Source organism: Bombina bombina, chromosome 2, assembly GCF_027579735.1.
Source record: "Bombina bombina isolate aBomBom1 chromosome 2, aBomBom1.pri, whole genome shotgun sequence".
Classification (NCBI taxonomy): Eukaryota; Metazoa; Chordata; class Amphibia; order Anura; family Bombinatoridae; genus Bombina; species Bombina bombina.
In genome coordinates, this window is record NC_069500.1 from 1,038,151,459 (window position 1) to 1,038,223,547 (window position 72,089).

Below are 72,089 nucleotides of genomic sequence, written 5' to 3' on the forward strand. Positions count from 1 at the left end.
TGTAAGGTGGCTATTTGTTCTTCCTTATATACTTTTGCTACATTTTACAAATTTGATGCTTTTACTTCGGCGAAAGCTGTTTGTGGGAGAAAGGTTTTACAGGCTGTGGTGCCCTTAGTACAGGGTTTGCCTACCTTTGTCCTCCCATTTCTTTCATGTAATTAGCAAGAGTCCATGAGCTAGTGACGTATGGGATATACATTCCTACCAGGAGGGGCAAAGTTTCCCAAACCTCAAAATGCCTATAAATACACCCCTCACCACACCCACAAATCAGTTTTACAAACTTTGCCTCCCATGGCGGTGGTGAAGTAAGTTTGTGCTAGATTCTTCGTTGATATGCGCTTCGCAGCAGGCTGGAGCCCGGTTTTCCTCTCAGTGTGCAGTGAATGTCAGAGGGATGTGAAGAGAGTATTGCCTATTTGAATTCAATGATCTCCTTCTACTGGGTCTATTTCATAGGTTCTCTGTTATCGGTCGTAGAGATTCATCTCTTACCTCCCTTTTCAGATCGACGATATACTCTTATATATACCATTACCTCTACTGATTCTCGTTTCAGTACTGGTTTGGCTTTCTACTACGTGTAGATGAGTGTCCTGGGGTAAGTAAGTCTTATTTTTGTGACACTCTAAGCTATGGTTGGGCACTTTTATATAAAGTTCTAAATATATGTGTTTAAACATTTATTTGCCTTGATTCAGGATGTTCAACATTCCTTATTTCAGACAGTCAGTTTCATTATTGGGATAATGCATATGAATAATCAATTTTTCTTACCTTTAAATTTGACTTTTTTCCTGTGGGCTGTTAGGCTTGCGGGAGCTGAAAATGCTTATTTTTATTGCGTCATTTTTGGCGCTGACTTTTTTGGCGCAAAAATTTTCTTTGTCATTTCCGGCGTCATACTTGTCGCCGGAAGTTGCGTAATTTTTTTGACGTTTTTGCGCCAAAAATGTCGACGTCACCGGATATGGCGTCATTTTTGGCGCTTAAAGCACTTAGGCGCCAAATAATGTGGGCGTCTTTTTTTGGCGCTAAAAAATATGGGCGTCATTATTGTCTCCACATTATTTAAGTCTCATTGTTTATTTGCTTCTGGTTGCTAGAAGCTTATTCATTGGCATTTTTTCCCATTCCTGAAACTGTCATTTAAGGAATTTGATCAATTTTGCTTTATATGTTGTTTTTTCTATTACATATTGCAAGATGTCTCAGATTGACCCTGAATCAGAAGATACTTCTGGAAAATTGCTGCCTGATGCTGGATCTACCAAAGTTAAGTGTATTTGTTGTAAACTTGTGGTAACTGTTCCTCCGGCTGTTGTTTGTAATGAATGTCATGACAAACTTGTTAATGCAGATAATATTTCCTTTAGTAATGTTCCATTACCTGTTGCTGTTCCATCAACATCTAATATTCAGGGTGTTCCTGTTAACATAAGAGATTTTGTTTCTAAATCTATTAAGAAGGCTATGTCTGTTATTCATCCTTCCAGTAAACGTAAAAGGTCTTTTAAAACTTCTCATTTTTCAGATGAATTTTTAAATGAACATCATCATTCTGATTCTGTTTCTGATAATGATTTTTCTGGTTCAGAGGATTCTGTTTCAGAGGTTGATACTGATAAATCTTCATATTTATTTAAAATGGAATTTATTCGCTCTTTACTTAAAGAAGTCTTAATTGCATTAGAAATAGAGGAATCTGGTCCTCTTGATACTAAATCTAAACGTTTGAATACGGTTTTTAAACCTCCTGTAGTTATTCCGGAGGTTTTTCCCATCCCTGATGCTATTTCTGAAGTAATTTCCAGGGAATGGAATAATTTGGGTAATTCATTTACTCCTTCTAAACGGTTTAAACAATTATATCCTGTGCCATCTGACAGATTAGAGTTTTGGGACAAAATCTCTAAGGTTGATGGGGCTATCTCTACTCTTGCTAAACGTACTACTATTCCTACGGCAGATAGTACTTCCTTTAAGGATCCTTTAGATAGGAAAATTGAATTCTTTCTAAGAAAAGCTTACTTATGTTCAGGTAATCTTCTTAGACCTGCTATATCTTTGGCGGATGTTGCTGCAACTTCAACTTTCTGGTTGGAAGCTTTAGCACAACAAGTAACAGATCATAATACTCATAGCATTGTTAATCTTCTTCAACATGCTAATAACTTTATTTGTGATGCCATCTTTGATATCATTAGGGTTGATGTTAGGTATATGTCTTTAGCTATTTTTAGCTAGAAGAGCTTTATGGCTTAAAACTTGGAATGCTGATATGTCTTCTAAGTCAACTTTGCTTTCCCTTTCTTTCCAGGGTAATAAATTGTTTGGTTCACAGTTGGATTCTATTATTTCAACTGTTACTGGAGGGAAAGGAACTTTTTTACCACACGATAAAAGATCTAAGGGTAAATTTAGGTCTGCTAATCGTTTTCGTTCCTTTTGTCACAATAAGGAACAAAAACCTGATCCTTCCTCTACAGGAGCAGTATCAGTTTGGAAACCATCTCCAGTCTGGAATAAATCCAAGCCTTTTAGAAAGCCAAAGCCAGCTCCCAAGTCCACATGAAGGTGCGGCCCTCATTCCAGCCCAGCTGGTAGGGGGCAGATTACGATTTTTCAAAGAAATTTGGATCACTTCGATTCACAATCTTTGGATTCAGAATATTGTTTCACAAGGGTACAGAATAGGCTTCAAGATAAGGCCTCCTGCAAAAAGATTTTTTCTTTCCCATGTCCCAATAAATCCAGTGAAGGCTCAAGCATTTCTGAAATGTGTTTCAGATCTAGAACTGGCTGGAGTAATTGTGCCAGTTCCAGTTTTGGAACAGGGGCTGGGGTTTTACTCAAATCTCTTCATTGTACCAAAGAAGGAGAATTCCTTCAGACCAGTTCTGGATCTAAAAATATTGAATCGTAATGTAAGGATTCCAACATTCAAAATGGTAACTATAAGGACTATTCTGCCTTTTGTTCAGCAAGGGCATTATATGTCCACAATAGATTTACAGGATGCATATCTGCATATTCCGATTCATCCAGATCACTATCAGTTTCTGAGATTCTCTTTTCTAGACAAGCATTACCAGTTTGTGGCTCTGCCGTTTGGCCTAGCAACAGCTCCAATGATTTTTACAAAGGTTCTCGGTGCCCTTCTATCTGTAATCAGAGAACAGGGTATTGTGGTATTTCCTTATTTGGACGATATCTTGGTACTTGCTCAGTCTTCACATTTAGCAGAATCTCATACGAATCGACTTGTATCGTTTCTTCGAGAACATGGTTGGAGGATCAATTTACCAAAGAGTTTGTTGATTCCTCAGACAAGGGTAACCTTTTTAGGTTTCCAGATAGATTCAGTGTCCATGTCTCTATCGCTGATGGACAAGAGACGTCTAAAATTGGTTTCAGCTTGTCGAAACCTTCAGTCTCAATCATTCCCTTCGGTAGCCTTATGCATGGAAATTTTAGGTCTTATGACTGCTGCATCGGACGCGATCCCCTTTGCTCGTTTTCACATGCGACCTCTTCAGCTCTGTATGCTGAACCAGTGGTGCAGGGATTATACAAAGATATCACAATTAATATCTTTAAAACCGATTGTACGACACTCTCTGACGTGGTGGACAGACCACCTTCGTTTAGTTCAGGGGGCTTCTTTTGTTCTTCCGACCTGGACTGTGATCTCAACAGATGCAAGTCTGACAGGTTGGGGAGCTGTATGGGGGTCTCTGACAGCACAAGGGGTTTGGGAATCTCAGGAGGCGAGATTACCAATCAACATTTTGGAACTCCGTGCAATTTTCAGAGCTCTTCAGTCGTGGCCTCTTCTAAAGAGAAAGTCGTTCATTTGTTTTCAGATGGACAATGTCACAACCGTGGCATATGTCAATCATCAAGGAGGGACTCACAGTCCTCTGGCTATGAAAGAAGTATCTCGAATACTTGTATGGGCGGAATCCAGCTCCTGTCTAATTTCTGCGGTTCATATCCCAGGTATAGACAATTGGGAAGCGGATTATCTCAGTCGCCAAACATTACATCCGGGCGAATGGTCTCTTCACCCAGAGGTATTTCGTCAGATTGTTCAAATGTGGGGACTTCCAGAAATAGATCTGATGGCTTCTCATCTAAACAAGAAGCTTCCCAGGTATCTGTCCAGATCCAGGGATCCTCAGGCGGAAGCAGTGGATGCATTGTCACTTCCTTGGAAGTATCATCCTGCCTATATCTTTCCGCCTCTAGTTCTTCTTCCAAGAGTGATTTCCAAGATTCTAAAGGAGCGTTCGTTTGTTCTGCTGGTGGCTCCAGCATGGCCTCACAGGTTTTGGTATGCGGATCTTGTCCGGATGGCTACTTGCCAACCGTGGACTCTTCCGTTAAGACCAGACCTTCTTTCGCAAGGTCCTTTTTTCCATCAGGATCTCAAATCCTTAAATTTGAAGGTATGGAGATTGAACGCTTGATTCTCAGTCATAGAGGTTTCTCTGACTCCGTAATTAATACTATGTTACAGGCTTGTAAATCTGTATCTAGGAAGATATATTATCGAGTCTGGAAGGCTTACATTTCTTGGTGTTCTTCTCATCATTTTTCTTGGCATTCTTTTAGAATTCCTAGAATTTTACAGTTTCTTCAGGATGGTTTGGATAAAGGTTTGTCTGCAAGTTCCTTGAAAGGACAAATCTCTGCTCTTTCTGTTCTTTTTCACAGATTACTAATCTTCCTGATATTCATTGTTTTGTACAGGCTTTGGTTCATATAAAACCTGTCATTAAGTAAATTTTTCCTCCTTGGAGTTTGAATTTGGTTCTGGGGGCTCTTCAAGCTCCTCCGTTTGAACCTATGCATTCGCTGGATATTAAATTACTTTCTCGGAAAGTTTTGTTTCTTTTGGCCATCTCTTCTGCTAGAAGAGTTTCTGAATGATCTGCTCTTTCTTGTGAGTCTCCTTTTCTGATTTTTAATCAGGATAAGGCGGTGTTGCGAACTTCATTTAAATTTTTACCTAAGGTTGTGAATTCTAACAACATTAGTAGAGAAATTGTGGTTCCTTCATTGTGTCCTAATCCTAAGAACTCTAAGGAAAGATCGTTGCATTCTTTGGATGTAGTTAGAGCTTTGAAATATTATGTTGAAGCTACTAGTCTATTTGTTATCTTTTCTGGTTCTAGGAAAGGTCAGAAGGCTTCTGCCATTTCTTTGGCATCTTGGTTAAAGTCTTTGATTCATCATGCTTACGTTGAGTCTGATAGAACTCCGCCTCAAAGGATTACAGCTCATTCGACTAGGTCAGTCTCTACTTCCTGGGCATTTAGGAATGAAGCTTCGGTTGATCAGATTTGCAAAGCAGCAACTTGGTCTTCTTTGCATACTTTTACTAAATTCTACCATTTTGATGTGTTTTCTTCTTCTGAAGCAGTCTTTGGTAGAAAAGTACTTCAGGCAGCTGTTTCAGTTTGATTCTTCTGCTTATAATTTCAGTTTTTTTCATTATAAGATTTAAACTTTGTTTTGGGGTGTGGATTATTTTTCAGCGGAATTGGCTGTTTTTATTTTATCCTTCCCTCTCTAGTGACTCTTGCGTGGAATATTCACATCTTGGGTATTCATTATCCCATACGTCACTAGCTCATGGACTCTTGCTAATTACATGAAAGAAAACATAATTTATGTAAGAACTTACCTGATAAATTCATTTCTTTCATATTAGCAAGAGTCCATGAGGCCCACCCTTTTTGTGGTGGTTATGATTTTTTTGTATAAAGCACAATTATTCCAATTTCTTATTTTTTATGCTCTCGCACTTTTTTCTTATCACCCCACTTCTTGGCTATTCGTTAAACTGATTTGTGGGTGTGGTGAGGGGTGTATTTATAGGCATTTTGAGGTTTGGGAAACTTTGCCCCTCCTGGTAGGAATGTATATCCCATACGTCACTAGCTCATGAACTCTTGCTAATATCAAAGAAATTAATTTATCAGGTAAGTTCTTACATAAATTATGTTTTTTTTTCATTCAGTGTCCTCTAGAGCTTGGGTATTTGTTCCCACAAGTAATGAATGAAGCAGTGGACTCTCCTCCCATTAAGATGGAAAACATAAATTATGCTTACCTGATAATTTCATTTCCATCTGTGGGAGGTGAGTCCACTGCTCCCGCCCATTTTCTCCTGTGGGCAGACCTAAATTTAATTTTTTTTGTAAAATCTTTTTATTAAGAGTAACATAGGTGAAAAGCAACATTTACATCTGTTAAGTACGGGTCAAGCCCAAACGCAGTTGGGAACATTATCATCCAATATCTCTCATCATAACAGTAGCCCAAATGTCTTTCAAATACATATGAAACAAATAGTATTCACCAGGAGTTAACTCTTGAATTTTGAATTTTTTATAAACCTTCCCATAACCCCCCTCCCAACTCTACCAGCTTGAAATAACAAATCCCGGATCCCTCCCCCCTCCTACAACTTAGATCCTAAGGCCCTACTAGGGTATTCTATTAAGTCTCCTATTGGTGCACAGTGTGAAGAAAAAAAAAAAAGGGGGGGGGGTGAAGAAGTTTTCCCCCCGTCATCTCCCCTCCTTCCTACTGGATTTTAGGAGTCATTGAAAGTGAATATGTGTGTCCACTCCCCCCTCAAAGAGCCTTCCAGAAATACCTCGGTGTGACGAAATGGCAGCAATATCTGTCTTTGAATCTGCAGCTCAAAGGTCAGTATCAGTCTTCGCCATTTCTTTAGGAACAAGTTAAGCCTGTTACCAACATCTACCCTAATAGTTGTGCTTTCAGAAGATTGCAAAAGTATGCTATAGTAGGTCTTGCCTTCTTAGTCCAGTAATTTAGAATACATTTTCGTGCAAGTAAAATAATCATGGTCAGTTCCATGTCCTATTGATTGTATTGGGCATCTCAGGCCAGAAAAAGGATATCAGTGGGCTTAAGAGAAATTGGGACTTTCATTTTTTTTTGTTAATCCAATATTGTAATTGCTGCCAGAATTGCCTTATCATCGTGCACTCCCATATACAGTGCAGTAGGCCAGGGGCCTCCGCCGAACATTTAGAGCATTTATTAGGGTGATCCGGTACCCACTTAGCCAGTCTATCAGGGGTCAGATAGGTCCTATTCAGGAATTTTGTTTGTGTTTCTCTGAGCCTCCGGGCTCCATCCACCGTAATCCCCGTGACTCCCTCCTTTTCCCATCCCAATATGGCTGAAGACTGCACCTTCAACAGTCTGTCCTGTAGGAATACTTGGTATATTTCTGACAGAGAAAATCTACCCATCTTAAAGAGTGACTGCGTTAATCGAAAAGGGGATCCGTCCCAGAAGTTCGGATTGTTTCTAAGTAGCGTATCCACATAGTGGCGCGCCTGCAGGTAGGCATAAAAGTGAGCCTTCGGGAGATTAAACTCCCTTTGCAGCATAGAAAAGGATTTTATGGATTTGGTCAAAGGTTCCAACAAAGACCCCACCGAGCGCAAACCCAGCTTGTCCCAGTGGTCAAAGGGCTTCATATCAGCTCCCGCTGGGAAATCTGGATTATTGTGAAACTGAAGAAAGACAGAGCTGTGGCAGCTCTTCTTCAGAAACTTATGAGCTTGTTGCCAGGCTCTTAGGGGGTCACGATATAGGAAGTTCAAACCTACTGATTTAGCCACTCCCGTCTTTGCCATATGTGGCAAGTAAGCTAAGGAGAATTCCCCCAAAGCGGCACATTCCAGGCTGGATTTATAAAAGTGTTGTGTGCCCACCTGCCAATCCACCACCAATCGTATCAACGCCACCCAGTTGTAGAGCTTGATGTCTGACAAGGAGAGACCCCCCTTTAGGTAGGGCATGGATAGCTTGTCTGCAGATATACGGGGTTTGCCCCCTCTCCAGACAAAGCATCTGGTTGCTGCATTTAGCATCTTCACATCCGCTTTAGTCAGCAACAAAGGTAGCATGAGTAATGGGTATAGGAGACGCGGGAGGATCACCATCTTCACCAGGCTGATCCTACCTGACAACGACACAGGGAGAGACATCCAGCTTCTCATCAAGCTACAGAGCTTGACACATAGGGGAGTTAAGTTCATGGAGTACATCTTGTTAGGGTTGACAGGAATATGGATTCCCAGGTAGGTTAGACTCCGGGAGGCTGTTGCAAACGGGTAATCATGCATGATTCCTTTTTTTTTGTTCAACCACAAGATTTCCGATTTCTGCATATTGACCTTGTACCCCGAAAAGGAGCCAAAGTCATGGAGTGTTCGTAAAATGGACGGGATATGTATGCTCGGATCTTGTACAAACAACATCATGTCGTCTGCATAAAGTGCCAACTGTTGGGGGTCGCCTGCTATATCAATACCAGGGAAGACCTGTCGTAACTTTGTCGCCAGTGGTTCCAGTGCCAGATTGAATAGCAGTGGGGATAAGGGGCAGCCTTGTCTGGTGCCTCGTCCAAGCATCACAGTACTAGAGAACATGTTATTTACACTAATATTGGCGGTGGGGGAGGAATACAAGTTTTTAAGAAAGGACGTGAAGGGACCCGAAATGTTGAACTGTGTCATAGTGTGGAACAAGTGACTCCACTCTACTCGGTCGAAGGCCTTCTCTGCGTCCAAGGACAGCAGGAAGGCCTCCGGAAGTGGCCTATTGAAACCAGCCTGATTTCCACTCCAGAAGTATTGCGTCAGATGCAATACTCGGCGGATATTAACCACCGATGACCTCACAAACATGAAAGCCAGTCTGGTCCTCGTGGATTAGCTCCGGTAAGATAAATTTAAGACACTCCGCCAGAAGTTTCGTCAGAATCTTATAGTCCGCATTGAGCAGCGATATCGGCCTATAAGACTCAGGGAAAAGAGTATCCTTTCCCGCTTTAGGGATAAGAGTAATGTATGCCGCTGAGAACGAACTGGCTGGCTTGTCTGCTGCTGAGAAGTATTTCGTGAACAGATCAACCTGAGATTTCAACATTCTATAAAATTCAATGGGCAGGCCATCAGGGCCGGCCGCTTTGCCCAGTGCCAAAGACGAAATCGTCCTGTCTACCTCTTCTTTAGAAATAGTAGCGTTCAATTTATTCAATTGTTCTTCCGAAATCTGTGGTAATTTAATAGAGCCCCAGAAATCTTTTAGGGCCTCATCGGAGCAGGTTTGATCACTGGTGTAGAGTCTAGAGTAATACGAAGCGAATGCTTCTGCTATTCCCTTGGGATCTCTGACCACTCTTTCCCCATCTCTGAGCGCAGGTACAAAGCGCCTTGAGGTCTTAAGATTGACCAGGGAGGCCAAGAGCCTACCCGATCTATCTCCATATCTGTAGTATTTTCCGCTACTCCTTAAGAGTCTGAGATGCCTGATAAGCCAGAAGCGCATCATATTCCTTTTTGGTAGATATGTAAGTTTGGTGGTGCAATCTTGTGGGCCTATTGCAATATTTTGAATAAGAGGCATTTAGCTCTTTTCTGAGCTTTTCCAGTCTTTCAGCATGCATTTTTTTTTTGCGGGATAAAAAGGCCAAAATGTTCCCCGCGAGTACCACCTTCGTAGTTTGCCAGAAGAGTTCTGGAGTTGCGAGGTGTAGCGCGTTAGTACAGCAAAAGTCATCCCAACTAGTGACCATGTATTGTTGAAACTCTTGGGATGTAACTAAGTATTGTGGGAACCTAAAGGTCCGCCGATCCCTAGGTGAGTCCAGGGCCTCAAGGAAAAGCCCCACAGGGGCATGATCAGATACTACCACTTCTCCTATCTTGGAATCAATGATCCTTGGGATCAAGGAGTTGGAGGTGAGAAACAAATCAATGCGGGACATCGTGGGCAAAGCCCGGGAGACACAAGTATAATCCTTGCCGTTCGGGTTTAGCTCGCGCCAAATATCAACCACATCTAATGATGTGGTCAGAGCTTGGAACATCTCAGATTCTAATTTACCCTCGGATTTAATCTGCATTCCAGACTTGACCCCTGAGGTATCTCTAAGCCTGTCACGTTTTGGGTCGGGGGCCAGATTAAAGTCTCCTCCAATAATGAGAGCAGAGCCCAAAAATGGGGTCAGAACTTCAGTCAGGTTTTCCCAGAAGGTCCTGTCTTTTTGATTCGGGGCGTAGATGTTGCATAGAACATACTTCTTGTTGGCTATCGTAGTCTGTACAATAATGTATCGTCCGTCTGTGTCTTTCGTCACTATAGTGTCTGAGAGCTCTAACTTCTTCCCAAAAAGGATTGCCACGCCTCTACTGGCACTCTTGTATGAAACAAATTCCACTCTCCCGACCCAGTCCCTTTCCAGCTTAGCGTGTTCAGTATCGGAGAGGTGTGTCTCCTGCAGAAACGCTATGTCAGCCTTTTTTTTCCTCAACTTAGTCAGTATTGTTTTTCTCTTAATAGGGGAGTGGATCCCCCCCACATTCCAAGTGTATATATTAAATTATGGTCTTAGATAGGACACCTTGTGAGAGATAGGGAGAGAGAGGAGGGGGGAAAAAAAAAAAGGGGAGAAACGACATAAAATAGATAAGATAGAGTAAAATAAAAATTCTTCACACTGTCACGTACCTCCCAGTAGACCTCGTCTTCCCAGTACATTGCAAGCTCTAGTAGGCTACAAAAGAAAGACATAAAAAAAACATCAGAAAAAAGGTCATTAGCTTAATAACGACAAGACATCTTATATGACAAAGAGAAGCATTATAACCTGTCGGCCCTAGCATAGATTGCATGGTGGATGTAAGGAGCCAGAGGCACAGCTCCTGCGTGGGCCTATCCCGGACCTTTATTCTTGGGCTAGACCTATAGAGAGCTAGGAATAAACATATTAACAAATCTGTAACCTTAGAAAACCATAATCCCTGAGTATTTCTGGCAAGGCACCATGAGAGTAGTATGCATCTATCAATGGTTCCACAGAGAACAAAACAAGAAAATAAATGCAATTTTGACAAAGAAAACCCCCCCACCAAAACAGTAAACTTAAATACAATTTGAGTAGGTTAAACCTCTGGGGAGTCGCCCCAGTTCCAGGCGGCGCCCTCACATTTTTGGTCAATGAAGCCATTCAAGTCCCTGAAGTAAGAAACATGTAATTATTACCAGCCCGTTAAGCCTCATCACCCCTCATCTCTTCTAGCTCTGCCAGGGCTCCTGGAGCCGTTTTCTGCATCTAGGTATTCCTGGGCTGTTTGTGGAGAATCGAAAAATTTAGGGCCTCTAGGGGTAGGGATTTTAAGCTTGGCAGGGTAGATTAGATAAGCTTGTCTGCCCTCTCTATGAAGTTTTGAGAATATAGAGGAGAACTCCCTGCGCCTTTTCATTAGATCTACTGAATATTCCTGAAACAACAGAAGCCTGGAGTCCTCAAAAGTCAGGTCCTCCATTCTTCTGTAAGCCCTCAGGATAGTAAGTTTAGTCTTGAAGTGGAGAAATTTAATCATGACTGGGCGAACTTGGGCATTACGGTCCATCGCAGGCTTTTCTGGGCCTACCCTATTAGCTCTCTACACTACCTACAAGGTTGTCAGATGGAATACCCAGCAGTGATGGGAGAACGGTTTCTACAAATTTTAATATATCTGCTGGTTTTACCGACTCAGGGAGCCCCAGCAGACGGACATTATTGCGCTGCGAGCGGTTTTCTAAGTCGTCAATTTTTTGCTGTAAGGCCAGGGAGTGCTTTTCTAGAGCCTCCAATTTACTCGTATTAACAATCTGCGTGTCCTCAAGGTCAGAGATCCTTGTCTCTGCTTCAGTTACTCTCGTGGAGAACTGCTTCACCTCTTCTGCTAAGGTGTCTACTTCTTTTTGCAAGTTTTCTATCTTGGGTAAAAACAGAGTGGAAATTTGCTTAACAATCGGGTGGGGGTCAAGCAGAGAGGCATCATTTTGAATTTCATAAGAAGGTCCCTGGCTTACATTGTCTAGTCCCTGTTTAGCTCTGCGTTCCGCATTCTTGTTGCGACTCGCCATTGGGTCTTGAATAAGGTATTTCTCCATACACATAAGCTCTAGACTCTAACTTAAGAGGTACATCAGCTACCCGTAGCAGTCTAATAGTTAAAAGGTAACACATAAACTTTTAACAGAAATGAGAAAACAGGATTCTCCCCCCCCCCCCCCACTAGGTTGAACAGTGGTGAAACCTAGATGTTCCCTTCCAACTTACAGGATGTTAAGGATGCAAGCATACAAGTCAGATATTTACATATAAGTCATGCAGGCATAGGAAACACAATATGACATACAGTGTACTCTCAACATATATAATATACCAGGGTCACAGTTCACATTAGTGCAGCCCACATAACAATCATTGGGCAGTCTCTGGAAAGATTTGAGTGCAGTGTCAATTAGCAAGATCAACAAAGTGTGATACAGGGAGGGAAAATCACCATTAGGCCCCTGACGTCGCTGTATGGCTCCAGCACACCTTAAGGTGTTGTATTGTCAGTTAATGTAGGGCTAGGTTTTAGGGGCCAGAAAGTTCCAAAGTGGTTTCGGTATGTGGCCCAGTGCTAGAGTTCTTGCAGATAGGAAGGGCTATCAGTGGATAACGTTCTTTCCCTGTTATCAGCCTCACCAGTGATCCCACCTTAACAATGGACAGCAATGTGGCGTAAGTTTGCAGGGTACGCCACTAGTAGGTGTGAGGCATACACTTGGGCAGAAAGTCAGGCTATCCCCACAATATGTAGCTGCGTTGTGCCGGGTGATCAAGGTATCACCATATCAAGCGTGTTAGTCTTTCTAAGTCCCCAATTGTAAATGGGTTAATAGGGCCAACTGAGCGGACTTCCCGCTTGTAGTTACCTGTCGGGGTTACCAGTTGGTGAGTGCGCCGGAGTTCCAGATCTGTTTGAAGGGCCCTCTCAGCAGCTGCGTCCCAAAGCAAGATGGCGCCCACAGGACTCGCGCCAGAGAAATCCGTCTACGCTACTCACCGGATCAGGACAGGTAGGTGCAGCATCCACACCAACGGGGTTGGAGCAGAAAGGGCAGGGTGGAGGAAGATGTTTGCGGTCGACAGATACCGCTCGATTCAGGCAGGATGCTACAATGGCTCGTGAGCGCGACCACGCCGAGTGATCTATGGCGCCAACTGTCTATTCTTCTGCCTCTGCTTGGGTCCAGTTGCCGCTCTCTGTGTCCTCACTGGGCAAAGTTCTGCACCCAGGCGAATTGAAGTCTCAGGCCAGTAGAGTAGCCTAGTATGCGCTACGATTTCCAATAGGACTGCGGTGGTGGAGAGTTGATTACCTCCTTTAACCCTCACTGGGACTTTGAAGAATAAAGTCTTCCCCATACCGGACAGCACAGTCTGCCTAGGAGAGGGTATCGGGGTTCAAGGGAGCCAAAAGTCAGGGAAATATCTCAACGAAACTGAAGTTTCAGGGCCACATTTGCACGGAGCTCTTGACTTTTGCTGCTATCCCTTAGCCCGCCCACCGGAAGTCCCCTAAATTTAATTTTATTCTTCTGGCACCTTTTATACCCTGATATTTATCCTACTGTTCCTTGTTTCCTTGGCAGAATGACTGGGGGATGAGTAGAGTGGGGGAGGTATTTAAGCCTTTGACTGGGGTATCTTTGCCTCCTCCTGGTGGCCAGGGTCTTAATTCCCACAAGTAATGAATGAAGCGGTGGGCTCTCCTCCCACAGATGGAAATGAAATTATCAGGTAAGCATAATTTGTTATCTTTCCTAGGGTCCGTAATAGACTATGAGACTGCCTCTGACCAATGCAGACTTAAACTAATAAATAGCAGGAGCACTAGTGTTTAATCATACAGGAAAGTGATTAAATTTGGGGTAGCAATTATTTCACTTAATATATAGATTAAAAAGTGGAAATGTTTTCTTTCTTGTAATTGCCAAACTGCAGCATGTGGGTTGGGATCGTCACAGTGACCAGTTTGAAAGGTTAGGGTGCACTCTGGGGAGTCTGGGAGTGCAAGATGTTCGGTCTCCTTGGGGGGTGAGGTTACAACTAAGAGGCGGGTGAACAATTAAGAGGCAGACTTCTCAGTTAACATTATCTTCATCCAGGGAAATTATCCCCAGATAGTAAGATGCTGGCGCTTGCCAGAGAGAGATCTAATAGGCTGTCACTTGAATCACTTGAATCACAAGTTGCTCAGATATCGTGCTATGTCTTTAAGATCTGCAGATCTGATAGCTGCCCTAGTGGTTGTCCAAGATAATCTACATCTTTCCTAAATTTGTGTTGCTATCCAGGGTGATAACCAGTATTAAACATGAACATGCCTCAATCATTCTGATTGCTCCTGCTTCCCCTTGCAGTTATGATTCAAATGTCTTTGTGCCCTCCTTGGCATGTTACTATCGGAAACAACCTTCATACTCAAGGGCCTCTTTCATGAGGATTCCAGAACTCTAAATTTGATGGCCTTTTGCTGTCTGAAAGAGGTTTATCTGATCTTAAAGGCATATAAAAACCCAAAATTTGTCTTTCGTTCAGATAGAACATGTGATTTTAAACAACTTTCTAATATACTTGTGTTATTTTTTCTTTGTTCTCTTGGTGTCTTTTATTGAAAGGCAGGGACATAAGTTTAGGGGAGGTCCCATTTCTGGAGCACTATATAGCAGCAGTTTTGCAAGGATGTTATCCATTTGTAAGAGCACTAGATGGTAGCACTTTTCCTGCAATGTAGTGATCCAGATGCCTTCCTAGGTATCTCTTCAACACACAATATCATGGGAATGAAGCAAATTTGATAATAGAATTAAATTGGAAACATTTTAGAATTGGTATGCTCTGTCTGAATTACAAAAAACAAAAATTATGACTTACCAGATAATTTCCTTTCCTTCGATACAGGGAGAGTTCACAGCTGCATTCATTACTTGTGGGAATACAGAACCTGGCCACTAGGAGAAGTCAAAAACACCACAGCCAAAGACTTAAATACCTCCCCCACTTCCCTCATTCCCCCAGTCATTCTGCTGAGGGAACAAGGAACAGTAGGAGAAATATCAGGGTGAAAAAAGGTGCCAGAAGAAAACAATTTAAATTTAGGGCCGGGAACTGTGGACTCTCCCTGTATCGGAGGAAAGGAAATTATCTGGTAAGTCATATTTTTGTTTTCCTTCTAAGGAAGGAAATAACCTTTTTGGGTTTCATATTCCTTTAATCTAGTTTTGAGGGACCTTCCATTTGAACCCATGCATGGTTTAGAACTTCAGCTGTTATTATAGAAATTTTTCATTCTTTTTTTTTTTTTTTTTAAAGCCAGGAGAGTTTGAGTTTTCAGCTCTATTTTGCAATCCTCTTTTATTGATTTTTAATAAGGATAAGGCTGTTCTTCATACCAGGTATTCTTTCTTCCTGAGGTAGTCGCTATGAATACTATCGATCAAAAAAGTGTGGTTCCCTCTATGTCCAGATCTTCTAAGACTTCTAAAGATTTACCTGGATGCTGTGAGAGTGTTAAAATTCTATGTTTAAACAACAAAAGATGTTATGCTTTCTTGTTCCTTTGTTGTTCAATTTTTATGGACCTTTCAATGGTCATAAAACCACAGCAGTTACCTTAGCTTTTTGGTTTAAAATCTTGATTTGTAAAACATACCTGCTTTGCGGGCAAGCCTACCTCTGAGCATATTACTGCTCATTCTACTAGAGCAGTTGCCATGTCTTGGGCCTTCATTAATGAGGCTTCTTTAGATCAAATATTCAAGGTGACTATTTGGTCTTCTTCATTAGTAGACAATCCAATGTATTAATCGGCCCCATTTTGGTATATGCCACCATTTTACTGCCAAATGCAAGCAACTAAAAAAAGTTGTTAATTTTTTCACAAACTTTGGGTTTCTAACTGCAATTATTTAGATACAGTTTTTGCAATCATGGCACAATTGGCTTTGCCATTGCTTTTTACTAATTAGAAGGCCGCTAATTGCAGCTGCGCGCTACACTTATATTATTTCTGTCAGTGAATGGGTTTAATTAATCAGTTTGAAAGGTTAATTTTAGCTTTGGTGTAGAGATTACCCTCCCAAACAGCTCTCTTCTCTCCATTACCCCTGACTGGTCACCCCCATCCTAAAGGGACATGAAACCCAATTTTTTTTTTCTTTCATGATTTAGAAAGAGCATGCAATTTTAAACAACTTTCTAATTTACTTATATTATCTAATTTGCTTTATTCTCTTGATATTAGTTGCTGAAAAGCATATCTATATAGGAATAGCTGCTGATTGGTGGCTGTACATAGATGCCTCGTGTGATTGGCTCACCCATGTGCATTGCTATTTCTTTAACAAAGGATATCTAAATAATGAAGCAAATTAGATAATAGAACTAAAAATCGAATGCTGTTTAAAACTGTATTCTCTATCTGAATCATGAAAGAATATATTTGGGTTTAGTGTCCCTTTAAGTACTGGCAGACAGTCTACCAATATAAAGACTTAAGGCTTTTTTTTCTGATGGGTAGGATACCCTCTTACCCTCCAACCTCCCTGATCACTCCCAAACAGCTCTCTAACCCTCCCCCCTCTATCTAGTACCGCCATCTTAGGTACTGGCAGCAGTCTTTCTTTCATGTAATTAGCAAGAGTCCATGAGCTAGTGACGTATGGGATATATATTCCTACCAGCAGGGGCAAAGTTTCCCAAACCTCAAAATGCCTATAAATACACCCCTCACCACACCCACAATTCAGTTTTACAAACTTTGCCTCCTATGGAGGTGGTGAAGTAAGTTTGTGCTAGATTCTACGTTGATATGCGCTCCGCAGCAGGTTGGAGCCCGGTTTTCCTCTCAGCGTGCAATGAATGTCAGAGGGATGTGAGGAGAGTATTGCCTATTTGAATTCAATGATCTCCTTCTACGGGGTCTATTTCATAGGTTCTCTGTTATCGGTCGCAGAGATTCATCTCTTACCTCCCTTTTCAGATCGACGATATACTCTTATTTATATACCATTACCTCTGCTGATTTTCGTTTCAGTACTGGTTTGGCTTTCTACAACATGTAGATGAGTGTCCTGGGGTAAGTAAATCTTATTTTCTGTGACACTCTAAGCTATGGTTGGGCACTTTTTTATAAAGTTCTAAATATATGTATTCAAACATTTATTTGCCTTGACTCAGGATGTTCAGCATTCCTTATTTCAGACAGTCAGTTTCATATTTGGGATAATGCATATGAATAAATCAATTTTTTTCTTACCTTAAAAATTTGACTTTTTCCCTGTGGGCTGTTAGGCTCGCGGGGGCTGAAAATGCTTCATTTTATTGCGTCATTCTTGGCGCAGACTTTTTTGGCGCAAAATTTTTTTTTCTGTTTCCGGCGTCATACGTGTCGCCGGAAGTTGCGTCATTTTTGGCGTTCTTTTGCGCCAAAAGTGTCGGCGTTCCGGATGTGGCGTCATTTTTGGCGCCAAAAGCATTTAGGCGCCAAATAATGTGGGCGTCATTTTTGGCGCTAAAAAAATATGGGCGTCACTATTGTCTCCACTTTATTTAAGTCTCATTTTTTATTGCTTCTGGTTGCTAGAAGCTTGTTCACTGGCATTTTTTTCCCATTCCTGAAACTGTCATTTAAGGAATTTGATCAATTTTGCTTTATATGTTGTTTTTTCTATTACATATTGCAAGATGTCCCACGTTGAAACTGAGTCAGAAGATACTTCTGGAAAATCGCTGCCTGGGGCTGGAGCTACCAAAGCTAAGTGTATCTACTGTAAACTTATGGTATCTGTTCCTCCAGCTGTTGTTTGTACTGTTTTGTCATGACAAACTTGTTAATGCAGATAATATTTCCTTTAGTACTGTTACATTACCTGTTGCTGTTCTGTCAACATCTAATACTCAGAGTGTTCCTGATAACATAAGAGATTTTGTTTCTAAATCCATTAAGAAGGCTATGTCTGTTATTCCTCCTTCTAGTAAACATAAAAAGTCTTTTAAAACTTCTCATTTTTCAGATGAATTTTTAAATGAACATCATCATTCTGATTCTGATAATGGTTCTTCTGGTTCAGAGGATTCTGTCTCAGAGGTTGATGCTGATAAATCTTCATATTTATTTAAAATTAAATTTATTCGTTCTTTACTTAAAGAAGTCCTAATGGCATTAGAAATTGAGGATTCTGGTCCTCTTGATACTAAATCTAAACGTTTAGATAAGGTTTTTAAATCTCCTGTAGTTATTCCAGAAGTTTTTCCTGTCCCTAGTGCTATTTCTGAAGTAATTTCCAGGGAATGGAATAATTTGGGTAATTCATTTACTCCTTCTAAACGTTTTAAGCAATTATATCCTGTGCCATCTGACAGGTTAGAGTTTTGGGACAAAATCCCTAAAGTTGATGGGGCTGTCTCTACTCTTGTTAAGCGTACTACTTTTCCTACGGCAGATGGTGCTTCCTTAAGGATCCTTTAGATAGGAAAATTGAATCCTTTCTAAGAAAAGCTTACTTGTGTTCAGGTAATCTTCTTAGACCTGCTATATCTTTAGCGGATGTTGCTGCAGCTTCATCTTTTGGTTAGAAGCTTTAGCGCAACAAGTAACAGATCATAATTCTCATAGCATTTTTTCTTCAACATGCTAATAATTTTATTTGTATGCCATCTTTGATATCATTAGAGTTGATGTCAGGTATATGTCTCTAGCTATTTTAGCTAGAAGAGCTTTATGGCTTAAGACTTGGAATGCTGTTATGTCTTCTAAGTCTACTCTGCTTTCCCTTTCTTTCCAGGGTAATAATCGTTTTCAGTCCTTTTGTCACAACAAGGAACAAAAACCTGATCCTTCATCCTCAGGAGCGGTATCAGTTTGGAAACCATCTCCAGTCTGGAATAAATCCAAGCCTTTTAGAAAATCAAAGCCAGTTCCTAAGTCCACATGAAGGTGCGGCCCTCATTCCAGCTCAGCTGGTAAGGGGCAGATTATGTTTTTTCTAATAAATTTGGATCAATTCCGTTCACAATCTTTGGATTCAGAACATTGTTTCAGAAGGGTACAGAATTGGCTTCAAGATAAGGCCTCCTGCACAGAGATTTTTTCTTTCCCGTGTCCCAGTAAACCCAGCGAAGGCTCAAGCATTTCTGAAATGTGTTTCAGATCTAGAGTTGACTGGAGTGATTTTGCCAGTTCCAGTTCTGGAACAGGGACTGGGGTTTTATTCAAATCTCTTCATTGTACCAAAGAAGGAAAATTCCTTCAGACCAGTTCTGGATCTAAAAATATTGAATCGTTATGTAAGGATACCAACATTCAAAATGGTAACTGTAAGGACTATCCTGCCTTTTGTTCAACAGGGGCATTATATGTCTACTATAGATTTACAGGATGCTTATCTGCATATTCCGATTCATCCAGATCACTATCAGTTTCTGAGATTCTCTTTCCTAGACAAGCATTACCAGTTTGTGGCTCTGCCGTTTTGCCTAGCTACAGCTCCAAGAATTTTTACGAAGGTTCTTGGTGCCCTTCTGTCTGTAATCAGAGAACAGGGTATTGTGGTATTCCTTATTTGGACGATATCTTGGTACTTGCTCAGTCTTCACATTTAGCAGAATCTCATTCGAATCGACTTGTGTTGTTTCTTCAACATCATGGTTGGAGGATCAATTGACCAAAAAGTTCATTGATTCCTCGGACTTAGGTAACCTTTTTAGGTTTTCAGATAGATTCAGTATCCATGACTCTATCTTTGATAGACATGAGACGTCTAAAGTTGATATCAGCTTGACGAAACCTTCAGTCACAATCTTTCCCTTCGGTAGCCTTATGCATGGAAATTCTAGGTCTTATCACTGCGGCATCGGACGCGATCCCCTCTGCTCATTTTTCACATGCGGCCTCTTCAGCTCTGTATGCTGAACCAGTGGTGCAGGGATTATACAAAGATATCTCAATTAATATCTTTAAAACCGATTGTACGACACTCTCTGACGTGGTGGACAGATCACCATCGTTTAGTTCAGGGGGCTTCTTTTGTTCTTCCGACCTGTACTGTAATTTCAACAGATGCAAGTCCTACAGGTTGGGGAGCTGTGTGGGGGTCTCTGACAGCACAAGGGGTTTGGGAATCTCAGGAGGTGAGATTACCGATCAATATTTTGGAACTCTGTGCAATTTTCAGAGCTCTTCAGTCTTGGCCTCTTCTAAAGAGAGAATCGTTCATTTGTTTTCAGACAGACAATGTCACAACTGTGGCATACATCAATCATCAAGGAGGGACTCACAGTCCTCTGGCTATGAAAGAAGTATCTCGAATTCTGGTATGGGCGGAATCCAGCTCCTGTCTAGTTTCTGCGGTTCATATCCCAGGTATAGACAATTGGGAAGCGGATTATCTCAGTCGCCACACGTTTCATCCGGGCGAATGGTCTCTTCTCCCAGAGGTATTTCTTCAGATTGTTCAAATATGGGGTCTTCCAGAAATAGATCTGATGGCTTCTCATCTAAACAAGAAACTTCCCAGGTATCTGTCCAGATCCAGGGATCCTCCAGCGGAAGCAGTGGATGCGTTGTCACTTCCTTGGAAGTATCATCCTGCCTATATCTCTCCGCCTCTAGTTCTTCTTCCAAGTGTAATCTCCAAGATTCTGAAGGAATGCTCATTTGTTCTGCTGGTGGCTCCAGCATGGCCTCTCAGGTTTTTGGTATGCGGATCCTGTCCGGATGGCCTCTTGCCAACCGTGGACTCTTCCGTTAAGACCAGACCTTCTGTCACAAGGTCCTTTTTTCCATCAGGATCTCAAATCCTTAAATTTAAAGGTATGGAGATTGAACGCTTGACTCTGTGATTAATACTATGTTACAGGCTCGTAAATTTGTATCTAGGGAGATATATTATAGAGTCTGGAAGACTTATATTTCTTGGTGTCTTTCTCATCATTTTTCCTGGCATTCTTTTAGAATTCCGAGAATTTTACAGTTTCTTCAGGATGGTTTGGATAAAGGTTTGTCTGCAAGTTCCTTGAAAAGACAAATCTCTGCTCTTTCTGTTCTTTTTCACAGAAAGATTGTTAATCTTCCTGATATTCATTGTTTTGTACAAGCTTTGGTTCGTATAAAACCTGTCATTAAGTCAATTTCTCCTCCTTGGAGTTTGAATTTGGTTCTGGGGGCTCTTCAAGCTCCTCCGTTTGAACCTATGCATTCTTTGGACATTAAATTACTTTCTTGAAAAGTTTTGTTCCTTTTGGCCATCTCTTCTGCCAGAAGAGTTTCTGAATTATCTGTTCTTTCTTGTGAGTCTCCTTTTCTGATTTTTCATCAGGATAAGGCGGTGTTGCGAACTTCTTTTAAATTTTTACCTAAGGTTGTGAATTCCAACAACATTAGTAGAGAAATTGTGGTTCCTTCATTATGTCCTAATCCTAAGAATTCTAAGGAGAAATCATTGCTTTCTTTGGATGTAGTTAGAGCTTTGAAATATTATGTTGAAGCTACTAAGAATTTCCGAAAGACTTCTAGTCTATTTGTTATCTTTTCCGGCTCTAGGAAAGGTCAGAAGGCTTCTGCCATTTCTTTGGCATCTTGGTTGAAATCTTTAATTCATCATGCTTATGTCGAGTCGGGTAAAACTCCGCCTCAAAGGATTACAGCTCATTCTACTAGGTCAGTTTCTACTTCCTGGGCTTTTAAGAATGAAGCTTCTGTTGATCAGATTTGCAAAGCAGCAACTTGGTCTTCTTTGCATACTTTTACTAAATTCTACCATTTTGATGTGTTTTCTTCTTCTGAAGCAGTTTTTGGTAGAAAAGTACTTCAGGCAGCTGTTTCAGTTTGATTCTTCTGCTTATAATTTCAGTTTTTTTCATTATAAGTTTTAAACTTTGTTTGGGTGTGGATTATTTTCTGCGGAATATGCTGTCTTTATTTTATCCCTCCCTCTCTAGTGACTCTTGCGTGGAAGATCCACATCTTGGGTAGTCATTATCCCATACGTCACTAGCTCATGGACTCTTGCTAATTACATGAAAGAAAACATAATTTATGTAAGAACTTACCTGATAAATTCATTTCTTTCATATTAGCAAGAGTCCATGAGGCCCACCCTTTTTTGTGGTGGTTATGATTTTTTTGTATAAAGCACAATTATTCCAATTCCTTATATTTATGCTTCGCACTTTTTTCTTATCACCGCACTTCTTGGCTATTCGTTAAACTGATTTGTGGGTGTGGTGAGGGGTGTATTTATAGGCATTTTGAGGTTTGGGAAACTTTGCCCCTCCTGGTAGGAATGTATATCCCATACGTCACTAGCTCATGGACTCTTGCTAATATGAAAGAAATGAATTTATCAGGTAAGTTCTTACATAAATTATGTTTTTTGTTTTTTTTTTCTGTAGCGTAGTTGTCCCACCATCATTTTTGTATAAGTAATTACTGTTAAGATAAATGTGCATCACACAGACATATTTTATAAACGTTGTATTGCTAGAGTGTTACATTTTATTTACATAAGAATACAGTGTACATTTATTAAATTGCATTAATACTGTTATTATGCTTTTCATTGTCTTATCAATTTAGAAATCATATTACATGGCACAAGCAAAAATAATTACACCTGCCAAAAAAAGGTTTTATATAGATTTCTGTACTTATAAATTATATGAGGAATATGCTATGCATAAAATATTTATAGACACATATAGGTATTATGTAATCCTGATTTCCCATATCTATTTAAGATTCTAATAGCAACTTTAAATGATGGCAACAAAAGTTCATATATTGTATATTTGGAAAACATTTTATATATACCATGATGGATAGGAACTTGTACAAACGTGTGCTGTATTGATCCAAAGCTTTGTAACTTTGCCTTGTATCACATTTAATTGACTCATAAACAATAATTGATAGCAGTGTCCATAATGTTATACTTTATATATAATTTAAAATAAGACACCATTAGGGTGTTTACGGCAGTGATAGTATAATGGAGGTACTTTATATGAAATGGCTGCTGCAGAACTGTTTTTCTCTAGTCACACTGCCCTGTGGATTTTGTTTTTCAGATTTTCCTATCTGAATTAAATGGACAGGTCATATGGATCATTAATCTCGGCTGCTGGGTTGGGTTTTCGGATGGTAGGTGGTACATAGAGCAAATCAAAGATCTTCAGGGACTGATAAGAATTCACTCTCCCACACACTTGCTGAATGTCTGTGGTTTTTGAGCCAACTTGCTGTACTCTAAAGAAAATAAAAGATATTTAGAAACTATTGCTGTTTTAAAAAGAAAGTTAAATGTAAATTGTTAGATTATGAATTATTTAATAAAAGCGACTGCAAGAATAATACTCTGAGTACTGAAGACAAATGCAAATAAAAGTTTATTTTCATTTGTTATATATTATATATACCCACCCCCCCCCCCCCCCCCCCCCCCCCCACACACACACACACACACACAGAAATATATGTAAAGTTGGGCTGCTCTCTCATTTCTTAAATCAGCAGCCTGGGTACCAAGTAGATTATTTGGAATACAGAAAACCCTAATAAAGCAGTTGGGAGATAAAGCACTCTCTGGCCTCGTATAAAAGTAATCACATTTATTCCGATATACTGGGGCAGACTTCACATCTTTAGACTAACCCTGTGAAATAATACACACATTTCAAATATTTGTACACCCCTGTGAATATTCTAATAAGTTATTTGTAGAGGACCAACAGATTATGCAGCACTATCAGTCATATGCAAGGTAGCATTTATGGTAGGCAAATGGGTAGAGTTGGAAGTGATCTACAAAACAGCAGGGCTTACATGCAAAGGAGGTTCAGGGATGAAAAATGGAGGAGAGTAACTGAGGTAAGAAAATATAAGTGTATATTCTATGTATCTTCAACAGTAGAGTGTTTAAAAAAATAAATAAATAAACAAATGAATAGTGACGATTTCCGTCTGGAATTTTTCCTTTTCTTTATTTTCATTGGGGCATTCATTTGGATATTCGTTTCATTTAAACTAAACGCAAATAAAATTTTCATGACGAATGTGCATTCTTCTGAAAACAAATGCGCTTCTCAAATAAATGGTACAAATATCAATAGCCAGTATAAATACAGCAAGCATACACTATGGTGATTTTCATATAATACTCTGCATTATAAATATCTATAAATATTACATTCATTTATCACTCACTATTTTAGAAATACTATGTGATAGCTTTATTAACTCAAAACTGAAGTGAGTGTCTAGGCTGTTTGATACTAATCGGGACTGTCAATTTCCTCAACTGCCCATGGTATGATCTGATTTATTTGTATTATTATTATTATAGGTTTAAACCCTTTTATCCAAACAGTTGGAACCAGAAAAGGTAAACCAATTTCTTATTTCACAATATTTTCATGTCATAATACAACAGCTTACACAAATACAGTATAAAGGTGATTTTGTCATTTCCAAAACATCCATCAGAAAGCTTGTGCAGAATAGCAATAGTTGTAAATAAATATAGACTAGCATTTCTATTTTACAACACAAAAAACAAAGATACAGGCAGAGAAGACTGTGACTTACTGGTGGTAAAAATGGTAAATTTTAATATTTTTATTTGTAAAAGAATATTAATGAAAAAGTCTGGATTTTTGAACAATTCAGATTTTGGGATTTGTACCTGTATTGTTGTTATTGTATTGATCCTTTGCAAAAATACAAATTAAAAAAAAAACAACAGACATTTTACATTTCAAGGGATTTATTACCTGTTTTGTACTTTCAATATATTTAGATTCTTCAATTCTTCTACAATTTCTTTATCAATTGGCTCAGATGAAACTGTCACCTAAAAAATATTGTTTACTTAAATTGGTTTGAAATATTCTCCATATGAGCTGTGAGTTTATATATTAATGGAACCTGCTTCTTAGAGATGTAAAAGTTTTATTCCCTGAACAAATAATAATGCTAAAGGGACTAATCACCCAAAACAAGTTTATATGACTTTTAGAGAGCTCACATATCTGTATTTATATTGCATTGTTCTCCATGTTGCATCTTTATAGGGATTATTGTGTCTCTGCTCCATAATGTACTAAACTGCTACCATTTATTATGTGGTTTGATTGGAGGGGACTTAAAAGGACATGAAACCCAAAAAAGTATTGCCTGATTCAGGTAGATCATTCAATATTAAACAACTTTCCAATTTACTTCTATTATCTAATTTGATTCGTTGTCTTGTTATTCTTTGATGAAGGAGCAGCAAAGCACTACTGGGAGTTAGCTGAAAGCCAATGAAAAAATAATATACTGTATATGTGCAGCCACCAATCTGCAGCTTCTAAACCTACCTAGGTATACTTTTCAGTAAAGGATAAAAAGAGAACTAAATAAATTAGATAAAAGAAATACATTGGAAAGTTATTTAAAATGACATGCTCTGTCTGAATTTGAGTTTCATGTCCCTTTAAAGGACCGTTATTGTGAAAAAATGGTATCTCGTTCGTTAGAGCATGTCATTTTCTTAACCCTGCAAGTCTATTTGTTTAAACCTTTTGCAGTGTTTAAACGCATAGAGCATGTCATTTTATCACTATTAACCCTTCAACTCTAACAAATGAGAAGATGCTATTTTTTCCCTATAATGGTTCTTTTGCCCATGTTTGTTATGCACAGTGATAAATCTAGGGGTCAAGTCAAGCGGGAACGCATGGGAACTGAGTTCCCTCTGGACAGAGCAGAAACGTTTCAGTAAACACTGCTGCTGCAGGTGGGAGGAGCTGGAGCACAGTCTGGTTAGAGGGATAGTGAGATCCTGTGGTAATGGGCACTAACACTTCCTACAATACACTAAATGCAAGCCTGTCAGCAGTCCTGCTGTGTGATCACCCTGCGCTGGGTGGAGCACATGGTGCTTACATTTCTTTCATGTAATTGGCAAGAGTCCATGAGCTAGTGACATATGGCATATACAATCCTACCAGGAGCGGCAAAGTTTCCCAAACCTCAAAATGCCTATAAATACACCCCTCACCACACCCACAATTCAGTTTTACAAACTTTGCCTCCTATGGAGGTGGTGAAGTAAGTTTGTGCTTGATTTTCTTCTGTAATATGCGCTTCTCAGCATTTTGAAGCCTGATTCCTCTCAGAGTACAGTGAATGTCAGAGGGATGCGAAGGGAATATCACCTATTGAATGCAATGGATTTCCTCACGGGAGATCTATTTCATAGGTTCTCTGTTATCGGTTGTAGAGATTCATCTCCTACCTCCCTTTTCAGATCGACGATATACTCTCATATTCCATTACCTCTACTGATAACCGTTTCAGTACTGGTTTGGCTATCTGCTATATGTGGATGGGTGTCTTTTGATAAGTATGTTTTCATTACTTAAAGGGCCATAATACCCAAATGTTTAAACACTTGAAAGTGATGCAGCATAGCTGTAAAAAGCTGACTAGAAAATATCTCCTGAACATCTCTATGTAAAAAAAGAAAGATATTTTACCTCAAAAGTTCCTCAGTAGCCACCTCCCATTGTAAAGGATTTCTAAGCAGCATTTTAGTGTGTCTGTCCCGGGACAGCTGAAAGGATGAGCCTTGTGAACTCTCATATTATTTCACCAATCAGGTAAAGGAAGCTTACTATGAAATCTCATTAGAGTTAAGTCAAATCTCATTAGAGTTAAGTCAAATCGCATGAGATCACAGTAAGAGTTCATGACCTCAGCACTGCTGATGCTGATTGGCTGCTGTTCCTTTCTTCATTTTTTTTTTTTTTTACCTGCAGCTGGGAGCAGGTGAAGTATAACTTTTTACACAGAACTTAGTCTGCTGAGCTGAGGAGATTGTGAGGTAAAATATCTTCCTTTTTTATATAGAGATGCTCAGGTGATATTTTCCTGTCAGCTTTTTACAGTTATACTGCATCAGTTTCAAGTGATTTAGCATATGAGTATTATGTCCCTTTAAGACACTCTCAGCTATGGTTCGGCACTTTATGTATTTATATAAAGTTCTAAATATATGTATTGTACTTATATTTGCCATGATTCAGGTTTCAGTATATTTCCTTTTGCAGACTGTCAGTTTCATATCTGGGAAATGCATTTTTTAGGAAAATGTATTTGTTACCTGGGGTATAGTCTTTTTTCAATTGACTGTCATTTTAAATTTGCGGGCAGAATTAAGCTTGCGAGGGCGTGAAATGCCAAAGTAAATTGCGTCATTTTTTGGCGCTAGATTTTTTGGCGCAAAGTTACGTTCAATGACGCAAATTCATCATTTCCGGCGTCTTTGTCGAAGCCGTGTCCTTTCACAAGGTTGCGTCTTCAATAACGCGTCATTTCCAGATGTTGATAGCGCCAAAAAAAAAATTCTCTGTTTGTTTGTGCGTCATACTTGGCGCCAAATATTTTCATTATTTAAAACCCCATTCCTATATGCCTCTTGCCTTTTTTCTCTATCAGAGGGCTATGCTGTTTGCATTTTTTTCCCATTCCTGAAACTGCCATATAAGGAAATTGATAATTTTGCTTTATATGTTGTTTTTTTCTCTTACATTTGCAAGATGTCTCAATCTGATCCTGTCTCAGAAATCACTGTTGGAACCCTGCTGACTGATAACAGTTCTACCAAAGCTAAGTACATTTGTTGTAATCTTGTGGAGATTATATCTCCAGCTGTGGTTTGTAATAGTTGTCATGATAAACTTTTACATGCAGAGAATGTCTCCATCAGTAATAGTACATTGCCTGTTGCTGTTCCTTCAACATTTAATGTACAAGATATACCTGTGAATTTAAAAGAATGTATTGCTGAATCTATTCAGAAGGCTTTGTCTGCCATCCCGCCTTCTAATAAACTTAAAGGTCTTTTAAAACTTCTCATAAAGTTGATGAAATTTCAAATGACCGACAACATACTGAATTATCCTCCTCTGATGAGGATCTATCTGATTCAGAAGATCCTTCCTCAGATATTGACATGGACAAATCTACTTATTTATTTAAAATGGAGTATATTCGTTCTTTGTTAAAGAAGTGTTGATTATATTGGATATTGAGGAAACTAGTCCTCTTGATATTAAAACTAGTGAGCATTTAAATTCTGTTTATAAACCTCCTGTGGTTACTCCAGATGTTTTTCCAGTTCCTGATACTATTTCTGATATGATTTCTAAGGAATGGAATAGGCCTGGTACTTCTTTTCTTTTACAAAGATATGACGAGTCCACGGATTTCATCCTTACTTGTGGGATATTAACCTCCTGCTAACAGGAAGTGGCAAAGAGCACCACAGCAGAGCTGTATATATAGCCCCTCCCCTTCCCCTCCACCCTCAGTCATTCTCTTTGCCTGTGTTATACTAGGAAGACATGGTAAAGTGAGGTGTTAGTTTTAGTTTCTTCAATCAAGAAGTTTTTTATTTTAAATGGTACCGGTGCATACTATTTTCCTCAGGGGGATATGGAAGAAGATTCTGCCCTGAGGTTTGATGATCTTAGCATTTGTAACTAAGATCCACGCTGGTTCCCACAAGACTTCTGAAGGTAACCATGAGACATCTTCAGTGTGGAGACCGGTTTCATGCTACAAGCAGCATTAAGGTATGTGCAGCCTTTTTTTCTGAGGAGACTTGGTGTATCTGAACTGGCTGGCATTATTTCCCTGTATGGGGATGGGGTAAACAGTAAAACCTATTTTAATAAGAGGGGTGTTACTGGAGTCCCTATATTATATTTATCATTAGTTGATATTTGGGCATTATGTGACATGGGAGACAATGTTAAAAACAATGTTTTATATTTTTTATTTTTGGCACTTAAAACTTATTGATTTTATGCTTGAGGGTTGTATTGTGTGTGTATTTCTACTTTAGTGCAAAACTGCATTCCCATGCGGTGTTGTTTGGGCCTACTCCAACTTTTGACCTTAAGGGGCGGAGCCTATTTTGGCGCATTTTCTTCAGACTTAGCAGCAGCAAACAGTAACTCGGTGGCTCCTGGACTGTGTAGCTGGTCTGAAGGGTTGGAAACTTGATTCAAAGTACTCTGGGGGCAGGTAGGCGCCACAGCAGAGCTGTGGCGAGGTGTAGAGGGTATTTTTATCTATCTTTTGACTAGATGTTGATATAAGTACTTCTAAAGCCTTATTTCTGCCTTTGCTTCTGGGTGCAGTAATTTTTGGATTAACCAACGATATTTAAGTTAAATTTGGGAATAATTTAACGTTTTTTATGCATTTTGGAAAAATTGTTGACTTTTTATTCTCTTAAAGGCACAGTACACGTTTTTTCTAATGTTTATTTTATGCTATAAATAAGTGTTTAAACGACTTTTGTGGTATTACTAGTCTGTTCAACATGTCTGACATTGAGGTTTCTCATTGTTTTATGTGTTTAGAAGCTATTGTGCAACCCCCTCTTACATTGTGTAACTTTTGTACTGAAAGGGCTTTACAATGTAAAAAGCATATTTTAAATAAAGTAAGTGTGCCTAAGGATGATTCTCAGTCTGAAGAGAATCAGGATATGCCATCCAATTCTCCCCAAGTGTCACAACCTTTAACGCCCACACAAGCGACGCCTAGTACTTCAAGTGCGTCTAATTCCTTTACTCTGCAGGAGATGGCTGCAGTTATGTCAACTACCCTTACAGAGGTATTGTCAAAATTACTAGTGTTGCAGGGTAAAGGCAGTAGGTCAGGTATTAATGTAAATACTGAATCCTCTGATGCTTTATTCGCTATTTCCGATGTTCCCTCACAGTGCTCTGAGTTGGGGATCAGGGAATTACTGTCTGAGGGTGAAATTTCTGATTCAGGGAATGTTTTACCTCAGACAGATTCGGATGCTATGTCATTTAAATTTAAGCTTGAACACCTCCACCTGTTACTTAGGGAGGTTTTAGCGACTGGATGATTGTGACCCTATTGTGATTCCTCCAGAGAAATTGTGTAAAATGGATAAATATTTGGAAGTACCTACTTACACTGATGTTTTTCCGGTTCCTAAGAGAATTTCGGAAATTATTAGAAAGGAATGGGATAGACCAGGTATACCGTTTTCTCCCCCTCCTAATTTTAAGAAAATGTTTCCCATATCAGATACCATTCGGGACTCATGGCAAATGGTTCCTAAGGTAGAGGGAGCTATATCTTCCCTAGCTAAGCGTACTACTATACTCATTGAGGATAGTTGTGCTTTCAAAGACCCTATTGATAAGAAATTAGAGGGTCTACTAAAGAAATTATTTGTTAATCAGGGGTTTCTTTACAACCTATGGCTTGCATTGTTCCAGTAACTACTGCAGCAGCTTTTTGGTTTGAGGCTCTAGAAGAGTCTCTTAAGGTTGAGACTACATTAGATGACATCTTAGATAGAATTAAGGCTCTCAAGCTAGCTAATTCTTTTATTACTGATGCCGCTTCTCAAATTGCTAATTAAGCGGCAAAAAGTGCAGGATTTGCTATTTTAGCATGTAGAGCTTTGTGGCTCAAATCTTGGTCTGCTTATGTGTCATCAAAACATAAGCTTTTAGCTATTCCCTTTAAGGGTAAGACCGTTTTCGGGCCAGAATTAAAAGAAATCATTTCTGATATTACAGGAGGTAAAGGCCATGCCCTACCTCAGGATAAGTCGGTTAAAATGAGGGGTAAACAGAATAATTTTCATTCCTTTCGGAACTTTAAAGGAGGACCCCCCGCTTCTTCTTCTTCCTCAAAGCAGGAAGGGAATTTTACCCAATCTAAGTCAGTCTGGAGACCTAATCAGAACTGGAATAAGGGTAAACAATCCAAAAAGCCCGCTCCTGCTCCTAGGACAGCATGAAGGGGCGGCCCCCGATCCGGGACTGGATCTAGTAGGGGGCAGACTCTCTTTCTTTGCTCACGCTTGGGCAAGAGATGTTCAGGATCCCTGGGCACTAGAAATAGTGACCCATGGTTATCTATTGGAATTCAAGGACTTTCTCCCAAGAGGGAGATTTCATCTTTCAAAGTTATCTGCAAACCAGATAAAAAGAGAGGCATTCTTACGCTGTGTAAAAGTCCTCTCTACTATAGGAGTAATTTGTCCAGTTCCAAAATTGGAACAGGGACAGGGGTTTTACTCAAACCTATTTGTGATTCCCAAAAAGGAGGAAACGTTCAGACCCATTTTAGATCCCAAGTGTCTAAACAAATTTCTAAGAGTTCCATCATTCAAGATAGAGACAATACGAACAATTTTACCAATGATTCTGGACAAACATTATCAATTTGTGGGTCTTCCCTTCGGATTGGCCACAGCACCCAGAATCTTCACAAGGGTTCTAGGGTCTCTTTTGGCGGTTCTCAGACCGCGAGGAATAGCAGTAGCGCCTTATCTGGATGACATTCTGATTCAGGCGTCAACATATCATCTGACAAAATCTCACACGGACACAGTGTTGTCTTTTCTGAGAACTCATGGCTGGAAGGTGAACATAGAGAAGAGTTCACTTGTCCCACAGACAAGGGTTCCTTTCTTGGGAACTCTGATAGACTCGGTTGCCATGAAAATATTTCTGGCGGAGGTCAGAAAATCAAAGATTCTAAATACTTGCCGAGCACTTCAGTCCATTCCTCGGCCATCAGTGGCTCAGTGTATGGAAGTAATTGGATTAATGGTAGCGGCAATGGACATCGTTCCGTTTGCTTGCTTTCATCTCAGACCACTGCAACTGTGCATGCTCGGACAGTGGAATGGGGAATTATACAGATTTATCTCCTCAGATAAATCTGGATCAAGAGACCAGAAACTCTCTTCTTTGGTGGTTGTCGCCGGATCATCTTTCCCAAGGGACTTGTTTCCGCAGACCCTCTTGGGTAATAGTGACAACTGATGCCAGCCTTTGGGGCTGGAGTGCAGTTTGGAACTCCCTGAAGGCTCAGGGTGTTTGGACTCAAGTGGAGTCTCTTCTTCCAATCAATATTCTGGAACTGAGAGCAATATTCAATGCGCTTCAAGCATGGCCTCAGTTGGCTTCGCCCAAATTTATCAGATTCCAGTCGGACAACATCACGACTGTGGCATATGTCAATCATCAAGGGGGAACAAGGAGTTCCTTAGTGATGATAGAGGTATCCAAGATAATCAGTTGGGCGGAGGCCCACTCTTGTCATATGTCAGCGATCTACATCCCAGGAGTAGAGAACTGGGAAGCAGATTTTCTAAGTCAACAGACTTTTCATCCGGGGGAGTGGGAACTTCACCCTGAGGTATTTGCCTCATTGATTCTCAGATGGGGCACACTGGAATTGGATTTGATGGCATCCCGACAGAATGCCAAGCTTCCAAGATACGGATCCCGGTCAAGGGATCCTCAGGCCGAACTGATAGATGCCTTGGCAGTGCCTTGGTTGTTCAGCCTAGCTTATGTGTTTCCGCTGTTTCCTCTCCTCCCACGCGTGATTGCTCGAATCAAACAGGAGAGAGCTTCAGTGATCCTGATCCATTGAGACAGGACCTTCTCATTCAAGGTCCTTTCCAACATCCAAATCTAATTTCTCTGCAGCTGACTGCGTGGAGATTGAACGCTTGATTTTATCTAAGCGAGGATTCTCTGATTCAGTTATCAATACTTTGATACAGGCTAAAAAACCTGTAACTAGAAAAATCTATCATAAGATATGGCGTAAATATCTTTATTGGTGTGAATCCAAGGGTTACTCATGGAGTAAAGTTAGGATTCCTAGGATTCTGTCTTTTCTCCAAGAAGGATTGGAGAAAGGGTTATCAGCGAGTTCCTTAAAGGGACAAATTTCAGCTTTGTCAATTCTGTTTCACAATCTTTTGGCAAATGTACCAGATGTTCAGTCTTTTTGTCAGGCTCTATCTAGGATTAAGCCTGTATTTAGACCTATTACTCCTCCCTGGAGTTTGAATTTAGTTCTTCGAGTTCTTCAAGGGGTTTCGTTTGAACTTATGCATTCCATAGATATTAAACTTTTATCTTGGAAGGTTTTGTTCTTGGTTGCTATTTCTTCTGCTCGAAGAGTTTCGGAGCTTTCAGCGTTACAGTGTGATTCGCCTTATCTCATATTTCATTCTGATAAGGTGGTTTTACGTACCAAACCTGGTTTTCTTCCTAAGGTTGTTTCGAATAAGAATATTAATCAGGAAATTGTTGTTCCTTCCTTGTGTCCTAATCCTTCTTCTAAGAAGGAGCGTATGTTACATAACCTGGACGTGGTCCGTGCCTTAAAGTTTTACTTACAGGCAACTAAGTATTTCCGTCAATCATCTTCATTATTCATTGTTTATTCTGGAAAGCGTAGGGGTCAGAAAGCTACGGCTACCTCTTTCTTTTTGGCTGAGAAGTATCATCCGTCTGGCATATGAGACTGCTGGACAGCAGCCTCCTGAAAGAATTGCGGCTCATTCTACTAGGGCTGTGGCTTCCACATGGGCTTTAAAAAAAACGATGTATCTGTTGAACAGATTGGTAAGGCTGCAACTTGGTCGTTCCTTCTCTCTTTTTCCAAATTTTACAAATTTGATACTTTTGCTTCTTCTGAGGCTATCTTTGGGAGAAAGGTTCTTCAAGCAGTGGTGCCTTCCATTTAGGTTCCTGTCTTGTCCCTCCCTTTCATCCGTGTCCTATTGCTTTGGTATTGGTTTCCCACAAGTAAGGATGAAATCCGTGGACTCGTCATATCTTTTTAAAAGAAAACTAAATTTATGCTTACCTGATAAATTACTTTCTTTTACGATATGACGAGTCCACGGCCCACCCTGTTCTTTTTAAGACAGTTTTTCTTTATATTTTTTGTAAACTTCAGTCACCTCTGCACCTTTTAGCCTTTCCTTTTTCTCTTCCTATACCTTCAGCCGAATGACTGAGGGTGGAGGGGAAGGGGAGGGGCTATATATACAGCTCTGCTGTGGTGCTCTTTGCCACTTCCTGTTAGCAGGAGGTTAATATCCCACAAGTAAGGATGAAATCCGTGGACTCGTCATATCGTAAAAGAAAGTAATTTATCAGGTAAGCATAAATTTTAGTTTTTCTGTCTTTAAAGGTTTTAAAAATTGTATCCTTTGCCGGTAGTTACATTGGAGTTTTGGGAAAAAGATCCTCAAAGTTGATGGGGCTATCTCTACTCTTGCTTAACGTACTACTATTCTTATGTAAGATAGTACTTCTTTTTAAGATCCTTTAGATAGGAATCTTGAATCTTATCTAAAGAAAGCCTATTTATATTCGGGTCATCTTCTCAGGCCTGCATTTTCTTTGGCTGATGTTGCAGCTGCATCAACTTTTTGGTTGGAAAATTTAGCGCAACAAGAATTGGATTCTGATTTGTCTAGCATTGTTCGCTTGCTTCAACATGCTAATCATTTTATTTGTGATGCCGTTTTTTTCATCAAATGATGTTAAATCTATGTCTTTAGCGATTTTAGCTAGAAGAGTTTGTGGCTTAAATCTTGGAATGCTGACATGACTTCTAAGTCCAGATTGCTATCTCTTTCTTTCCAAGGTAATAAGTTGGTTCTCAGTTGGATTTGATTATTTCAACTGTCACTGAGAGGAAGGGAGTTTTTTGCCTTAGGATAAGGCTTAAGGGTAAATCTAAAGCTTCTAGCCGTTTTCGTTCCTTTTGACTATTCCTTCCCCCAAGGAATCTGTTTCCAATTGGAAACTTTCTTCAAATTGGAATAAATCCAAGCCATTTAAGGAACCAAACCAAGCCCCTAAGTCCGCATGTAGGTGCGGCCCTCATTCCAGCTCAGCTGGTAGGGGGCAGATTAAGATTTCTCAGGGGTACCAAATAGGATTCAGAGTAAGACCTCCTGTGAGAAGTTATTTTCTCTCACGCATTCCAGCAAATCTAGTAAAGACTCAGGCTTTCCTGAAGTGTGTTTCAGACCTGGAGTTTCAGGGGTAATCATGCTAGTTCCGTTTCAGGAACAGGGTTTGGGGTTTTTATTCAAATCTATTAATTGTCCCAAAGAAAGAAAATTCATTCAGGCTAGTTCTGGAACTGAATTTTTTTTTTTAATCGTTATGTAAGAGTACCAACTTTCAAATGGTGACTATAAGGACTATTCTGCCTTTTGTTCAGTAAGGGCATTATATGTCCACCATAGACTTACAGGGTGTATATCTTCATATTCCGATTCATCCAAATCATTATCGGTTTCTGAGATTCTCTTTTCTAGACAAGCTTTACCAATTTGTCGCTCTTCTTTTTTGGCCTAGCGACAGCTCCAAGAATCTTTTCAAAGGTTCTCGGTGCCCTACTCTCTGTAATCAGAGAGCGGGGTATTGCATTGTTTCCTTATTTGGACGATATCTTGGTACTAGCTCAGTCTTTATATTCTACAAAATCTTACATGAATCAACTAGTGTTGTTTCTTCGAAAACATGGTTGGAGGATCAATTTATTAAAAAGTTCTTTGATTCCTCAGACAAGGGTCACCCACCTGTTTAGGTTTCCAGATAGATTCAGTGTCCATGACTCTGTCTCTAACAGACAAGAGACGTTTAAAATTGGTTGCAGCCTGTCGGAACCTTAAGTCTCAGTCATTCCCTTCAGTAGCTATGTGCATGGAAGTTTTAGGTCTCATGACTGCAGCATCGGACGTGATCCCCTGTGCTCGTTTTCATATGAGACCACTCCTGCTTTGTATGCTGAACCAATGGTGCAGGTTTTTTTTAAGGATATCACAATTACTATCCTTAAATCCCAATGTTTGACTATCTCTGACTTGGTGGTTAGATCACCATCGTATAGTTCTAGGAGCCTCTTTTGTTCGTCCAACATGGACTGTGATCACAACAGATGCGAGTCTTTCAGGTTGGGGAGCTGTTTCGGGATCTCTGACAGTGCAAGGGGTTTGGAAATCTCAAGAGGCGAGATTACCAATCAATATTTTGGAACTCTGTGTGATTTTCAGGGCTCTTCAGATTTGGCCTCTGTTGAAGAGAGAACCGTTCATTTGTTTTCAGACAGACAATATCACAACTGTGGCATATGTCAATCATCAGGATGGGACTCACAGTCCTTAAAAGGACACTGTACCCAAAAAAATTATTTCGTGATTCAGATTGAGCATGCAATTTTAAGCAACTTTCTAATTTACTCCTATTATCAAATTTTCTTCATTCTCTTGGTATCTTTATTTGAAATGCAAGAATGTAAGTTTAGATGCTGGACCATTTTTGGTGAACAACCTGGGTTGTCCTTGCTGATTGGTGGATAAATTCATCCACCAATAAAAAACTGCTGTCCAGAGTACTGAAACAAAAAAAAAGCTTAGATGCCTTCTTTTTCAAATAATGATAGCAAGAGGACGAAGAAAAATTGATAATAGGAGTAAATTAGAAAGTTGATTAAAATTGCCTGCTCTTTCTGAATTACAAAAGAAAAAATTTGTGTTCAGTGTCCCTTTAAGCTATGAAAGAAGTATCCCGGATACTTGCTTGGGCGGAGTCCAGCTCCTGTCTAATTTCTGTGGTTCATATCCCAGGTATAGATAATTGGGAAGCAGATTATTTCAGCCGTCAGACTCTACATCCGGGGGAGTGGTCCCTCCATCCAGATGTATTTTCTCAGGTTGTTCAGATGTGGGGTCTTTCAGAAATAGATCTGATGGCTTCTCATCTAAACAAGAAACTTCCCAGGTACCTGTCCAGGTCCAGGGATCCTCAGGTGGAACCAGTGGATATGTTGACAATTTCCTGGTGTTATCAACCTGCCTATATTTTCCCGCCTTTAGTTTTTCTTCCAAGAGTGATCTCCAAAATCATCATGGATCAATTGTTTGTGCTGCTGTTGGCTCCAGCATGGCCTCACAGGTTTTGGTATGCAGATCTTGTTCGGATGTCCAGTTGCCAACCTTGGTCACTTCCATTAAGGCCGGACCTTCTGTTTCAAGGTCCGTTTTTCCATCAGGATTTCAAATCATTAAATCTGAAGGTATGGATATTGAACGCTTAGTGCTTAGTCATAGAGGTTTTTCTGACTCTGTGATTAATACTATGTTTCAAGCTCGTAAATCTGTTTCTAGAAAGATTTATTATCGAGGAAAACTTACATTTCATGGTGTTCCTATCATAAATTCTCTTGGCATTCTTTTAGAATTCATAGAATTTTACAGTTTCTTCAGGATAGTTTGGATAAGGGTTTGTCTGCAAGTTTCTTGAAGGGACAAATCTCTGCTCTTTCTGTTTTATTTCACAGAAAGTTTGCTAAGCTTCCTAATATTCACTGTTTTGTTCAGGCTTTGGTTTCGTATCAAGTCTGTCATTAAATCAATCTCTCCTTCTTGAAGTCTTAATTTGTTTTTTTAAGGCTTTACAGGCTCCTCCATTTGAGCCTATGCATTCTTTGAACATTTAAATACTTTCTTAGAAAGTGTTGTTTCTTTTGGCCATCTCTTCTGCTAGAAGAGTGTCTGAATTATTTGCTCTCTCTTGTGAATCTCCTTTCTGATTTTTCATCAGGATAAGGCAGTTTTGTGGACTTCATTTAAATTCTTACCTAAGGTTGTGAATTCTAACAACATTAATATAGAAATTGTTGTCCCTTCCTTGTGTCTTAATCCTAAGAATTCTTTGGAGAGATCCTTACATTCTTTGGATGTGGTGAGAGCTCTGAAATATTATGTTGAAGCTACTAAAGATTTCAGGAAGACTTCTAGTCTATTTGTTTTCTTTCCTGGTTCTAGGAAAGGTCAGAAGGCTTCTGCCATTTCCTTGGCATCATGGTTAAAGCTTTTGATTCATCAAGCTTATTTGGAGTCGGGTCAAGCCCGTCTCAGAGAATTACAGCTCATTCTACTAGATCAGTTTCCACTTTGTGGATTTTTAGGAATGAAGCTTCAGTTGATCAGATTTGCAAAGCAGCAACTTGGTCTTCTTTGCATACATTTACTACATTCTACCAGTTTGATGTATTTGCTTCTTCGGAAGCAGTTTTTGGTAGAAAGGTTCTTCAGGCAGCTTTTTCAGTTTGATTCTTCTGCTTATGTTTTAATTTTTTTCCTTTCATTATGGGAATAAACTTATATTTTGGGTTGTGGATTAATTTTCTTCAGCGGAAAATGGCTGTTTTTATTTTATCCCTCCCTCTCTAGTGACTCTTGCGTGGAGTTCCACATCTTGGGTATTGCTATCCCGTACGTCACTAGCTCATGGACTCTTGCCAATTACATGAAAGAAAACAATTTATGTAAGAACTTACCTGATAAATTCATTTCTTTCATATTGCAAGAGTCCATGAGGCCCACCCTTTTTATGGTGGTTATGATTTTTTTGTATAAAGCACAATTATTTCCAACTTTGTTGATGCTTTTTACTACTTTCTTTATCATTAAACTGAATTGTGGGTGTGGTGAGGGGTGTATTTATAGGCATTTTGAGGTTTGGGAAACTTTGCCCCTCCTGGTAGGATTGTATATCCCATACGTCACTAGCTCATGGACTCTTGCCAATATGAAAGAAATTAATTTATCAGGTAAGTTCTTACATAAATTATGTTTTCTGTGTGGCTTGTTTTGGGGTTATTTAACTCACCTCAGCAGAAATAGGACTATTGCACCTTAAGTGGGTAAGATTCTCTGACAGAGGAGGCTTCTCAGGCCCAAAGGCAACCATTCAACCTTTTATTGGATTTAATTTGCTTTCATTAACCAAAGTGTATAAATTATATACATATAAATACAGTGTGTGTGTTTATATTTTTATATATACAATCTCACAAAAGTGAGTACACCCCTCACATTTTTGAAAATATTTTATTATATCTTTTCATGTGACAACACTGAAGAAAAGACACTTTGCTACAATGTAAAGTAGTGAGTGTACAGCCTGTATAAGAGTTTAAATTTGCTGTCCCCTCAAAATAACTCAACACACAGCCATTAATGTCTAAACCGTTGGCAACAAAATTGAGTACACCCCTAAGTGGAAATGTCCAAATTGGGCCCAAAGTGTCAATATTTTGTGTGGCCACCATTATTTTCCAGCACTGCCTTAACCCTCTTGGGCATGGAGTTCACCAGAGCCTCACAGGTTGCCACTGGAGTTCTCTTCCACTCCTCCATGACGACATAACGGAGCTGGTGGATGTTAAAGACCTTGCGCTCCCCCAACTTCCGTTTGAGGATGCTCAATAGGGTTTAGGTCTAAAGACATGCTTGGCCATTCCATCACCTTTACCCTCAGTTTCTTTAGCAAGGCAGTGGAGGTGTGTTTGGGGTCGCTATCATGTTGGAATACTGCCCTGTGGCCCAGTCTCTGAAGGGAGGGGATCATGCTCTGCTTCAGTATGTCACAGTACATGTTAGCATTCATGGTTCCCTCAATGAACTGTAGCTCCCCAGCGCCGACAGCACTCATACAGGCCCAGACCATGACACTCCCACCACCATGCTTGACTGTAGGCAAGACACACTTGTCTTTGTATTCCTCACCTGCTTGCCGCCACACGCTTGACACCATCTGAAGTTTATCTTGGTCTCATCGGACCACATGACATGGTTCTAGTAATCCATGTCCTTAGCCTGCTTGTCTTCAGCAAACTGTTTGCAGGCTTTTTTGTGCATCATCTTTAGAAGAGGCTTCCTGCTGGGAAGACAGCCATGCAGACCAATTTGATGCAATGTGCGGCGTATGGTCTGAGCACTGACAGGCTGACCATCCACCCCTTCAACCTCTGCAACAATGCTGGCAGCACTCATACTTCTATTTCCCAAAGACAACCTCTGGATATGACGTTGAGCACGTGCAATCAACTTCTTTGGTCGACCATGGCAAGGCCTGTTCTGAGTGGAACCTGTCCTGTGAAACCGCTGTATGGTCTTGCCCACCATGCTGCAGCTCTGTTTCAGGGTCTTGGCAATCTTCTTATAGCCTAGGCCATCTTTATGTAGAGCAACAATTCTTTTTTTCAGATCCAGAGAGATATTTGCCATGAGGTGCCATGTTGAACTTCCAGTGACCTGTATCAGAGAGTGTGAGAGCAATAACACCAATTTTACCACATCTGCTTCCCATTCACACCTGAGACCTTGTAACACTAACGAGTCACATGACACCGGGGAGGGAAAATGGCTAATTGGGCCCAATTTGGACATTTCCACTTAGGGGGGTACTCACTTTTGTTGCCAACAGTTTAGACATTAATGGCTGTGTGTTGAGTTATTTTGAAGGGACAGCAAATGTACACTGTTATACAGGCTGTACACTCACTACTTTACTTTGTAGCAAAGTGTCATTTCTTCAGTGTTGTCACATGAAAAGATATAATAAAATATTTACAAAAATGTGAGGGGTGTACTCACGTTTGTGAGATACTGTGTGTATATATATATATATATATATATATATATATATATATATATATATATATATAAAACAATATTAATTGTGAGGGGGGTGGAAGTCTTGGTAGGTTCCCATACTTTTTTTTTGTAGGACTTGACCCTTGGAAATCTGTTATTGGCAGCATCTGTAGTAATATGTTATCACATAGACCTAATTGCAATGTACTTTATATACTACATAAACAATGTGACCTTTTTAAATTATATTGTCCTATACACATGTTTTAAAAGCAACCCTTGATTCTCAGAATATTTTATGAGAATTAGGCAGGATAGGTAGTTTTGTGGTGTACAGTAGCACCTTGGTACAGTCCATGGGCGGCCACATGGAATTTTGTCACTTATAACCATGCATGGAGTTTGCTGTGTTTTGCATAAAGCTGGGAAACGGGGGGGTTTCCACCTACCAGCTTCCTCCTAGCAGAATGAATCTGTGGCTCTAAGCACTGCAGGCTATCTAGGCCATGTGATGTAGCTGCCGGTCTGTGATGGAATTGGGTGGTTTACCTATATATAGAGGTTCCCTTTCTAATGCTTAACTGACCAGTTAACTACTTTACAAGAATGGCATATGCAAAATATACGCAAATCAAAACACATTTGTCTCACCAGTGTGTCTCTTTACAGGCAGTCAGCCTCTCCTTCACTTTGTAAACAGCCGGCTCCCTGAGACAAACACCTCATAGAGAGCTCCTTATAAAGGCCTGAGCTAACTTCATAGGGAGCAGTTGTGAATCTGACCCAATAGGTTTAACTCTTTAGTAGCAGGGTAAAACACTCTCCCTAACCGCCTGCAAATGTACACACCTTCTCTCATCCTATCACAACTGTGTAACATTTAGTGTATAACATTTAGTAACAGTGCCCTGGAAATGTGTTTCTAATGTTTAAATTTGATGTATTTTCACTTTATTCCTCGTGTTTTAAGTATTTTACACATTTATTCTGAAGCAAAGTTAGATTGTTTTCACACTACGTATATTTGTACAATATTTGTCAATTATTATGTTTATTTCTAGAACTGGTTGTGTTTTTGTTTCAAAGCAGGGTAGATTTCTGTAAAAATACTTTTCTATGCCGACTTCATATTTAAAGGAGACCTATACTTTGGCCCCTAGTTAGGGTTGCCACCTTGGCCATGTTTTCCTGGAAACTTTTGAGTTATGCATGCTGCAGGGTAAGCAGGGGGAACATGTATTGGGCCTCTGCACATCACATGAATAATGCTGTTGAAAAGCACAATACATCCTGCACACCCTACAGCATGTGTACCTCATAAGGGTCCAGGAAAACATGGCCGAGGTGACAACCCTACCCCTGGTGCATGGTCCAGACACACTTCCAGAGCCACTGCCTTTGTTTTTATGGAGTGTTTTCACCAAAACCAAAGTGATACTTTTCCACCTCTGTGCGTATATGTGTGTGTGTGTGTATGTGTATATATATATATGTGTGTATATATATATATATATTTATTTATATATTCTATATATCCACTCAAACCATAAACTGAAAAAAACTAATTCTGGCTAAATTCCTGGTTTGCCTTCTAGATTTTTTTAAAAATGTCAAGTTGTGACATGAATTAGTACTGTAAACTACTATTTTTTTTTATTGCAGTGACCAACCTAGAGCTCAGTGCCCAAAATGCAGTCTGTTAATTATCTGGGCCCACTCTACATTACTCCATCATTGCACCCCAATTACAACACACATGATTACATGTTCTTTTTAAGTGATAAATCACAGCTCTTGCCAAAAGCCAGCCCTGGCTTATATAAGTAAAATTACTGTGGAAACCCTAATGCAACATGGTGCCCAGTTGCCCTTCTGAGTACCTCAGAAATGATGCTGTTACTCTCAATACTCAGACTGGAATTGGTTCCTGTCAATGGTTTTGGTGGTGATTTATGAGTATTCAAACTGCTAACAATGGATTGTTCTTTCCATGATTCCTTCTTTGTTATGTCCCACATTTCATTTTGACCAAATGTACCTAGAAACATAACATGGCTATAATGTTTAATGCTGAAGTTAGACACAAAGATGTTTTTGTTTTTTTTAATTTTTGTGTAGTAATGTTTCTTTAAACATGATTTATTTATTTATATATATATATATTTATTTATATATATATATATATATATATATATATATATATATATATATATATATATATATATATTCAGAAATATCAGTGCACAAACTGATTAGCCAATGAAGTATATTTTCTTAGCATAAACGCAGCAACAAACAGCCGGCTAATAGCCCTTAAAATGGCTGCTGATAAAGGATAACACCATCAGGCCCATTTATCAAGCTCCGTATGGAGCTTGAAGGGCCGTGTTTCTGGCGAGTCTTCAGACTCGCCAGAAACACAAGTTATGAAGCAGCGGTCTAAAGACCGCTGCTCCATAACCCTGTCCGCCTGCTCTGAGCAGGCGGACAGAAATCGCCGGAAATCAACCCGATCGAATACGATCGGGTTGATTGACACCTCCCTGCTGGCGGCCGATTGGCCGCGAGTCAGCAGGGGGCGGCGTTGCACCAGCATCTCTTGTGAGCTGCTGGTGCAATGTTAAATGCGGAGAGCGTATTGCTCTCCGCATTTAGCGAGGTCTTGCGGACCTGATCCGCAGTGTCGGATCAGGTCGGCAAGCCCTTTGATAAATGGGCCCCCAAGTGGCTATTTACAGCACTGTAGGGGTTTCATTTTGTGCTCCTTAAATGACATTAGCAGAAGAATATTTTTGACAACCTTTGAAGCCAATGGGAGCTGAAAAAACAATAAATTGTGCTCAGTTAACTTTAAGCCCATTAAGAGCTTTTGGCTTGCTGTACATTGTCTGTATTGGACTCAAATTTTCAGCTCCTTTAGTAGGTGTAAAGGGTAAAAATGTCCATTACAACTAGTATTACCAAACATGAAACATTTTTAGGACATGTAAAACACAATAAAATCATATGAATATTAAAGAATTATTGTGACCTGAATACTATATACAAAAGGTACCTGCAAGAATAAAATGTATATTTTAAAGAAATAAAAAAATCATAATTATATAAAAAAAATATTGCTTTAAACCATGAAGAAAAATAGAAAAAGAGTCACTGTGTAGTTTCAGAAAGTTTTGATATTTAGCTGGCATGTTAATTTATTGCAGGACTATGGAAACATCTAGTCTATAGGCACAAATCTAGGCTAACAAACAAATGGAGGGGAACCTCATGTGCTTATCAATCTGTTTCATCCAAATGTGGTAGTGAAAGCAATAGAATGGGTACTCGCTTTGTTTTTATCAAATTTTAATTATAACACTTTTATTATAAGCAGTTTAGTATTTATACACATTTCTACACTGGATGACCTCTGAAGTGTTCCTGTTGCTGGCAGTGGGTGAGCTGATCTATCAGCCACCTTTTACAAGCACATTAGGGTGCTTCTGCTAAATGTGAGTACCCATTTTATTGCTTTCACTACCACATTTGGATGAAACTGATTGATACGCACATGAGGCGCCCCTGCATTTGTTTGTTATCCTAGATTTGTGCCACCAGAACTGTGAAGAGTAGCGCTGCCTACCCTGTCTTTTATCAGAAGAATATTTGAAATAATTGGACTTACACCATTGATGTCTTATATGTGAGACTGACTTTCATATTTAAGGACATGGTCTGTTATTTTATCTAAGTGTGATTTATTACTGTTTTGCAGCACCTCCTATTAGCTGCTTTTTTGGCGTTGGACTTTATGCCCCTTTATAATGTCTTAAAGGACACTCAAGTCAAAATTAAACTTTCTCTTGTAAGGTGTATCCAGTCCACGGATCATCCATTACTTGGGGGATATTCTCCTTCCCAACAGGAAGCTGCAAGAGGACCACCCACAGCAGAGCTGTCTATATAGCTCCTCCTCTCCCTGCCACCTCCAGTCATTCTCTTGCAGCTCTCGACAAGAAAGGAAGTAGCTAGAGATGTGGTGTTTTTATTTAGTTTATCTTCATTCAAAAGTTTGTTATTTTCAAATGGTACAGGAGTTGTACTATTTTAGCCTCAGGCAGAAAGTAGAAGAAGAGACTGCCTGTGGTCTTTAATGATCTTAGCAGGTTGTAACTAAGATCCATTGCCGTTCTCACACATAACTGAAGAGAGAGGTAACTTCAGCTGGGGAATGGCGTGCAGGGTTTCCTGCTATGAGGTATGTGCAGTTTAAATTTTTCTAGAGAAATGTAAATGCTAGAAAATGCTGTTAATACCGGATTTATCTGAGGTAAGCCTGATAACAGTGATTTAACAACAACTAGTATCATGCTTGCTGTTAGAGGTAATACTCTTATTATTTTTCACATTTCTGACATATAAAAAGTTAGCTGGAAGTGCTTAAACGTTTTTATATGCATATTGGTGATAAAACTTTATTGGGGCTTAGTTTTTCCACATGGCTGGCTAATTTTTGCCTAGGGATAGTTTTGTTTGGCCTCTCACTGTGAATACATAAGTGGGAGGGGCCTAATTTCGCTCCTAAATGCGCATTAGATTTTGCAGTCTGAGACATCCAGTTTCCCTGAAGGAGTCCCCTGAATGCTTAGGACCTCTCTGAAGGGTTTTGCGCTTTCCAAAGTCGATTGTATGGGAAGGTAGGACCACAGCAGAGCTGTGGCAGTTTGTTGTGACTGTTAAAAAACGTTTATTTCGTTTTTTTGATCCGTTTTTGAAACTAAGGGGTTAATCATCCATTTGCAAGTGGGTGCAATGTTCTGTTAGCCTATTATACACACTGTAAAAATTTCGTTTGATTTACTGCTTTTTATCACTGTTTTTCAAATTCTGACCTTTTTTATTTTTCTTAAAGGCACAGTACCGTTTTTATTTTTTGCTTGTTTACTTTCATTAAAGTGTTTTCCAAGCTTGCTGGTCTCTTTGCTAGTCTGTTTAAACATGTCTGACATAAAGGAAACTCCTTATTCATTATGTTTAGAAGCCATGGTGGAACCCCCTCTTAGAATGTGTACCAAATGTACTGATTTCACTTTAAGTTATAAAGACCATATTCTGTCTTTAAAAGATTTATCACCAGAGGAAACTGACAAGGGGGAAGTTATGCCGACTAACTCGCCTCACGTGTCAGAACCTTTAACTCCCGCTCAAGGGACTCCCGCTCAAGAGGCGCCAAGTACATCTAGCGCGCCCATGGCGTTTACTTTACAAGACATGGCGGCAGTCATGGATAATACCCTTTCAGCTGTATTATCCAGACTACCTGGGTTACGAGGAAAGCGAGACAGCTCTGGTGTTAGAAGGAATACAGAGCACTCTGACGCTTTAGTAGCTATGTCTGATACCCCCTCACAATATGCAGAAGCTGAGGAAGGAGAGCTTCTTTCTGTGGGTGATTCTTCTGACTCAGGGAAGATGCTTCAACCTGATTCTGATATGTCAACATTTAAATTTAAGCTTGAACACCTCCACGTGTTGCTCAGGGAGGTTTTAGCTACTCTGAATGACTGTGACACCATTATAGTGCCAGAGAAAATGTGCAGATTGGATAAATACTATGCAGTGCCTGTTTACACTGATGTTTTTCCAATACCTAAAAGGTTTTTAGAGATTATTACTATGGAATGGGATAGACCAGGTGTTCCGTTCTCTCCCCCTCCTGCCTTTAAGAAAATGTTTCCCATAGATTCTGCCACACGGGACTTATGGCAAATGGTCCCTAAGGTGGAGGGAGCAGTTTCTACTCTAGCTAAGCATACTACTATCCCTGTCAAGGACAGTTGTGCTTTCTTAGATCCAATGGATAAAAAGTTAGAGGGTTACCTTAAGAAAATGTTTATTCAACAAGGTTTTATTCTACAGCCTCTTGCATGCATTGCCCCGGTCACTGCTGCTGCGGCCTTCTGGTTTGAGTCTCTGGAAGAGGCCTTACAGGTAGAGACCCCATTGGATGATATACTTGACAAGCTTAGAGCACTTAAGCTAGCCAATTCATTTGTTTCTGATGCCATTGTTCATTTAACTAAACTAACGGCTAAGAATTCTGGTTTTGCTATTCAGGCGCGTAGGGCGCTATGGCTTAAATCATGGTCAGCTGACGTTACTTCAAAGTCTAAGCTTCTTAATATTCCCTTCAAGGGGTAGACCCTATTCGGGCCTGGATTGAAGGAGATAATTTCTGATATTACTGGAGGAAAAGGTCATGCCCTTCCTCAGGATAGGTCTAACAAGTTAAGGACCAAACAAACTAATTTTCGTGACTTTCGAAACTTTAAGACAAGTGCGGCATCAACTTCCTCTAATACAAAACAAGAGGGAAATTTTGCCCAGTCCAAGCCCGTCTGGAGACCTAACCAGACTTGGAACAAAGGTAAGCAGGCCAAGAAACCTGCTGCTGCCTCTAAGACAGCATGAAGGATTGGCCCCCGATCCGGTAACGGATCTAGTAGGGGGCAGACTTTCTCTCTTCACCCAGGTTTGGGCAAGAGATGTCCAGGATCCCTGGGCATTGGAAATTGTGTCCCAGGGATATCTTCTGGACTTCAGAGCTTCCCCTCCAAAAGGGAGGTTTCACCTTTCACAATTATCTGCAAACCAGATAAAGAGAGAGGCATTCTTACATTGTTTTCAAGACCTCCAAGTTATGGGAGTGATCCACCCAGTTCCAAAGGAGGAACAGGGTCAAGGTTTCTATTCAAATCTATTTCTTTCATGTAATTAGCAAGAGTCCATGAGCTAGTGACGTATGGGATATACATTCCTACCAGGAGGAGCAAAGTTTCCCAAACCTTAAAATGCCTATAAATACACCCCTCACCACACCCACAATTCAGTTTTACAAACTTTGCCTCCCATGGAGGTGGTGAAGTAAGTTTGTGCTAGATTCTACGTTGATATGCGATTCGCAGCAGGCTGGAGCTCGATTTTCCTCTCAGAGTGCAGTGAATGTCAGAGGGATGTGAAGAAAGTATTGCCTATTTTAATTCAATGGTCTCCTTCTACGGGGTCTATTTCATAGGTTCTCTGTTATCGGTCGTAGAGATTCATCTCTTACCTCCCTTTTCAGATCAACGATATACTCTTATATACCATTACCTCTACTGATTCTCGTTTCAGTACTGGTTTGGCTATCTACTATATGTAGATGAGTGTCTTAGGTTAAGTAAGTCTTATTTTATTATGACACTCTAAGCTATGGTTGGGCACTTTCTATGTAAAGTTCTAAATATATGTCTTTAAACTTATATTTGCCATGATTCAGGATAATCAGTATTCCTTTAAAATTCAGACTGTCAGTTTCATTATTTGGGATAATGCATTTTAATTCAATTTATTTTTCTCTACCTTGAAAATTTTCAATTGATCATATTTCCCTGTGTGCTGTTAGGCTCGCGGGGGCAGAAAATGTTTCTTTTTATTGCGTCATTCTTGGCGCTGACTTTTTTGCCGCAAAAATTTCGTCATTTCCGGCGCCTTAGTTGACACTGGAAGTTGTATTCTATTAATTTTTCAGCGGAATTGCCTGTCTTTATTTTATCCCTCCCTCTCTAGTGACTCTTGCGTGGAAGTTCCACATCTTGGGTATTTATTATCCCATATGTCACTAGCTCATGGACTCTTGCTAATTACATGAAAGAAAACATAATTTATGTAAGGACTTACCTGATAAATTCATTTCTTTCATATTAGCAAGAGTCCATGAGGCCCACCCCTTTTTTGTGGTGGTTATGATTTTTTTGTATAAAGCACAATTATTCCAATTCCTTATTTTTTTTATGCTTTCGCTCCTTTCTTATCACCCCACTTCTTGGCTATTCGTTAAACTGAATTGTGGGTGTAGTGAGGGGTGTATTTATAGGCATTTTAAGGTTTGGGAAACTTTGCCCCTTCTGGTATGAATGTATATCCCATACGTCACTAGCTCATGGACTCTTGCTAATATGAAAGAAATGAATTTATCAGGTAAGTTCTTACATAAATTATGTTTTGTGCTTCCCAAAAAAGAGGGAACCTTCAGACCAATATTAGATCTCAAGATCCTAAACAAATTTCTCAAGGTCCCATCATTCAAGATGGAGACTATTCGAACCATCCTACCTATGATACAGGAGGGTCAATACATGACTACTGTGGACTTAAAGGATGCTTATCTTCACATTCCGATACACAAAGATCATCATCGGTTTCTCAGGTTTGCCTTCCTAGACAGGCATTACCAGTTTGTGGCTCTTCCCTTTGGGTTAGCTACAGCTCCAAGAATCTTTACGAAGATTCTGGGGTCACTTCTGGCGGTACTAAGGCCGCGGGGCATAGCAATAGCCCCTTACTTAGACGACATTCTGATACAGGCATCAAATTTTCAAATTGCCAAGTCTCATAAGGACATCGTTCTGGCATTCCTGAGGTCGCATGGGTGGAATATGAACGAAAAGAAGAGTTCTCTATCCCCTCTCACAAGAGTTTCCTTTCTGGGAACTCTGATAGATTCTGTAGAATTGAGGATTTACCTGACATAGGCCAGGTTATCAAAACTTCTAAATTCTTGCCGTGTTCTTTATTCTACTTCTCGCCCTTCGGTGGCTCAGTGTATGGAAGTAATCGGCTTAATGGTAGCAGCAATGGACATAGTTCCGTTTGCCCGCCTACATCTCAGACCGCTGCAACTCTGCATGCTCAGTCAGTGGAATGGGGATTACACAGATTTGTCCCCTCTACTAAATCTGGATCAAGAGACCAGGGATTCTCTTCTCTGGTGGCTATCTCGGGTCCATCTGTCCAAAGGTATGACCTTTCGCAGGCCAGATTGGACAATAGTAACTACAGATTCCAGCCTTCTGGGCTGGGGGGCAGTCTGGAACTCCCTGAAGGCTCAGGGATCGTGGACTCAGGAGGAGGTTCTCCTCCCGATAAACATTCTGGAACTAAGAGCGATATTCAATGCTCTTCAGGCTTGGCCTCAGCTAGCGACAATGAGGTTCATCAGATTTCAGTCTGACAACATCACGACTGTAGCTTACATCAACCATCAAGGGGGAACAAGGAGTTCCCTAGCGATGTTGGAGGTTTCAAAGATAATTCGTTGGGCAGAGATTCACTCTTGCCATCTATCAGCTATCCATATCCCAGGAGTAGAGAACTGGGAGGCGGATTTTCTAAGTTGACAGACCTTTCATCCGGGGGAGTGGGAGCTCCATCCGGAGGTGTTTGCACAGTTGATTCAACGTTGGGGCAAACCAGAACTGGATCTCATGGCGTCTCGCCAGAACGCCAAGCTTCCTTGTTACGGGTCCAGGTCCAGGGATCCCAAGGCAGCGCTGATAGATGCTCTAGCAGCGCCTTGGTCCTTCAACCTGGCTTATGTGTTTCCACCGTTTCCTCTGCTCCCTCGTCTGATTGCCAAGATCAAGCAGGAGAGAGCATCAGTGATTTTGATAGCACCTGCATGGCCACGCAGGACTTGGTATGCAGATCTGGTGGACATGTCATCCTTTCCACCATGGACTCTGCCTCTAAGACAGGACCTTCTACTTCAGGGTCCTTTCAACCATCCAAATCTAATTTCTCTGCGTCTGACTGCCTGGAGATTGAACGCTTGATTTTATCAAAGAGTGGCTTCTCCGAGTCGGTCATTGATACCTTAATTCAGGCACGGAATCCTGTCACCAGGAAAATCTATCATAAGATATGGTGTAAATATCTTCATTGGTGTGAATCCAAGGGTTACTCATGGAGTAAGGTCAGGATTCCTAGGATATTGTCTTTTCTCCAAGATGGATTGGAGAAGGGTTTGTCAGCGAGTTCCTTAAAGGGACAGATTTCTGCTTTGTCTATTCTTTTGCACAAGCGTCTGGCGGATGTTCCAGATGTTCAGGCATTTTGTCAGGCTTTAGTTAGAATCAAGCCTGTGTTTAAACCTGTTGCTCCGCCATGGAGTTTAAATTTAGTTCTTAAAGTTCTTCAAGGGGTTCCGTTTGAACCCTTGCATTCCATAGATATCAAGCTTTTATCTTGGAAAGTTCTGTTTTTGGTAGCTATCTCCTCGGCTCGTAGAGTTTCTGAGTTATCTGCCTTACAGTATGATTCCCCTTATCTGATCTTCCATGCAGATAAGGTAGTTTTGCGTACCAAACCTGGGTTTTTACCTAAGGTGGTATCTAATAAGAATATCAATCAGGAGATTGTTGTTCCGTCACTGTGTCCTAATCCTTCTTCAAAGAAGTAACGTTTATTGCACAATCTTGACGTGGTTCATGCTTTAAAGTTTTATTTACAAGCTACTAAAGATTTTCGTCAAACATCTGCATTGTTTGTAGTCTACTCTGGACAGAGGAGAGGCCAAAAGGCTTCGGCAACTTCTCTTTCGTTTTGGCTAAGGAGTATAATACGCTTAGCTTATGAGACTGCTGCTGATCAGCAGCCTCCTGAAAGGATTACAGCTCATTCTACTAGAGCGGTAGCTTCCACATGGGCTTTTAAGAATGAGGCTTCTGTAGAACAGATTTGTAAGGCGGCGACTTGGTCTTCGCTTCATACTTTCAAAGTTCTATAAATTTGATACTTTTGCTTCTTCGGAGGCTATTTTTGGGAGAAAGGTTTTGCAGGCAGTGGTACCTTCCGTTTAAGTACCTGCCTTGTCCCTCCCTTCATCCGTGTCCTATAGCTTTGGTATTGGTATCCCACAAGTAATGGATGATCCGTGGACTGGATACACCTTACAAGAGAAAACATAATTTATGCTTACCTGATAAATTTATTTCTCTTGTGGTGTATCCAGTCCACTGCCCGCCCTGTCATTTTAAGGCAGGTATATTTTATTTTTAAACTTCAGTCACCACTGCACCCTATGGTTTCCCCTTTCTCTTGCTTGTCTTCGGTCAAATGACTGGAGGTGGCAGGGAGAGGAGGAGCTATATAGACAGCTCTGCTGTGGGTGGTCCTCTTGCAGCTTCCTGTTGGGAAGGAGAATATCCCCCAAGTAATGGATGATCCGTGGACTGGATACACCACAAGAGAAATACATTTATCAGGTAAGCATAAATTATGTTTTTGCTATTTTGATAAAACACACAATTTTAAACAGCTTTCCAATTCACTTCTATTATCTAAATGTGTGCAGTCTTTTTTTATGCACACTTTCTAAAGGCACAGCTCTCCTACTGTGCATATGCAAGATTCACAGACTATATGTATATGCATTTTGTGGTTGGCTGATGACTGTCACATGATGCAGTGGAAGGTCAGAAAGAAATCTACTACTCATTTGAAATTCAGAGCTTTTGCATTGTCCTTATAATATGCATTTACTGATTATGCTGTTCCACTGTGTTTAGTGGTCCTTTAATTTATTTCTAAAACTGTATTATTTGGGGGGAAACATCATTTTTTTCTTTAAATCATTCATGAGTCTTTAATACCCCAAACATACCAATGTGTTCCCCCTGAAGTGACCAGAGCTTCACTGTGCAATCCATGGATGAAGTGACAACCAGCCCATGCTTACTCAATGGGATCACACTGTTAAAATAAAACAATAAAGATATTGTGTTTCTATTACCATATAGTCTCAGTAAACATTTAAAGAGACAGTACACTGTAAAATAGTTTTTCCATTAATGTATTTTCAATGACTTGAGTATAAAATGTATGAGAAATTGCATTTTCAGGTTTATTTGTGTTTATGCATTAGCTGGTTTTGTGCTTTTAAACCACAACCTATTACAATGGGTTGAGCTTTGCAGGTAATATCAAATCTCATTATGTTATCACTTTGTGTACATAGACTTGCTTCAATATCTTTCTATAAACCAAAGCATAATACTAAGAGAGAATAATGAAACATTTACATTTTATTACTTAACTATCCTGCACACAACTGTGTGTGTACTTTCTTCTGCTGGCTGTATTTACATAGGCTTATCAATAGCCTAGACTCCAGTATAGAAACATGTCTATGACATGCCTCAATTTTCTCGTCCGACGTCCCAGTCTTTCGCAGTTTCACAAGCAGTGTCCTGAGGTTCCTCTCAGTCAGTTCCTGGGGGTATATATTTACCAGGTGATTTTGCTGCACAACTGACTTCTGCAGTATCTGAGTGCCTTAACCTGTTTAAGGTAAAAGAAAGAAAAATTTATTTTAAGTCAGGTATTTCTGATTCCGCCAAGACTGCTTTAGCCAGTTTATCTCAGTTATCTGAGGAGGATCATTCCTTGGTTGCTTCTGAGGGTGAGATCTCTGATTCTGAATCTGCTGTAGTGAGTACACCGGATTCTGATGAGGTTAGTTTTAGATTTAAGCTTAAGCACCTCTATTTACTTTTGAAAGAGGTTCTAGCTACTTTGGAGGATTCTGAAAATACAGTCGCAGAAACTCCTAAAGGCTAATAAATTCAATAGAGTCTTTGATGTCAAACCCAAATCTGTGGAGGTATTTCCTGTTCCAGATCGCATGTCTGACATTATTTCTCAGTAATGGGAGAAGTCGGGTGTCCCTTTTTCCCCGTCTCCTGTCTTTAAAAAGATGTTTCCTGTTGCTGACTCTGTGCAAGTACTTTGGCACACTGTTCCTAAAGTAGAGGGCGCTATATCCAGATCAGCCAAGAGAACCACTATTCTTCTAGAGGATAGTACCTCATTTAAGGAGCCTATGGATAGGAAACTGGAGGGTTACTTAAGGAAGATGTTTCTTCATCAAGTTCTACAATGGCAGCAAGTTGCTAGTATTGCAGCGGTCACTGGTGCGGCCTTGTACTGGTGCGACTCCTTATCGGATCTGATTTTAGAGGAGACTACAGAAGAGGAGATCCGAGACAGGATCGAAGCTTTAAAGCTGGCTAATGCCTTTATCTGTGATGCTAGCGTGCAAGTAGTCCGTTTGGGTGCAAAGGTTTCTAGCTTTGCTATTCGATCTCGCAGAGCTCTGTGGCTAAAGTCTTGGTCTGCGGACGTGGTGTCCAAGTCTAAACTGCTGTATCTTCCATTTAAGGGTAAGACTTTATTTGGTCCTGGTCTGGCTGAAATAATTTCCATGGTCACAGGTGGAAAGGGAGCTTTTCTGCCACAGGATAAGAAGGTTAGACCTAAGGGACACCAGACTTCTAATTTTCATTCCTTTTGCAACTTCAAGGGATCATCCTCTTCTTCCAAACCTGAACAAGCCAATACCTCATGGAGGTCTAACCAGCCTTGGAATAAGGGTAAACAATCCAAGAAGCCTTCCTCTGATAATGAATAGAAATACAAGAGGCACAACATAGGGTAATAAAGTAGATACTTTATTACCCTATGTTGCGCCTCTTGTATTTCTATTCACTATAGGACTCTATCTTCTTTGATATGACGAAGAGTGCTGCCGGATCTCGATTCCAACTATTTTCATCACTACACTAGCGCACCTCCCCTGGATCGTAGGAATCCTAGTATTGTCTTCCTCTAATAATAAATTGGCATGAATGGTCCGCCCCTGATCCAATCTCAAAGGATCAAGTAGGGAGCAGGCTTTCCTTTTTTCAGCAGGCTTGGATTTGCGATGTCCCCGATCCTTGGGCATTGGAAGTAGTCTCCCAGGGATACAGGCTAGAATTCAAATCTTGTCCTCCCAGAGGCTGATTTCTCCTGTCAAGATTATCTGTAAACCAGATAAAGAGAGAGGCTTTCTTAAACCGTGTCAAGGATTTTGCTTCTCTAGGAGTGATTGTCCCAGTTCCTCTGGCGGAACAGGGTCAAGGATTCTATTCCAACTTATTCGTGGTTTCCAAGAAAGAGGGAACTTTTCGACCCATTTTAGACCTCAAGTTTCTCAATAAATTTCTTAGGGTTCCGTCCTTAAAGATGGAGACTATCCGTTCTATTCTCCCTCTAGTTCAGGAGGGTCAGTTCATGACTACCATCGACCTAAAGGACGCATATCTTAATGTTCCTTTTCACAAGGAACATTTCAAATACCTGCGGTTTGCCTTTTTGGACAAAGGTTCTAGGGGCTCTACTGGCAGTGGTCAGATCTCAAGGAATTGTGGTGGCACTTTACCTGGACGATATCTCGGTTCAGGCGCCAGATTTTCATTTAGCAAGATCTCATACGGATTCTCTGTTGTGGATTCTCCACTCTCACGGGTGGAAGATGAATCTGGAAAAGAGTTCCTTGGTGCCAGATACCAGGTATGTATTTTGGGGACGATCATAGACTCGATCTCCATGAAGATTTTCTTAACCAAGGCCAGAAAATGTATTTTCTTGCAACCTGTCTTTCTCGTCAGTCCTCTGCCCTTCCCTCAGTGGCACTGTGTATGGAAGTCATTGGTCTAATGGTGGCTTCCATGGACATTATTCATTTTGCTTGTTTCCATCTGAGACCTCTACAATTATGCAGGCTCCGACAACGGAATAGAGACCACTCAGACTTTTCTCAGAGGATAGTCTTAGACACCCAGACAAGAGATTTTCTGTCCTGGTGGCTCTCTCAGGACCATCTGTCCCAGGGCACATGCTTCCAGAGACCATCTTGGGAGATCGACTACGGACGTCAGCCTTTTCAGTTTTGGGTGACTTAAGAACTCAGGGAATTTGGACTCAGAAGGAGTCTGACCTCCCAATAAATAAAATAAAGTTGAGAGCAATCTTCAATGCACTGATAGCTTGGCCTCAACTGAGTTTTTTTTACGGTGTATCAGATTTCAATTTGACAAAATTACTTCTATGGCATTTATCAACCATCAGGGAGGAACGCAGAGTTTCTTAGCCATGAGGAGGTGACTCGCATTCTTCAGTGGGCGGAGTTTCACAATTGTCACATTTCTGCTATCCACATCCCAGGTGTGGACAACTGGGAAGCGGATTATCTGAGCAGGCAGACTTTTCATCCAGGGGAGTGTGCCCTTCAACCGGAAGTATTTTCAATGCTAACTCTCAAGTGGGGAGTTCCGGAGTTGGATCTCATGGCGTCTCGTCTAAACGCCAAACTTCCAAAGTACGGTTCAAGATCAAGAGATCCGCAAGCAGCTCTGGTCGACGCTCTAGCGGTTCCATTTACCTATTTCCTCTGTTTGCCCTCCTTCCTCGGGTGATAGCCCGTACCAAACAGGAGCAGGCTTCAGTGATTCTAATTGCTCCAGCTTGGCCTCACAGAATTTGGTTTGCGGATCTGGTGAGGATGACGTCCTTTCCCCCCGTGTAAATTTCCTCTGAGGAAGGACCTTCTACTTCAGGGTCCTTTTCTACATCCAAACCTAGATTCTCTGAAGCTGACTGCTTGGAGAATGAACGCCTAGTCTTGTCTAGACAAGGTTTTTCAGAGAAGGTTATTGGTACCATGATTCAGGCTCGTAAGCTGGTAACTCGCAGGATTTACCAAAAGGTGTGGCGTACATTCCTTTACTGGTGCAAATCTAGGGGTTTCCCTTGGAGTAAAGTGAGAGTTCCACGCATTCTGTCTTTTCTTCAGGAGGGCCTGGAGAAGAGCTTGTCAGTCAGTACTCTGAAGTGCCAGATTTCTGCTCTTTCGATTCTTTTGCATAAACGTCTGTCCGACCTGCCAGATGTTTTGTTCAGGCCTTGGTCAGAATCAGGCCCGTGTTTAAACCTGTTGCTCCTCCTTGGAGCCTTAATCTTGTTCTTAGGGTTCTGCAGCAGGCTCTGTTTTAGCCTATGCACTCTGTTGATATTAAGTTATTATCTTGGAAGGATTTGTTTCTTCTAGCTTTTTCTTCTGCTCGTAGAGTCTCAGAGCTTTTAGCTCTACAGTGTGAGTCCCTTATCTTATTTTCCATGCGGATAAGGCGGTCCTTCCTACCAAATTGGGATTTCTGCCTAAGGTGGTTTCAGACCACAATATCGATCAGGAAATTGTCGTTCCTTTGTTCTGCCCTAATCCTTTTTCTCATAAGGAAACATCTGTTACTTAACCTTGATGTAGTGCGTGCTTTCAAGTCCTATCTGCAGGCTACTAGGGATTTTCAGCAATCTACTTCCCTTTTTGTTGTGTTATCTGGTAAATGTAAGGGCCAGAAGGCCACTTCTACTACTCTGTTTGGTTGAGAAGAGTAATTTGATTGACCTATGAGACATCTGAACAACAGTCTCCTGAGAGGATTATGGCTCATTCCACTAGGGCTGATTCTTCTTCCTGGGCCTTTAAAAATGAGGCTTCTGTGGAACAAATCTGCAAGGCAGCCACTTGGTCTTTGTTGCATACTTTTCCCAAATTCTACAAATTTGATGTTTTTGCCTCTGCTGAGGCTTTTTTGGAAGGAAAGTTATTCAAGCGGTGGTGCATTCTGTTTAGGTCTGGCTGTTTTGTTTTCCCTCCCTTCCATTCTGTGTCCTCTAGCTTGGGTATTGGTTCCCACTAGTAATTAGAATGGATTCGTGAACTCTCCATGCCATTGGAAAGAAAACAAAATTTATGCTTACCTGAAATTCTTTTCTTTCCTGGCATGGAGAGTCCATGACCCGCCCTTATTTAAATTTTGAGATGGATTTTGTCATTTCCTAAACTTCAGATACCTCTATCTCTTTGTGTCCTCTTCTCTTTCCATATTCCTTTGACTTAATGACTGGGGGATTGTGGGAAGCGGGAGGATACTTAAAGCTTTGCTGGGGTGCTCTTTGTCTCCTCCGGGTGGCCAGGAGTTGAATTTCCATTAGTAATTAGAATGGATTCATGGACTCTCCATACCAGGAAAGAAAATAATGTAAATACAGGGATATCTGTGATAAGAAGTACCACAGGTCTCCTATAGGAGGCGCTAATAGACAATGATAAATATTGCTAAAATCAGTGTGCAACTCGTCACACAATATACATAATGTAAAGAGATTAAAAATGTTAAAAGTATGTATGTATACAGACGTGGCACGTGACCAATCTGGCAATAGGTAAGTTCAAATGGTATCCAACAAAGTCCAAATATAGAACAGGCAGCTCTCGGTCTTCACCCAAACGATGGTGTAGCTTCTAAAATGGATAACTGTAATGAAAGCAGAAACAGAGGCGCCACATGTGTTGATCAATCAAAGCTGACAATATCCAAGCGATACAAGATACAGGGTACTCACAAACGTGAAGGCACTCTCTTGTGCCTGTAGAGGCAGGCTGGTATTCTCCCAGCAAACCAGCTGGCTGTACAAGGGAATCCCCTTCGTGATATCCTGTGTTTCTAGTTGTCCCAAAAGCAACCCTTGCCTGGGTCACTTATCGCAGAATGAAACTGGAGTGAAGAGGGGAGAAAGGCTAAACAGCCCTTAGGTTACTTGCAAGGGAAATGCCACACTAACACCAGACTTGTAAAAAATAAACCAAGTATTTTATTGTTCCAAAATAAAAATACCATCAGTGCAACAAATTACAGCTGGGTGTGTTAAAAGGCAAATCTCCTTGTATGTGCAGAGATAATAGCGACGCGTTTCTCAGGGATAACCCTGTTTCATAAGGCTTGTATACTCTCACCCTGTTTGGCTTCCCTTTAAATAGGGCTCAGTAACCATATGTTTGCAATAAACCCTCCCCTTCCTTCACATAAACCAATAATGCCTTTCCTTTCCAAAAATGCCCACTTGTTGCTATAATTAAAGTAATATTAAAAATTGTGTATAAATATGAGCTAGCCTATATGATACCCTATAAACTATGACAAATATGTTATTAACTGTGAAATTAGATTAGTATGATTCCGTGCCGATTATAAAATAATTTCGAGTGCACTGGTGTAAACAAACTACGTGAGTAAAAACTCCTTAGCCAATTGCGGACAACCTTATGGAGGCTTGGTTTACGTCCTACTAGTATGAACAACTACAAGGACCATCATGCCTCTGTGTGTCATGCCGGATCTTCCCGGATATGTAACAGCATGATTGTCCGTCTGTTATTTTGGTACCCCCATGGAGGCGCATGTGAAAAACCCACAACGAGGCACAAGAGAGTGCCTTCACGTTTGTGAGTACCCTGTATCTTGTATCGCTTGGATATTGTCAGCTTTAATTGATCTACACATGTGGCGCCTCTGTTTCTGTTTTCATTACAGTCATCCATTTAAGAAAATAATGTATCAGGTAAGCATAAATTTTGTTTTTCTCCCTCAGGACAAGATGTCTTAGGGATAGCACAAATTGTCAATTGTTTGTTCATTTTGTCAATTTTAGGAAACAAAAATCTTCCTCCTCCTTACAATGACCTTAAATTGGAACAAGGCCAAACATTCTATGAGTCTTCTTCATCTTCCAAATCAGCTAGGTTTCAAATCAAAGCCTTTTCAAGGAAGGTGGCTTCTGTCTCACATTCCAAAAGACTTACTTTTATTAGCTGTAACGTAAAGTTTTGGAACAAAGCTAAGGATTTTATTCCATCATTTTCCATTATTCCCAAGAAAAAGGGATGTTTCAGACCAATTCTGTACTTTAATCAAATTTCTCAGAAGTTCCTGTATTCAAAATAGTAACAATCTGGGCAATTCTACCCCTTGTTTAACATGGTCAGTTTATATCGACAATTAATTTGAAGGACGCCTTCCTTTCTATTCTTAGACCATTTCCAGCTTCTAAGATTTGCCTTTCAGTACAAACTTTTTAATTTTGTGGCTCTTTCATTTGATCTACCTACAGCTCCCAGAACTGTTATGAAGGTTCTAGGAGGAACTCTCTTGTCTGTAATAAATACTTGTGTAGTTCAGTGGCTCTATACCGGGACAACATATTGGTTCAGGCGCCATTTTGTCCTTCGGTTGTATTTCATACCAAAATTCTACTGTTGTTTTCTTTACAGATATGGTTGAGGAATTAATTTAAAGGACTCTTCTATCTCATTAATCAAGAGTCTATTTTCCAGGAGCCATTATAGACTTAGTTACTATGAAACTTTCTCTAACAAATCAGGAATCAAAGGTTTAGTCTGTTTGCTCAGAACTGCACTACATTTGCAACTGATCTGTAGCTCAATATATGTTAGTGTTAGGTCTTATGATTGCAGCATCAGATGTTATTCCGTTTGCATGATTCCATATGCGATCTCTTCATCTTTGCATCCGGCAAATATCATTTTAGTCTGGGGGTACATGAAAGAACAGGGAGTTTGGTTTCCTCAGTAGGCGAGGTTACCAATAATTATCTTGGACGTGCATTCTTTAGGTCTCTTTAGAACTGTCCTCCTCTGAAAGGAGAAACTTACCACAGTTTTCATTCATACAATGTGTATGTATTCTATTCTATATTAAAGGACGTCTGGTTGAATCTTAGCCAGTGGATTAGAGGGTATACAATAAAAGCTAACTAAAGTAGAAAATATTTTAAAAGTCTCCAGCTTACTAAGATTAGTTTGCAGGCCATACTTTTACATTGATTAATACAAGTTTTGCATTCTAGTTATGTAAATAAACAACAAAATGTATCATGAAAAATAAAAAAATAAAGTCCTACTGAGATGAGATAACAGGTTGCAAGAGTGCTCTGAGGACCAGATTAATAGCTACTAATTACCTTGTTATATCACACAGATGGGCTCTCCAGCAGTGAAGCACTAATTAGGGAAAATCAGGATAGTAATGTTAACATGATTATTTCTCACATTGAATAATAAATGCATATAAACTGCATATGTATGTATATTTTATAAACTGTGCATGTATATAATATATATTACAAATATACCACTTACAGAAAAACTTGTGTAAAAAAACTTACAAGTTGGAGGCTTGTCCTCTAGTCCGTGTAGTGCATATTGTGAGATATTCCAGATATAAACAGAAAACTGTTGATCAGCTGCACAAAGAAGTGAATCATCTTCACTGACAGCCATATCGGTCACCACCGAATTATATTGTGACTGCAATAATAATTATCAACAGCTTTAGTATTGTGTTTATGACCCAAAACCATTAATGACTAATACTAGTAATTTTGGATTACGTGAACAAATCCCTTTGAAATTTGGTAGTTTTGTGGAAAACCTCAAAGACTGAAATTTTAAGTAAATTTGAGTAATTTTGGAATGATTAAATATTAAAAAGTTATTTAAAAGATTTTGCAAAAATGCTGCACCAATCTTTGTAAGATTTGAAATGTGGATACAGTTATTGTACCACTTTTATTGTCTAGTAGTTGCAATGTTTTGTTTGGTCAAAAAACAAGCAGTGGTTATTAAAGGGACACTGAACCCAAATTTTCTTTCATGTAATTGGCAAGAGTCCATGAGCTAGTGACGTATGGGATATACATTCCTACCAGGAGGGGCAAAGTTTCCCAAACCTCAAAATGCCTATAAATACACCCCCCCCCCAACACACCCACAATTCAGTTTTACAAACTTTGCCTCCTATGGAGGTGGTGAAGTAAGTTTGTGCTAGATTTCTACGTTGATATGCACTTCTCAGCATGCTGAAGCCCGGTTCCTCTCAGAGTGCAGTGAATGACAGAGGGATGTGAAGGGAGTATTACCTATTGAATGCAATGGTCATCCTAACGGGGATCTATTTCATAGGTTCTCTGTTATCGGTCGTAGAGATTCATCTCCTACCTCCCTTTTCAGATCGACGATATACTCTTATATACCATTACCTCTACTGATTCTCGTTTCAGTACTGGTTTGGCTATCTACTTTATGTAGATGAGTGTCTTTTGGTAAGTATGTTTTCCTTTATTTAAGACACTCTCAGCTATGGGTTGGCGCTTTATATGTAAAGTTTTAAATATAATGTTTGTACTTATATTTGACATGATTCAGGTTTATCAGTATATTTCCTTTTTGCAGGCTGTCAGTTTCATTTTGGGAAATGCACATAAAAAAAAATAAAAAAATTCTTACCTGAAATTTTCAAATTGACTTTCTTTTCTAAATTGCGGGCTGTTAGGCTCGCGGGTGCGCAAAATGCTATAATTTATTGCGTCATTCTTGGTGCGAGACTTTTCTCCTGTTAAGTGTAGTCAGTCCACGGGTCATCCATTACTTATGGGATTATATCTCCTCCCTAACAGGAAGTGCAAGAGGATCACCCAAGCAGAGCTGCTATATAGCTCCTCCCCTCTACGTCATATCCAGTCATTCTCTTGCACCTAACTAAAGATAGGACGTGTGAGAGGACTGTGGTGTGTTAAACTTAGTTTTTATTTCTTCAATCAAAAGTTTGTTATTTTAAACGGCACCGGAGTGTGTTGTTTGTTCTCAGGCAGCATTAGAAGAAGAATCTACCTGAGTTTGTCTATGATCTTAGCGGTCGTAACTAAGATCCACTTGCTGTTCTCGGCCATTCTGAGGAGTGAGGTAACTTCAGAACAGGGGATAGCATGCAGGGTCCACCTGCAAGGAGGTATGTGCAGTAAATTATTTTCTAAGGAATGGAATTGACTGAGAAAATACTGCTAATACCGATGTAATGTAAGTGCAGCCTTAAATGCAGTAGTAGCGACTGGTATCAGGCTGATATGTATGTATGTATACTCTGAGGTATTTCTGGGGAATGGAATTTCACTAAGAAAATACTGTCAATATTAAAGTAATATTTGAGCCTGCACTGCAGTGAAAGCGACTAGCAGCAAGCTTATTAATAACACTTCATAATTTTCAATTTTTAAAACGTTTACTGGCATGTTAATCGTTTTTTCTGAGGTACTTGGTGATAAAACTTTATGGGCATGATTTTTACCACTTGGCTGTCGTTTTTTTCTGAATAAAAACAGTTTACTGAGCTTCCCCACTGTTGTAATATGAGTGGGAGGGGCCTATTTTAGCGCTTTATTGCACAGTAAAAATTTAGTCACAGTCTTCCTATTTCTTCCTCCATGATCCAGGACATCTCTACAGAGCCCAGGGGTCTCCAGAACTAGTTTTGAGGGAGGTAATCAGTCACAGCAGACCTGTGACAGTGTGTTTGACTGTGATAAAAACGTTTATTATTTCAACTGTTATCCGTTTTGGGTATTAAGGGGTTAATCATCCTTTTGCTGGTGGGTGTAATCCTCTGCTAACTTTATACATTTTCTGTTAAAATTTGGTTGTTTTAACATAGTTGGTTCATTGTTAATTCAACTGTGTCACATTTTTATGTTTTCTTAAAAGCGCAGTAGCGTTTTTTATATAGCTTGTAAATTTATTTAAAAGTTTTTTTCCAAGCTTGCTAGTGTTATTGCTAGTCTGTTTAAACATGTCTGACACAAATGAATCTGTTTGTTCATTATGTTTAAAGGCCAATGTGGAGCCCAATAGAAATTTGTGCACTCAATGTATAGATGTTACTTTGAATAAAAGTCAAACTTTATATGTTAAAAAAATATCACCAGACAACGAGGGGGAAGTTATGCCGACTAACTCTCCTCACGTGTCAGTACCTTCGCCTCCCGCTCAGGAGGTGCGTGATATTGTGGCGCCAAGTACATCAGGGCGGCCCATACAAATCACTTTGCAAGACATGGCTAATGTTATGACTGAAGTACTATCTAAATTGCCAGAATTAAGAGGTAAACGCGATCACTCTGGGGTAAGAACAGAGTGCGCTGATAATAATAGAGCCATGTCTGATACTGCGTCACAATTTGCAGAACATGAGGACGGAGAGCTTCATTCTGTGGGTGACGGATCTGATCCAAGTAAACTGGATTCAGACATTTCAAATTTTAAATTTAAGCTTGAGAACCTCCATGTATTACTAGGGGAGGTATTAGCGGCTCTTAATGATTGTAACACGGTTGCAATTCCAGAGAAAGTATGTAGGCTGGATAAATATTTTGCGGTACCGGCGTGTACTGACGTTTTTCCTATACCTAAAAGGCTTACAGAAATTGTTAACAAGGAGTGGGATAGACCCGGTGTGCCCTTTTCACCCCCTCCTATATTTAGAAAAATGTTTCCAATAGACGCCACCACACGGGACCTATGGCAGACGGTCCCTAAGGTGGAAGGAGCAGTTTCTACTCTGGCTAAGCGCACCACTATCCCGGTGGAGGATAGCTGTGCTTTTTCAGATCCAATGGATAAAAAGTTAGAGGGTTACCTTAAGAAAATGTTTGTTCAGCAAGGTTTTATATTACAACCCCTTGCATGCATCGCGCCTGTTACTGCTGCGGCGGCATTCTGGTTTGAGTCTCTGGAAGAGACCCTTAGCACAGCTCCATTGGATGAGATTATGAACAAGCTTAAAGCCCTTAAGCTAGCTAATTCATTTATTTCTGATGCCGTAGTACACTTAACCAAACTTACGGCTAAGAACTCCGGATTCGCCATTCAAGCGCGTAGAGCGCTGTGGCTTAAATCCTGGTCAGCTGATGTGACTTCTAAATCTAAATTGCTTAATATTCCTTTCAAAGGGCAGACATTATTCAGGCCCGGCTTGAAAGAAATTATCGCTGACATTACTGGAGGTAAGGGCCATGCCCTGCCTCAAGACAGGGCCAAACCAAAGGCTAAACAGTCTAATTTTCGTGCCTTTCGTAACTTCAAGGTAGGAGCAGCATCAACTTCCTCCGCTCCAAGACAGGAAGGAACTGTTGCTCGCTACAGACAGGGCTGGAAACCTAACCAGTCCTGGAACAAGGGCAAGCAGGCCAGAAAACCTGCTGCTGCCCCTAAGACAGCATGAAGTGAGGGCCCCCGATCCGGAAACGGATCTAGTGGGGGGCAGACTTTCTCTCTTCGTCCAGGCTTGGGCAAGAGATGTCCAGGATCCCTGGGCGTTGGAGATCATATCTCAGGGATATCTTCTGGACTTCAAAGCTTCTCCTCCACAAGGGAGATTTCATCTTTCAAGGTTATCAGCAAACCAGATAAAGAAAGAGGCGTTTCTACGCTGTGTACAAGACCTCTTACTAATGGGAGTGATCCACCCAGTTCCGCGGTCGGAACACGGGCAAGGATTCTATTCAAATCTGTTTGTGGTTCCCAAAAAAGAGGGAACCTTCAGACCAATCTTGGACTTAAAGATCCTAAACAAATTCCTAAGAGTTCCATCGTTCAAAATGGAAACTATTCGAACCATCTTACCCATGATCCAAGAGGGTCAGTACATGACCACAGTGGATTTAAAGGATGCCTACCTTCATATACCGATTCACAAGGATCATTACCGGTATCTAAGATTTGCCTTCCTAAACAGGCATTACCAGTTTGTAGCTCTTCCCTTCGGGTTAGCTACGGCTCCAAGAATCTTTACAAAGGTTCTGGGCTCTCTTCTGGCGGTACTAAGACCGCGAGGCATAGCGGTAGCTCCGTACCTAGACGACATTCTGATACAAGCGTCAAGTTTCCAAACTGCCAAGTCTCATACAGAGTTAGTTCTGGCATTTCTAAGGTCGCATGGGTGGAAGGTGAACGTAGAAAAGAGTTCTCTATTGCCACTCACAAGAGTTCCCTTTCTAGGGACTCTTATAGATTCTGTAGAAATGAAAATTTACCTGACGGAGGACAGGTTATAAAAAATTCTAAATGCTTGCCGTGTCCTTCATTCCATTCAACACCCGTCAGTGGCTCAGTGCATGGAGGTAATCGGCTTAATGGTAGCGGCAATGGACATAGTACCATTTGCGCGCCTGCATCTCAGACCGCTGCAATTGTGCATGCTAAGTCAGTGGAATGGGGATTACTCAGATTTGTCCCCTCTGCTAAATCTGGATCAAGAGACCAGAGATTCTCTTCTATGGTGGCTTTCTCGGCCACATCTGTCCAAGGGGATGCCCTTCCGCAGGCCAGATTGGACGATTGTAACAACGGACGCCAGCCTTCTAGGTTGGGGCGCAGTCTGGAATTCCCTGAAGGCTCAGGGATCATGGACTCAGGAGGAGAGACTCCTTCCAATAAACATTCTGGAATTAAGAGCAATTTTCAATGCTCTTCTGGCTTGGCCTCAGTTAGCAACTCTGAGGTTCTTCAGGTTTCAGTCGGACAACATCACGACTGTGGCTTACATCAACCATCAAGGAGGAACAAGGAGTTCCCTAGCGATGATGGAAGTCTCAAAGATAATTCGCTGGGCAGAGTCTCACTCTTGCCACCTGTCAGCGATCCACATCCCAGGCGTGGAGAACTGGGAGGCGGATTTTCTAAGTCGCCAGACCTTTCATCCGGGGGAGTGGGAACTTCATCCGGAGGTGTTTGCCCAACTGCTTCATCTTTGGGGCAAACCAGATCTGGATCTCATGGCGTCTCGCCAGAACGCCAAGCTTCCTTGTTACGGCTCCAGGTCCAGGGACCCGGGAGCGGTACTGATAGATGCTCTGACAGAACCTTGGGTCTTCAACATGGCTTATGTGTTTCCACCTTTTCTGATGCTTCCTCGATTGATTGCCAGGATCAAACAGGAGAGAGCATCGGTGATTCTAATAGCGCCTGCGTGGCCACGCAGGACCTGGTATGCAGATCTAGTGGACATGTCGTCCTGTCCACCATGGTCTCTGCCTCTGAGACAGGACCTTCTGATTCAGGGTCCTTTCAAACATCCAAATCTAATTTCTCTGAGGCTGACTGCATGGAGATTGAACGCTTGATTCTATCAAAGCGTGGATTCTCGGAGTCAGTGATTGATACCTTAATACAGGCTAGGAAACCTGTTACCAGGAAAATTTACCATAAAATATGTCGTAAATACTTATATTGGTGCAAATCCAAGAGTTACTCATGGAGTAAGGTTAGGATTCCTAGGATATTGTCTTTTCTACAAGAAGGTTTAGAAAAGGGTTTATCTTCTAGTTCGTTAAAGGGACAGATTTCAGCTCTGTCTATCCTTTTACACAAACGTCTGGCAGAAGTTCCAGACGTTCAGGCTTTTTGTCAGGCTTTGGCTAGGATTAAGCCTGTGTTTAAGACTGTTGCTCCGCCGTGGAGCTTAAACTTAGTTCTTAACGTTCTGCAAGGTGTTCCGTTTGAACCCCTTCATTCCATCGATATCAAGCTGTTATCTTGGAAAGTTCTGTTTTTAATGGCTATTTCCTCGGCTCGAAGAGTCTCTGAGTTATCGGCCTTACATTGTGATTCTCCTTATCTGATTTTTCATTCAGACAAGGTGTACAAGACCTCTTACTAATGGGAGTGATCCACCCAGTTCCGCGGTCGGAACACGGGCAAGGATTCTATTCAAATCTGTTTGTGGTTCCCAAAAAAGAGGGAACCTTCAGACCAATCTTGGACTTAAAGATCCTAAACAAATTCCTAAGAGTTCCATCGTTCAAAATGGAAACTATTCGAACCATCTTACCCATGATCCAAGAGGGTCAGTACATGACCACAGTGGATTTAAAGGATGCCTACCTTCATATACCGATTCACAAGGATCATTACCGGTATCTAAGATTTGCCTTCCTAAACAGGCATTACCAGTTTGTAGCTCTTCCCTTCGGGTTAGCTACGGCTCCAAGAATCTTTACAAAGGTTCTGGGCTCTCTTCTGGCGGTACTAAGACCGCGAGGCATAGCGGTAGCTCCGTACCTAGACGACATTCTGATACAAGCGTCAAGTTTCCAAACTGCCAAGTCTCATACAGAGTTAGTTCTGGCATTTCTAAGGTCGAATGGGTGGAAGGTGAACGTAGAAAAGAGTTCTCTATTGCCACTCACAAGAGTTCCCTTTCTAGGGACTCTTATAGATTCTGTAGAAATGAAAATTTACCTGACGGAGGACAGGTTATAAAAAATTCTAAATGCTTGCCGTGTCCTTCATTCCATTCAACACCCGTCAGTGGCTCAGTGCATGGAGGTAATCGGCTTAATGGTAGCGGCAATGGACATAGTACCATTTGCGCGCCTGCATCTCAGACCGCTGCAATTGTGCATGCTAAGTCAGTGGAATGGGGATTACTCAGATTTGTCCCCTCTGCTAAATCTGGATCAAGAGACCAGAGATTCTCTTCTATGGTGGCTTTCTCGGCCACATCTGTCCAAGGGGATGCCCTTCCGCAGGCCAGATTGGACGATTGTAACAACGGACGCCAGCCTTCTAGGTTGGGGCGCAGTCTGGAATTCCCTGAAGGCTCAGGGATCATGGACTCAGGAGGAGAGACTCCTTCCAATAAACATTCTGGAATTAAGAGCAATTTTCAATGCTCTTCTGGCTTGGCCTCAGTTAGCAACTCTGAGGTTCATCAGGTTTCAGTCGGACAACATCACGACTGTGGCTTACATCAACCATCAAGGAGGAACAAGGAGTTCCCTAGCGATGATGGAAGTCTCAAAGATAATTCGCTGGGCAGAGTCTCACTCTTGCCACCTGTCAGCGATCCACATCCCAGGCGTGGAGAACTGGGAGGCGGATTTTCTAAGTCGCCAGACCTTTCATCCGGGGGAGTGGGAACTTCATCCGGAGGTGTTTGCCCAACTGCTTCATCTTTGGGGCAAACCAGATCTGGATCTCATGGCGTCTCGCCAGAACGCCAAGCTTCCTTGTTACGGATCCAGGTCCAGGGACCCGGGAGCGGTACTGATAGATGCTCTGACAGCACCTTGGGTCTTCAACATGGCTTATGTGTTTCCACCTTTCCTGATGCTTCCTCGATTGATTGCCAGGATCAAACAGGAGAGAGCATCGGTGATTCTAATAGCGCCTGCGTGGCCACGCAGGACCTGGTATGCAGATCTAGTGGACATGTCGTCCTGTCCACCATGGTCTCTGCCTCTGAGACAGGACCTTCTGATTCAGGGTCCTTTCAAACATCCAAATCTAATTTCTCTGAGGCTGACTGCATGGAGATTGAACGCTTGATTCTATCAAAGCGTGGATTCTCGGAGTCAGTGATTGATACCTTAATACAGGCTAGGAAACCTGTTACCAGGAAAATTTACCATAAAATATGTCGTAAATACTTATATTGGTGCAAATCCAAGAGTTACTCATGGAGTAAGGTTAGGATTCCTAGGATATTGTCTTTTCTACAAGAAGGTTTAGAAAAGGGTTTATCTTCTAGTTCGTTAAAGGGACAGATTTCAGCTCTGTCTATCCTTTTACACAAACGTCTGGCAGAAGTTCCAGACGTTCAGGCTTTTTGTCAGGCTTTGGCTAGGATTAAGCCTGTGTTTAAGACTGTTGCTCCGCCGTGGAGCTTAAACTTAGTTCTTAACGTTCTGCAAGGTGTTCCGTTTGAACCCCTTCATTCCATCGATATCAAGCTGTTATCTTGGAAAGTTCTGTTTTTAATGGCTATTTCCTCGGCTCGAAGAGTCTCTGAGTTATCGGCCTTACATTGTGATTCTCCTTATCTGATTTTTCATTCAGACAAGGTAGTTCTGCGTACTAAACCTGGGTTCTTACCTAAGGTAGTCACTAACAAGAATATCAATCAAGAGATTGTTGTTCCATCATTGTGCCCTAACCCTTCTTCAAAGAAGGAACGACTTTTGCACAATCTGGACGTCGTCCGTGCCCTGAAATTTTATTTGCAGGCAACTAAAGATTTTCGTCAAACTTCTTCCCTGTTTGTCGTTTATTCTGGACAGAGGAGAGGTCAAAAAGCTTCGGCTACCTCTCTCTCTTTTTGGCTTCGTAGCATAATACGTTTAGCCTATGAGACTGCTGGACAGCAGCCTCCTGAAAGGATTACAGCTCATTCTACTAGAGCTGTGGCTTCCACTTGGGCCTTTAAGAATGAGGCCTCTGTTGAACAGATTTGCAAGGCTGCAACTTGGTCTTCACTTCACACTTTTTAAAAATTTTACAAATTTGACACTTTTGCTTCTTCGGGAGGCTGTTTTTGGGAGAAAGGTTCTACAGGCAGTGGTTCCTTCCGTGTAAAGATCCTGCCTGTCCCTCCCGTCATCCGTGTACTTTTAGCTTTGGTATTGGTATCCCATAAGTAATGGATGACCCGTGGACTGACTACACTTAACAGGAGAAAACATAATTTATGCTTACCTGATAAATTCATTTCTCCTGTAGTGTAGTCAGTCCACGGCCCGCCCTGTTTTTTACGGCAGGTCTAAATTTTAATTAAACTCCAGTCACCACTGCACCCTATAGTTTCTCCTTTCTCGTATGGTTTCGGTCGAATGACTGGATATGACATAGAGGGGAGGAGCTATATAGCAGCTCTGCTTGGGTGATCCTCTTGCACTTCCTGTTAGGGAGGAGATATAATCCCATAAGTAATGGATGACCCGTGGACTGACTACACTACAGGAGAAATGAATTTATCAGGTAAGCATAAATTATATTTTTTGACGTGAGAATTATGTTTGTTGACGTAATCTTGTCATTTCCGGCGTCTTAGTTGGTGCCGAGAATTTTCACGTAGTTGCGTCATCTATGACGCTCGTGTTTGTTGCAGACGTTTTTGGCGCCAAAAATATTTTGTCAGTTGTAGGCATCATTCTTGGCGCCAGACTTTTGACATTATTTAAGTCTTCATTTATTTTTACTTCTGGTTTCCAGAGGCTTATTTTGTTTGCATTTTTCCAATTCCTGAAACTGTCACATAAGGAAATTGAAAATTTTGCTTTATATGTTATTGTTTCTCTTACACATTGCAAGATGTCTCAATCTGATCCTGTTTCAGAATCAACTATTGGAATCCTGCTGCCTGATGTCGGTTCTACCAAAGCTAAGTGCATTTGTTGTAAACTTGTGGTAACTGTACCTCCGGCTGTAATTTGTGATAGTTGTCATGACAAACTTTTACATGCAGATAATATTTCCATTAGTAGTAATCCATTACCTGTTGTTATTCCTTCAACATCTAATGCTCAGGATATTCCTGTTAATGTGAGAGAATTGGTTTCTAATTCTATTCAGAAGGCTTTGTCTGTCATACCAACCACCTTCTAATAAACGTAAAAGGTCTTTTAAAACTTCTCATAAAATTGATTTATTTTTAAATGACCGACAACATTCTGATTTATCTATCTCTGATGAGGATCTATCTGGTTCAGAAGATTCTGCCTCAGATATTGACACTGACAAATCTTCATACTTATTTAAAATTAAGTATATTCGTTCCTTATTGAAAGAGGTGTTGATTGCATTAGATATGAAGGAGATTAATCCTCTTGATATTAAAACTAGTAAACGTTTAAATTCAGTTTTTAAACCTCATGTATTTATTCCTGAGGTTTTTTCCAGTTCCTGATGTTATTTCAGATGTAATTTCTAGGGAATGGAATAGACTGGGTACCTCTTTTACTCCTTCAAGATTTAAGAAGCTGTACCCTTTGCCCTCTGATAGATTGGAGTTTTGGGAAAAGATCCCCAAAGTTTATGGGGCCATCTCTACTCTTGCTAAACGTACTACTATTCCTACGGCAGATAGTACTTCTTTTAAAGATCCTTTAGATAGGAAACTTGAATCTTATCTAAGGAAGGCTTATTTATGTTCAGGTCATCTTCTTAGGCCTGCTATTTCTTTGGCTGATGTTGCAGCTGCTTCAACTTTTTGGTTGGAAACCCTAGCACAACAAGTATCAGATCATAATGTGTATAGCATTGTTAAGTTAATTCAACATGCTAATAATTTAATTTGTGATGCCATTTTTTATATCATTAGAATTGATGTCAGATATATGTCATTAGCTATATTAGCTAGAAGAGCTTTATGGCTTAAATCTTGGAATGGTGATATGACTAATAAATCAACATTGCTATCTCTCTCTTTCCAAGGTAATAAATTATTTGGTTCTCAGTTGGATTCAATTATTTCAACGGTCACTGGGGAAAGGGAGCTTTTTTGCCTCAGGGTAAATTTAAGGCTGCTAACCGTTTTCGTTCCTTTCGACAAAATAAGGAACAGAAACCTGATCCTTCCCCTAAGGGAACGGTTTCCAATTGGAAGCCTTCTTCAGTCTGGAATAAATCCAAGCCATTTATAAGATCTAAATCAGCCCCCAAGTCCGCATGAAGGTGCGGCCCTCATTCCAGTTTAGCTGGTAGGGGGTAGACTAAAAATTTTCAAGGATGTTTGGATCAATTCAATCCAAAATATTGTTTCTCAAGGGTACAGAATAGGTTTCAAAGTAAGACCGCCTGTGAGAAGTTTCTCTCACACATTCCAGTGAACCCAGAAAAGGCTCAGGCTTTCCTGTAGTGTGTTTCAGACCTAGAGGTATCTGGGGTAATTGTGCCAGTTCCTGTTCAGGAATGGGGTCTGGGGTTTTATTCAAATCTGTTCATTGTCCCACAGAAGGAGAATTCTTTCAGACCAGTTCTGGATCTAAAAATTTTGAATCGTTATGTGAGAATACCAACATTCAAAATGGTGACTATAAGGACTATTCTGCCTTTTGTTCAGCAAGGGCATTATATGTCCACAATAGACTTACAGGATGCATATCTTCATATTCCGATTCATCCAGATCACCATCAGTTCCTGAGATTCTCTTTTCTAGACAAGCATTACCAATTTGTTGCTCTTCCTTTTGGCCTAGCGACAGCTCCAAGGATCTTTTCAAAGGTTCTCGGTGCCCTACTCTCTGTAATCAGAGAGCGGGGTATTGCGGTGTTTCCTTATTTGGACGATATCTTGGTACTTGCTCAGTCTTTACATTCTGCAGAATCTCACACGAATCAACTAGTGTTTCTTCAAAAACATGGTTGGAGGATCAATTTACCAAAAAGTTCTTTGACTCCTCAGACAAGGGTAACCTTTTTAGGTTTTCAAATAGATTCAGTATTCATGACTTTGTTTCTAACAGACAAGAGACGTCTGAAATTGGTTGCAGCTTGTCGGAACCTTCAGTTTCAATCATTCCCTTCAGTAGCTATGTGTATGGAGGTTTGAGGTCTAATGACTGCAGCATCGGACGCAATCCCCTTTGCTCGTTTTCACATGAGACCTCTTCAGCTTTGTATGCTGCATCAATGGTGCAGGGATTATACAAGGATATCACAATTAATATCCTTA

The 72,089-nt window shown here is 40.6% G+C and overlaps 1 protein-coding gene across 1 annotated transcript; it reads right to left on the reverse strand.

Moving 5' to 3' along the window:
- Positions 1-22,930: 22,930 nt before the first annotated feature.
- Positions 22,931-60,147, reverse strand: LOC128648157 (uncharacterized). The gene is made up of 6 exons (XM_053700817.1): positions 59,974-60,147; positions 59,770-59,809; positions 51,731-51,819; positions 42,147-42,304; positions 24,719-24,798; positions 22,931-23,195 (listed from the first exon to the last, which is right to left on the reverse strand). The coding sequence occupies exons 1-6, from the start codon at positions 60,086-60,088 to the stop codon at positions 23,033-23,035; spliced, it is 645 nt and encodes a 214-aa protein (XP_053556792.1). The 5' UTR covers positions 60,089-60,147; the 3' UTR covers positions 22,931-23,032.
- Between the last annotated feature and the right edge of the window lie 11,942 nt (positions 60,148-72,089).

Coding starts and splice junctions, on each gene's coding strand:
- LOC128648157 (XM_053700817.1), bottom strand. CDS start 60,088: ATGGCTGTCAGTGAAGATGATTCACTTCTTTGTGCAGCTGATCAACAG. Junction 24,799..42,146: donor GTAACAGCATCATTTCTGAG/GTACTCAGAAGG, acceptor AATATTTTTTAG/GTGACAGTTTCATCTGAGCC. Junction 23,196..24,718: donor ATATTGAAAGTACAAAACAG/GTAATAAATCCC, acceptor TATTTTCTTTAG/AGTACAGCAAGTTGGCTCAA.